The sequence below is a fragment of the Corvus kubaryi genome, unplaced genomic scaffold, assembly GCF_017639235.1.
Source record: "Corvus kubaryi isolate FWS band 111438036 unplaced genomic scaffold, C.kubaryi_AGA036_p1.0 132, whole genome shotgun sequence".
Classification (NCBI taxonomy): Eukaryota; Metazoa; Chordata; class Aves; order Passeriformes; family Corvidae; genus Corvus; species Corvus kubaryi.
The window spans coordinates 484,252-546,512 of record NW_024580666.1 but is presented as its reverse complement, the minus strand read 5'-3'; the positions used below and the strand labels follow the sequence as shown (position 1 = coordinate 546,512).

The 62,261-nt window shown below is 38.6% G+C and overlaps 1 long non-coding RNA gene across 1 annotated transcript; it reads left to right on the top strand.

Moving 5' to 3' along the window:
• The first annotated feature begins 17,461 nt into the window (after positions 1 to 17,461).
• On the top strand, positions 17,462 to 21,104 carry LOC121665284. The gene is made up of 2 exons (XR_006016317.1): positions 17,462 to 17,699; positions 21,028 to 21,104. It is a non-coding gene; the product is annotated as an uncharacterized LOC121665284 (long non-coding RNA).
• Positions 21,105 to 62,261: the final 41,157 nt, after the last annotated feature.

The window sequence follows — 62,261 nt, the reverse complement described above, 5'->3', positions numbered from 1 at the left end:
GTTGCTCAGCTTTTACAACACCTTGAGTAGGAACTGCAGTGGTTCAGAAAAGCTTGTGATGCATTATTTAAAAGAAGATATATAATCCATGATATGTTTATCTTCCAAGTGACGATTGTCAGAATCATTGTTTATATTTTTATATTTTGGACTTCATTGCACTGTGTCAATGCAAGTGACAAAGGGAATTTCCTATTATATACTCTGTTACTTTCAAAATTCTGGTTTTATCACTGTTGATTTAGAAGATAAGCATGAGAGATGCATAAGTACTGAGCAATTTTACTTTACAAATTCATGCAGCAGGAAGAATTTACATTTTTAAACAGAAAAAGGTAAATAGTATTTATTTTCTCACTGAGTTAATATGTTATTCCATGCCTAAAAAGACCTTTTTATTTCCATGGACTCTAATTTTCATTTTCAGTAGAGCTGAAAAGTATGAGGTATGAGACGGGACTAAGAACATCATATTGTGATGTTAGATATTTTGCTTCTGGGGTTTACAGTGTCATTTAGTCTAATAACTCTTCATAGTATAGTTTAATTATTGCCAAAAATAGAAAGCATGGTTGCATTGTGCAGCTTTCCCAGAGGATGTCTTATGTGTCCTGAGATAAATCTAAGCTCTATATTTAATATATGTGCAACTGTAACTGTGTCATTTTCTGAAATCCCTTGTTAGACAAATGCTTGCAGCAGCCATTAATAATTGGAGGGTAACCCAGACAAGACAGCATTCATCTTAAAATGCTGACCCCAAAGAAGTAAATAAGACATTTTCAGAGTGCATGTCCTCACGAAGAGCTGATTTCAATATATGGAATTCCACTTTTTTGTGAAAACTCGGGACTTTCAGCATCAATAAATACCTATTATGGGAAAAAGCCTACGCTGTGTTTGATCTCAAGGGATGATTTAGTAACTGCCTCTCTTCCCCACTTGTACCTCTGGGGCTATTTGCCCCCTGAGTTGGTGGACAGCATCCTTCCCAGCTGTGGCAAATAAACGTCAGCTGCTGGAGGCAACTGCCATATGCTCTACCCTTCACCAGTGAGCTTCTTCATCTGCTGAGGAGGCACGACTGCAAGCAAACACATCCAGGTTCATTGCTCCTGGAGATTATCCTAGATGGGCCATAATGTCCACAGTGGTTTATATTCAGGTCCCAGAGGAGGACTTCCCTTGCCACTGCGATCATAACCTCACTGTAGTTGCAGTGGCAGCTTCCAGGGCTGATGTTTCTGGCCCTGATACCTGAATGGAGATGGGGGGAGCAGGGGAATTCTTATTTTCAGGCTGAAGACTCCACTGAAAGATGTTTAGTAACACAAATGGGACTTGCAAAGGGCAGAAGAAGGCCTCTTTTCTGGGGACAGAGTTGAATTTTAACCTTCCTTTTCTTCTTTCACATAAAATAACCAAGGACATTACTTTAGTTGAGAAAGAAACTGTTGTGTGTCTGCTCTGGTCATTTCATTGTCCCTGTAATGAAATTTTTTGTTTTACAGATATTTGCAATTTTTTTTTTTTGGTAAGAATTCCAAATATTCTCTTTTGTAAAAATAAATCTAAAGAAATTACAAAGAAGCTTTGGAAATTCTGATATTTTGCTGTGATGGTAGTATCCAACTGCAATAAACTAAAGCTGGTGAGTAAGGCTTCTCAAATAAATTCAAAATGGATTAAAAAAATTCAATTAATTAATTAAATTTAATGGATTAAAAAAGAAGACTAGAAAATTAAGGAAAATTTCCTAATTTTAATCCAATTTAAGGTGCAAGTTGCATTGTTTATGAAGCACACAAAAAATACCAATAGTTTTTCCACTGTAAGCTTGGAATGAATTCCCTGGGTTATATCCCGTGCAAACACGGAAATTTTATATGACCTCTATTGCACAGAGGTCCTTTGCCAAAAGCTCATTGCAGTAATGGGCTTTAATATTTTTTGCATTGGATTTTACTCTACTGTTGGTTTTATCATTCTTGATCTTGGCAAATGTGCTTTATTGTCTGGATCATTTAATTTTGTTAGGCAAACGTGCTTCATTTTTTAATGATAAAATGTTAGCATACTCTTCAATAATAACTGCTTTTCCTTTCAGAGCTACTGATGCATAAAGTCTAATCTTTTGTAGTTGAAGGAAGATGTTCTTTAAGAATTGATTTAGGGTCTGCCTTTGTTTTACTAATTTTTAATTACATGCAGTCAGACCTGATTAATCTGAATTAGCATGCAAAGCCCCTTTTTAGAACTAAATAAAATCAGATTAACGAGTAAAGGATACATACAAGGATGTGTTCTAAGGTTGGTTAAAAGTTAAATCCTTCTTATTCTTAAACACACAGACATTTCTGTCTGAACAGTTTATGTATTCTAATTGGGTACACAGTTTTGCTGTGTAACAGAGCTTTAATGCCTTTTGACTTTTGAGCAAAGCATCTAGGCATCAGAATAATATTATGCAATGAAATGCCTTTGCAGGGCTTTATAACTGGAACTGGACTTAACAAGATCAGTTCAGCCAATGCCCTTACGAACACAAGTGTGTTTAAAGAGGTGGGACTATGTTGCCATTTCAGAAGTCACTTTAGTTTTAAAGAGTGGCTAATGCAACCTGATACGAACTAAGAGCAGCTGCAATGAGGGTGAAGACTCTGCCTTTCCTCCAAGCTCTCCTACCCTCTTGCTCTTGGCTACCCACTTATTTTGTACTGGCTTTGGTGATGGAGCTCAACACAGCACCTCAACTAAATAAAATGGCAGAACATAACCTGGGAAAAAAGTGTATACTGAATTTTTCTGTTCCTAAAGCAAACTGAAGGAATTTACCTAGAGGTCAGCCAAGCACTGAATCTGATGAGATGTAGGGGAGAGGGTAAATATCTAGTGAAGGGGCACGAAGGGGAATAGGAGGAAGGAAAGAAAAGACAGGGGAAAATCTCTGTCTTTCAGGCATTGTGGATCATTTGTCACTTCAGTCACAGTGTGGGACTGTGCTCTAAGGAGGCCAAAGTCTTCAGCTCAGCTGTGCTTGAACACCCTGTCTACCTCACAGGAGCAGTGTCAGTAAAGTCAGCTGGATTTAAGTATGTGCTTTAAGCAGAGGCAGATTTGACAATCCATTGTGGGCATCCAATTAAAATGTTTTCTGACTGTGCTCTACACACATGCCCCTGCCTTCATGGGACCACACAAATCTCTTGGTGTTTCGCTAATAGCACCAAACCTGCTCTTTGGGCAGAGGCCACAGATATGCAGAAACCTCCTTGGAGACAACTGCCTTTTTTAATTGGTTGCAGCCTACTACTACTGAACAATTACTTTTAGTTGTAAGAACTGCACAGTATAGTAACTCATCTCTGTTTTGACGGAAAAAATTATTAAAAAGCTTTTCAAATACAATGGAAAAGGCTAGTGTAGCAGGATGTTGGTTATTTTAATTTGAAATGATAAATACACATCTAGTAGAGGACAAAAAAGCCTTTATACTTGACTAACCCATGCCCTATTTATACTACATTTTGCCGTGATGTATTTCCGTACTGTGCACAATAAAATACAAATGGCTCAAATTCATCAAGAAGGGATTAATTGGCATATAATAGGGGATCTGGCTACTATACTGGCAAGCTGCCAAAAGGAAAGATGAAAGAAGCTTGTGGAGGACATGAAAATACATGTGAGTGCAAAAAGTCAGCAACCGTAAGAATAAGTTTATGTGCAAGCTGAATCCAACTATGTGACCTGCCTTATATCAAAGAACAGTAGTGACATTATGAGATTCCCAACATGGAATTATTTCTATGAGTCATTCATATATTTAATTTTATTTAGGCTGAAACTGAATTGCTTGGGCAGACAAGTGGAGTTTTGATACGGCTGTTTGGAAGCTGTAGGAACCCAGATGAGCAGAAACCACAACCATGCTTGCATGCTGATCACATCTCTTCAAGCTAAGAGACCAAACACTGCAAATTCTTAGCTCTCTGATTAGACATTTTGCTTAGCTGGGGCCTAAGTCAGGAAAACTCATTACTCTTTTCTTCTTTTTTCACTTTTCTATTTTCCTTTTTCTCAAGACTATATTCTCCATTCATTTCTTATACTGCTGTTGATTTTCAACAATGATCACATTATTGGCCAAACCCAGACCCTCTTCCCCATCCCCCATCTGGAAAGAACAAACAGTTTCTTACAGTTTCTTAAAAATCTGCTGTTGCACTTATGAACTTTAGCTGTCAGGCACTTAGATGCAATGTTTTTCAGGAGAGAATTCAAATCTGTCCATTTCAGAGCTATTCCGCTTAACCTTAATTCTGCTCCTTCATTCTGGATAAATAAAAAGATTAATTCCCACACATTCTTGAAGCTCTGCTTAGCTCTAAATTAGATCAAGTTGGGAGTTTTGCTCATTACAGCTCTTCTTCCCTGCTGGCAGAGAGACTCTTGTATTTGTCACTTGTATCCTTGCTGTCCTCCTGTCCTTACAATTCAATTGTAAATCCCGCATGACCATCATTCAACCAAAGAACAGGCTATCAGGGCTTTTGAACATGTTTCTTTCGGTAAAAAGTGTACAAATAAAGGCACATTACTCCCAGACAAACCCTTACACCGCTAATAAAGTTTTAGATGCATAGAAAATAATGCAGTTGAAAATACAGTGGAGCACAAATTTTAAATGCTGCTTATCTCATTAGAATGGCATTTCAGCATTTCAGAGTGCCAGAGTGTTGCTTCTGTTTTGTGGGTCCTCCCCTTCAGGAAGAATTACTGTCTCTCTTTATGCAGACATATTCTGCAACAACAGTTCCCACCATGTTTTTAATGCATATGTATATATATCTCAGACGCAGAAAAAGCTATACATAGGATGAATCATCTGTTTCATGAGCTCGACTGTGCTGTTGTCAGAACCCATAAAAATAATGTGACAGGCAGGCCTCAGCAGAGTGTCTATCCACCAGCTATCGTGAACACAATCAACCACCTTCAATCTTCATCATCTTGGCTGGAAACCTGCCCCTGGAAGCCCGGGGGAATGCAGGCATGCAGGAAGCCAAAAGTTTGACAGATCTACGTTTTCAATAACCAGGAATATATGTTCCCTAGCAGCTGCTTTTGAAAACACCTTGTCAGTCCCACCTTCCTGTTTATACTGAAAGAGCTCCAGGCTGAGCAATTTTGTTGATTACAGCACTAGTGTGACTGGCCAATATGATACAATCTAGAAGCACCTCTGCTTTATAAACCTTGCAACTTTTTTAATAGCATGCTGAAAGTGCATGCAGACTCCTGAGGTACAGTATGCTCCTAAACATGAGCACACACACAGGAGGTCTCTTTCCTGCTTGTTGTTCTAGATGGCCACAGACAAGCAGCACTGAACAGACATTTCAATATCTCAGTGTGTTCATATTATACTCAGCAGAGTCAGGTTTACATTGCTAATGTTTGGAGTTTTTTTCACTAAGTCAAATGACAAAATGGAATGGCAAAAGATGGCAGTAGGTTCTGGTCTCCTTTCACTAGGAAAAAATTCAACAAGTTTTCAGAGGATTGCCCTAATTCATGTTTTTTTTTTTTTTTTAAAAAGGTGCTAAAATACCAGGAATGGTCAACACAGAGTGGCCAAACCACACAACATATTGGCTTACAAAATTAAGCAATTAGTCCTGTGAACAAGGAGCCAAGGAAATTATCTTAGCACTTTTATCCCTCTGTAAACACTAAGATGATTTGAGTGGCCAGTCTGGACATGGTGATTTTGATTATCACTAGATCAGTGAGACCATATTAATTTTATCATTCTCCAAAAGTGTAGGAACAATAATAAAACTACTCCTAAAACAACTTTGGAAATTCATACAAAGCTTATTTTAAAATTACAAAAAAAGTCAAAATAATGTGGAGTTCAGCTTTCACAAAGTAAGACTTGTGTCTACTATGCAATTATGTGAAATTTTATGTGATTTTGTTTGATGAGGTTTATAATTATGTGCTTCTTAATAAATCCTTCTATATTTGCACAGCTGAGCTGAATTCCATAGAAGAAATTTGAATTTAGACAAAATTAGTATGTTTTTTTACTGAAAAGCATTTATGAATGAGAACAAGAAATTGTACATATCTTCCTATTTTTCTTGAAGTATCAAGTTCATCAAGGACGTTTAACAACAGTTTAATACATGCTTGACCTCGAGCCCTTATTTGGGCTTGAGTTTAATGATATGCAATTTCTCATTTGTTCTAGAGCATAGGTTGAAGCCTCTTCAAAAGTGGAGATAAATTTCCATAATGCAGATTTGCCTGAAATTCAGATAAGACACAGGCAGGTGAAATGTTACATCATGTTGACATAAAGTACATTTCTGTTTCTTCGAAGTTTTCACCTGTCAACCCCTACATCCTGGTTACCATATTCAGAGACATGGAAAAGTTCAGAAAAGGAATAATTTTGTTTTTCCTAAATTTCTGTAACCTCAATTCTGCCAAAATATGAGACACAGAAGCTGTTTGAAAGAGAAGAAATTTTTAATTTAAATTAAGATGGAATTGTAATAAACATTTGGCTAGTACAGAGGCATTTCTGAAAATGAAAATGTGTATTTAATAATAACACTTGTAAAGGTAGAGAGGGTATAAGGGGCAACTGTCAGGTGAAATCAACTCAGCCACATTTCTGTTTCCCTGGTTCAGCACTGGAAGTCCCCTTGCTTCTTTGAGAAACAGCTTGAACAAAACCCTAATGAATATACACAGACGATGCAACAAATCCTGTACTGGCAGAGGTACAGATTTTATGACCTAATAGGTCTTTTCTCTCTCCAAAGGCTATAATTCTCTGAAAAATGAATCCCTTCCCATGGAAATGTGGATATCTACTGCACAAAATAATATTATTTTACAGAGTGATGTGAGCTGGTTGTACTATGCGGAGCTCACCTGCACTTCCATAAAGGTAGAAAATTAAGAAATAACCAGTCTGTTAACAGTAAAGGCCCCAGGAGCATAAATGACTTCTTTTTTAACTACTTTAAACAATTACCCCATTTCTAGGCAACCCAGCCTGCTGCCTGAATAGTTTTGTGTTTTCCATAATCCCACTAAAGTCTTACACAGTCTTGCTGAATTTAATTTCTTCAGTTTCCTATTTGTATCCCTGTACTTTCTCAAATCAACCATTATTCTAGTGATGTTGAATTATACAGAACCTTTTGATTATAGTGCTACAAAACACAAGGAACCTTCAATATAACTGAGGTTTCTACAGCGGTCAAACCAGCCTCATCTGCTTTTTTATGCAGAATTACAGAAACCGTGTGACGTGGCACACATTCCTCACCACTTTGGCAATCCAAAACATTGTTTAAACAAGAAGGTACTTTGGCACTGGATATAATTCCCAGAAATACAAAGAAGAAAATTTCAGAACAGTATGACTCCACAAAGAGCCTTAGAGAAAGATCTGCTTTCATTTCCTGCTGGGATCAGTAACAAAATAAATTTCAGCCCCCCCCCCCCCCTCCACCCCCTCCCCTTTTTTCCCCTTTGACCAGCATCAAAATCAGCTCTTTCCAATGTGGGCCAAACTCAGCTGCTGTTCGTTTGGACCTGCTTTCCTTTGTGCTCTAGGATAGACTATGCAATTAATTTTTGCCAAGGTCTGTTGTGTAATTTTACTGAAGCTCACTAATTTTTACCAAAGTCCTCTGCATAATTTTATTCAGGTCTGCTCAGCAGGAAGCTGTTCTGGCTTCTGCTCTGATGGTCTAGCCAAATGCTGGATGCTGCCCTCATATCTGGAACAGGAGCAGTGCACTGCAAGGGCTTCTGAAGAGAGCAGGGCATGTTACAGATACAGCAGCAGGAATGTGCCTACAATCTGGGTGAGGTCTGCTCAAAAATGCTTTTATTCCTAATCCATCTGGAATCTCTTGTTTGAGCTGATGCAGTATGCATTTTATTAATCTGATGCTTTCTTATCCCATATTGGTGTAATTCCATGAACTTTCAGAATTATTTTTATTTATAGTATTATGAAGGAAGGAAGAAACAAATCCTTTACTCAGGAGTTTTTTCTTAAACTTAGAGCTCACTCTCTACTATTTGTGACAGTTTATCTGACAACCTCTTTTTGATGTGATGATTATATTATTTGTGAGTGCATTTTGTCCTCCTTTTCTATAACAGGTTAAACTGTAGATATTTCAGTGCCTTGACTTAATGAGGTCTTTCCCAACCTAGTAAGCACAGCTTTCTACTTCCTACATATGCAATAAAAGGTGAACAGACAATAAGAGATTTTTTTCTTCCTTTTCATGTGAATAACATTTTAATAAAATTGCTGGAAAGTTGTGTATATTTATGGAGAATAAAGACTGAGTCATGTATCTAAAAGCCATTTTGAAATCCATGGGGGCTCGAGGTACTTCAATCCTTCCTAAAGTGTGAAAACTTCAGAAAATATTTCAATTGTCCAGAACATTGACTTTTGCCTCAAACCATTGCTCGACATATTGATGTGTGTATTTTCTATGTGCTCCCTTGAATGAACTGAGGAATCAGATGATGAAGGCTTTGCTTCTGAAAGCACACATTCCTTTTTGAAAATAAGGAGAAATTGTTTCAAAAACCCAACTACATTACTTAGGAGAGGTAAGTAAGTAAGATGTGCTATGGATAGCAGCTATGCTAGTGCTATGGATACCAGAAATCTCTGCTTGGGAAGGTTTTCCTCTTGCCCCCTTGATATTTTATAGATTCTGCAATCAGTTTTGTCTTCTACCTGTAATAAGGAATCTAGAAGAAGTAGAAACTTCTGTCATTTACATACCAGCTGAACCCACAAAGCCATTTAAAAACTTATTTCTCATTGATTTTTATTAAGCAATGGCTCCTAAATGCCTTTGTGGATCTAGCAAGTAATATTTTCTTTTCTTTTTTGAGAAGAAGGTAATTTTATGGCCAAATTCCTTCAAAAACAAAGAATAGTCATGTCACTCTAATGCATGATTTCGATCAGTACTTGAAAACTTGTCAGTGTATTTTACTCCTGTGCTCAGAAACATAATTACATGCTTTATAAAGTATAATCAATATTAGCAGACTAAGGTAGAGAACAATCTAGATCTCTTAATTTGCATGGTTTCCAAATTACTACATTTTTCAATATGTTTGGCAACATTAGCAATTAAATACCATCATGACTTAGAGAGGGAATTAGGAACAGCCTGGGTCGGGTCTTCCAGTTCCTCTTGTGCTTCTTTAGAAATATGAAACAATCTCAAATGGTGTTTGTCTGACCCATCAGACTAGTTTTACATCTTCTTTCTATAGCTGGGGCAGTGCAGAACAGCCAGAGCATGCTGATGACTCTGGCTCATTAATTTTAACTAGACACTGGGTCTGAAGGTTGTTTAATACCTCTGGACTGAAGCTTTCTCTGCCTCTTTGGAGGCCTGATGAATGCATTTGGCAGTGCTGTGTCCAGAGCACCAGTCCGACTAACATGTCTTGGAGCCACTCTGAAACACAGCAATGAATGCAGCTATCCAACAATCAAAAAATGCATTCTGTCACCCTTTTATTTCCTTGCTGCACTTTATGGCCAGCTTATTTTCACAGAAAAAATGCTCCATCTTTAGGAGAAAAAAGGGAAATAAGACCCTGTAGGCAATGGTGGAAGAGCAAGTCTGCTCTACTCTGCCAACTTGCAGTGGTCCCATGGGGCAGTTACCACACCTATGAATCACTGAAGGAAGTTGCTATATTAATCTCACTCTTACTATAGAAGAGCAGAGCATGAAATAACTTGCATGGAAATCCTTAGCTGCTGTTACAAGGCTTTTTAAAATATCTTGAAATGTCAAGAGTCAATCTGGCCCTAGTATACCTTAACTTCATACTTAAGATCAATGGGGCAACCCTAACATAAAAATAAGGAATGTGTAACACTATTAATCTGAAAAAGTACTATGTTTAATGACACATTACCTAAAATATATTGTCTACTGGTTTCAAAGTTAACACAAAAATATAACGTGCAGGTGGCTGAGTCTGTGAAATAAGGTTTATGTCTAGAGGTTGTCCTGGTTGTTGCTAGAACACCATCAAACTATCTTCTACCCATAAATATCAGACTTTGTAATGGTCCAGAGCAGAGCCAGCTATAAAAATGTTGTTTGCTATTAACAAACTCTGTGCACTATCCAAACAGGATTATGGAATTCTAGGAGTTGGCCATGAATACATAATTACATGAACTAAACAATTCTATGATTCTATGATTTCAGCAGAAACAAAATACAGTCTAATATTAGGAAGGCATCATGGTATTTAACAACCTACCCTTCTCAAAAACAAAATCAGATTTCAAATATATTAGACTTAGGGTAAACTGCAGTTAGCTGGTACCACTAATCATTAATCTGCATTACTGAGTGTCTTGGGGTGACCTTATGATGTGTATCCCATACTGCTGCTCTGTGCCCAGAAATTAACTTTGTGCCTTTCTGTGCCTTTAAACTGAACTGAGAGGGGGGGAGAGAAAAAAACCAAGACAACTTTTCAAAGCAGTTGTTGAAGGACATGAACACACACTCCTCTGCTTCTGCAGCAGCAAGAGCGGAGGAAGCACCCTTCTTGCTTTTCAGCCAGCTCTCGGCTCCTCTTCTCCAGAGGGAGACGGAGAGTTGAACTTTGTTTTCCTGGGACTTCGGTTTTTCCCTTCTTCTCTTCTGGACTGTTTCAACATCAGAACTCCTCAGGAGAGTTCTCCACCAAGGCCCTGGAGGTGGGCCCATGACCCGGCTCCAAGGAGGAGGAGAGAGACCACTTCTACAGAAGGACTCTGAAATTTCCCCAGGTTTTTCTCTCCACAGAAAGAGGTTTTATTATTTAGCATTATTATACTTTTCCTGTGTGTTTGTTAAAGAAATAGTTTTTATCTCTTTCACTTTCTTCCGAGGAAAATTTCTTTTTTCCCGAACCTGGTGGGGGAGGGTGGTTGTAACCTGCCTTCCATCAGAGGATATTTTCCTCCAAATTTGTCCAAACCGGCACACTGATATACAAGCCAAACCCATATATTTGTCAGTCCAGGGAAAATGTTGAATTATTAAAAAAAACCAACCAACCAACCAACCAATGAAACCAAATCAAACCATTTTTGCCAATATTGAGCCATCATGGGATGCCATAGGGGGTATGATCTCAGACCCTGCCCCAGGCCCAGCCATTTCAAAATTATACAAGTATGTGATTACTCAAATCCTTCCTTTTGACTAAAACTCCACATTTATTTTTCAAAATGGATCTTTTGTGCCTCTTCCCCATTATCTCCTCTTTCTAACTGAAAATTACCAGAAGTGCCAACCAGTCCACAGAGGGGATGAGACAAAACTCTAACACTTCAAGGTTCAAGTGCCTCTGAGGCAGCAGCAGCCCTCACCAGCCTCCCAAAGAGCCCATGGGAGACATCCCCACCAGTCAATAGAGCACTGTCTGTCAGCCCCACTCCTCCCAACCTCACCCCTTCCTTCCTGCCAGCTAATGAGGGAGCTCATTGCAGAGAGGCAGAGATACTATGCCCAGAGGCAGCTGCTCTGAATAATGCCCATTTACATTGGTATTCTAGTCCTGCTTTCCCTTAAAGCTAAAAATGTTGGGGCTTATAGCAGTTAACTGTTCTTATGCATCCTTATGAGGACGTGAAGAAGTTGAGCCTATAGTGTTTCCCTTTATGGGTGCTCTTCAAGGAAAGAAAAGGGGAAAATCGATGACTACAGAAACTAGCATAAAATTAAATCTTGTGAAACACACAATCCTACATTTATTTATGCTCATTTAACCTGTTAAATGGGCTATTAGCAGGCCATAATTTTTCCAAGTGTCTCTGCATAGTCCAGGCCTCACATTGCTACCTCCTTAACACTTCTAGAAAAAGTAAGACAGCAAAGAGATTTAAAGTTCATTTGTAACAGGTTTCTGTGAGTAGCAGTGCGCTGCATGTTTATCAATGTGCCTTCCAGTCTTGGAAGCAGAAAAATGGGTGTTTCCTCCTAGCACTTGCCCCCTGTTAACAGAGCAGCGTACAGTTGTCAGCTCCTCTGAACTGTTTCAGCAGCTACAGGCTGAAAATTGGACAGAAGAGGAAAATACAATCCAAACAAAATTGACAACTGTGAAGCAGCACGAATCTGCCTGTTCACTTTGGAGACCCTGCATCTTGTTACCTTTCTGTCGTGATAGGATATAAGGAAAAATGAGGGAGACATCTGGAAGAGCAATTAGAAATGCACAGGAAAGAGAAGTAAACAAGCCAGAAGCAGATAAAGTAGCTTACTGAGCAGTTACATCTTGGAAGGACCCCCCATGCATTCCAGGCCACTTTGCTTGGTGTTTGTACAAACTTGAATTACCTTCCTGAGCCATAGTCCCTTTTCTCTCTCTAGATGTTTGTATCTCTGTATCCTTAAATACCCCAGCTTATCAGTTTTGTCAAGTTTTCTTACAGAAGAGTGAAATAAAACTTAAAGCAAGAGAAAGAAGAGGAGAACATCTATCAGTACATAAAATGCTTCAGGCAGATTTTCATCTGGAAAAATATTAAGGAATGAAAAGGAATGTATAAGTGAGCTACTATGAACAACAATAAAATGTAGTATAACAAGTACATGTAAAATAGAGCTGAGCCATCAGCAGAAAGCCCACAGGTTGCTCCTGCAGCACACAAATGTCCAGACTGACATTTGAATGCCCAAAACATCTGTATCATTTGCTTCCTCAGCACACTGTGAGCAGCGTCCTTTAACAGTTACCCTAATAAATGGTTCGAAGGAGACGCCCTCGTATTTTCCATTGATATGCAAAATGTTTCCTTAGAGAAAATAAATAAACCAAGCATGAATAAATTTAGGCTGTTAGGCTGTGACATTCTTTACAACTGAAAATCTGGGCCAAGAGTCAGCTAAATGCAACAAATATATCTCCTGAAAAAAAAAGCAGCCCAACCAAAACCTAACAACTCTGAAAGAAAAGGTGTGATACAGAAAACGGTTATATAAATTATTATTATTATTATTTCATTGTATAACTGGCTCCATAAGGGACCCATCAACATCAGAGCTGAACCTTCACTGTACCAATCTGTTAGTGGCTTCTCAAAACATCCCTCCAGGTCAGTGTTGCTGATTCGGTTCCACAAATGATGTTTAAGGTTATACAGGAACATAAGGAGTGCCTTTCCTCTCTGTATTGCATATCTGCATCAATAATCCTTTTAAAGTATGAGCAGGGAGAGAAAAAAAAAAGAAACAGAAAGAGCAGGTTGTATCTAAAACCTATAAACGAGAAACAGGTCAGGAGGCAATAGTGACCAGGGTAAAAAGAAAGTCTTGTTGTGATTACTTTCTTCACTGAGATAAAAAGGACCAATGTGGCACTTCTGCCTCTTCATTGCTCTGGGCAAAGAATTTGCTCAGCAGTTGTGTTAGGTTGCAGGGGTAAGCCAGGCTTGGTCTTCTTGGCCATGGCTTTCTGCCTGTGGCAAGGCTGCAAGCAAGTTTGTGTTTGTTTGCTTTGAACTTGGTAGCCTACACATGTGGTTTCACTATAACTGAAGGCTATCTCTGTGATTCCTGATGTGGTCTTTCCCTTCCTCCTTCTGTGGCTCTCCTTTTGTGGAGGGATTTGGGCAGAACAGCCCTCATTTGGCAGCAGCTGCTGTGGGACCCCACCCTGTGCGTGGGACACACCTTCTGCCCTCACAAAAGGGCCCTACTGCAGAGAAGTAATGTGTTCTTCTGTGGGATCGCTTGCAGTTTGCTGAGTCCTTGCTCTCCACTGCTGTGGTGTTGGAATTTAAAAATACCATGTATCAGTGGGGTATGGGTGGGCTTGCGGAGTTTGGCCTCTGATTTCTTGGGGACCAAGGATCTGCTACAGGGCAGCCAGGGAAGAGCCCTGGACTCAGTAATGCTGGTGTACTCCTTGATACTACCCTTGAAGAAATGTGGAAAACCATATCCTTTGCATATCAAGAATCAATCTTACTGCTATCAAGGTTAATGGCAAATTTACAGTTTATTTAAGTGGAGACAAGATCAGGTCACGGGTGGCTAGAACTAGAGCTTGGAGCTGGAAAAGACATTGAAAATTAAGAAGGTGGTTGTGGTTAGATGGAGATTTTTCCATTGTTCTGCTGACTGAAACAGCCCTGCAGCCACTTGTTCTTGCCCTATTTGTTACATTGACCCCTGAGTTTGTACATGGAGCTCAATTACTTTTCTGGGTGGAAAACAAGGAGTTTTAGTGGGGCTTAATTTGCAAATGCATGTAATCCCTTATGTTGTTCATTCTGTGTTCCCTCTTATGCTTTGCAGTCACAACAATTGAGGGTGACAGGGAACAGGGACAAGTGGCCAGAAAAGTTGGGAGCTGCTTAGGCTACTTCTAATACCACCTCACCTCCTTTACTTTTTTCCTATTTCCATTTCCAAACATGAAATGCAAATAAGAAAATGTTATTTCATCCTGTCTCATCATCACCATTGCTGTCTGTGTGGCCCTGTCATCTTCTGTCTTTCAGAGACAGTTCTGGATGGTAGTGCTGAGGGCAAGCCCAGGTAGATGAGGTGGCACAGCTCTTACCCCAGCTGGAAGTCAGAAAGTTGGCCAATGCTCTCACAAGGGTTCAGATTTTGTGTGCACTGGATACTAGTGTGAATTAACAGCCCACAGCTTATCAATCAAAGTACAATAGCTGCAAACGTGTGTGTTCTCAGGCAAAATAAAGTCAGCTGTCTTACTTAAGTCTCTCCTGTAGAACCCTGAACTAGGGTAGATTGCCTCAAATTTCCTGGGGCAGACCACTGTGCTGATGCATGGCGACCTGATTGCATCTGAGTCCTCAGTCTGATAGGAAGCACATGAATATTTTAAAGGACCAGCTCCTAAATATTAAGGCATTAGTCTTTATGTCATCGAGCAACTATGGTATGATATTCCCTTATGGGAAATATCTGTAACTTGTCCTGCCTTACAGTTTATTTGCCTTCCAGTTTTGCATCTTTTTCTCAGGAACACTCTTGTTTCTCAGCCTTCTTATGGAAGTGCCATTAATGCCCTGGGCCCGTGTCCAGCTGCCGTTGCTGCTGTTGGTCCCTCCCCCCAGCTCCTCTGACTCAGCGTTTTGTGAAACCACACTTGGCAGGAAACGCACTTTTAGAGGGACCAGCTGTAATTTAGACAAAAAAGACCATTAGCTGCACTCAGCAGCAATGGCAAGACTGCTTTTTTGCTGCTGTGTTAAAGCAGACCAAGGCCAGGAAGAAATATATTATTTATGTTCACTAAGTTTTGGGTAGACAACTTTTCAAAACTTACCCTGCTTCTTTTGCAGTTTTTTGTTCAAATAAATGACAGGCTCTGCTGAGAGATCCTGCTCTGTGGCATTAAGTAGTTAACATTTAACAAGGATCAACCCACAAATCCACAGATGTTTCTGTGGGCGCTTCAAAGGAATGTGGAATTTTCTAAAATGGGAAGACCATAGCATGTGGCAACCAAGATCAGCATGATCTTTGAATCTGATTCTTTCTCCCTGTAGACTGGATTCCCTCCAGAATTGCCTGCTTTCCTCATTAGGATGGAATTACCATTTCCTCTACGGCCAACCAGCCACACACTCTAGATCTCCTTTTGGATGTCAAACACAAGATAAAAGCAGAGGTAGCTTTAGGTGATATATTTACTTCTTGTCAAGGCTGGGGAATATTTCTTTCAAAAGAGCAAAACTCTTTCCTGATACAGCCACGGTCTCTTGGAATTGTCAAGGTAGACACTTTAAAAAACTATATGGCTTCTCACAGAAAAAACAAGTTTTCTGTGGGAACAGGGCAGTCAAAAAGTCTATTCAGCCCTTTCCCTAGGCACAGCATTAAGGACAGGTCAAGGATAATGAGCTGTGATTGTAAGAGTCATGTGTAAGAGAAAGATGTAGTAATTTCAATCATGGGAGAGTGAGTGGGAAGGATATTTGTCTTGTGCCTTCTCAGGGAGAAATCTGCTTCCTCCTGTAGCATGGTCATCGCCGAGCAGCAGTTACTGGTCTGAACTGGCAGGTTCTGCTCTTGTTTCTGCACTTCTAGAGAAGGGTAAGAGCCCACTGTAGCTTTTGATCTGTTGCAACACCTGGCTGCAAGACAGCAGACTAGGCATTGCAAAGCAGTGAAATAAAAGCCATCAGCAATTAAGCAGAGTATTCATGACAGTGATTGAAGATGACTTTATTTCTTGCTGCCTTTGTTTAAAGAATGTCCTTTCCATATACTCATAATGGACGTGACAAATGACTCCATAGCTGTGGGGGAAATACATAATGCTCTCTCTTTCCAATCCAAGGTTGATCACCAAATGATTAAAGCAGTGTTGTTTAAGGTTATTCCCAGGAAGAACTTGCTAACTTCTTTGTTATTGATGCTTATTTGGGCAATTATGCCAAAGTATGTTATGTATGCAATTGAAAAACTTTTTAACCTCATATCTGAACTCATGTGTGTCTGCATATGGAAAAATATCTGTGTATAAGTAATTTAAAATATTAGTTTCATTTTAATGTCTTTCTGACAAAGAAATTGCTATGGAAACAAGCAGGAGCAAAGGTAAATGAACACATTTTTTTTTAGCATGAACAATCCATTCTCTCTCATTGGAAAATTTGAACCTTTTGGCTAAATGAATTCTTAGAAAGGTTAGGGTATTTTTGTTTCTTTCACTGGGAAGGAAAGAAGGAAGCACCAGCAGGTATGATCTGTCAGTGCAAATGAAAAACAAACAAACCAAACAAAAAACCCCAACCAAGAACCCCCCTAATGCAATAGGTTGGAAGACATTCATCTCAATGGAAAAGACACGCTCACTGGTTGAAACCTCTCCCAGGAATGTTCTCCTATGGATTTTTTAATTGATAAATTTCAATTGAAATTTTAAGAGATTATCTGACAATCTGAGAATTCAGCTTTTTCAAACAGCTTTCCAGGACTGCTAGCCTGTTTGAGGCATATGCTCTCTCTTTAAATAAAATTTGTTATTTTAAAACAGAGCAGAACTAAAAGCACTACAGACAATCAACAGATCTGATTACAAATTTAATGGCCTGATTCACCCCTGCTCTCCTTCAATTTTGGAGCAGTGTGAATCCAGTGCTTTTTATCTTCTCACCCCAGACACAATCTGGACTAGCACAGCAAGGAACAAGTTTCTGGGAGCTTAAGCTTGTTCCGCTTTATTTGTTTTTCTCTGTTTTTTTTTTTTTTTTTGAGAGCAGCTGTCTTTGAGATTTGTGATCTTTTCTAAAAGCATGACCATAGTGATCATAAGGGCTTGGTGAATTTATTAACTCTACTTGATTAAATCCTCCTTTGACTCCATTTTGAAAGAATTAGTTCCGGAACACAGATTTAGATCTCCTCTACCATCTATTTGCCAGATGTAGGATGAACTTTATAAGCACTTTTATTCCTTTGGACTTGAACAAGAAATATCCAAATATGTAGTGTAAACCACTAAACCCAGAAGTTAAAGATCATTAAGATTTCTTATTCCAGGCCCTGAACTCTGGAAGTGGATTATCCAATGGCACCCAGCTTCCCTTGCAGTCCAGGAATAAATTTGTGACCCTGGCTTGACAGGTAAGTGATATTTTGAGGGAGCCAAAAGTGATTATGTGTTATCTGTGAACAGTGTTTTCCTGACTAAAAATACCTTTGATGAAGGAGGTTGTATTTTAATCATAGCATCAGATATTTCTGAAAAGAGATGAAGCTTATTAGTTCTCCAATGCAAAGACATCTAAGGCTGAACATTTGGCTCAGGGAAAAAAACAACCTGAACTGAACTTCTAAGTTGTGGAAATTATATTTTCATCACATCTACTTAGCTATTAGCAATGATTTCTTTTGTTTAAATATGACCAAAACTCTCCTCTCCTTCTCTCTTTCCTTTTATGAGTTTTTTTTCCACAGAAATCATTAAGTTAATCCTTGATAATCCAAGGAAAAAAAAAAATAGAGGCAGTAGTTAAAGCTCTTCTCTCTGTGTGTTTAGTAAAATGTGATACAGCTTCACTATTAAAACTCTTGGTTTTCTATCCAAATTCTAATAAACACTATATGATGTATAAACTCATAAATGTTCACAGCACATGAATGGGCTGCCTCTGGAAATTACATGGCTTGAGCACAGCATGATTAGATGTAAAGGAAAGGACAGAATTTGTTATGACATTTCAAAGCTTCTTAAAGCACAGTACCTTTACCTACACTTGCCTGCCTGTTACCACAAGGCTGTAGATTGTTATTTAAAAGGCTTATAAAGGTTTTTCTTTCCTAAAAATAATGAAGAAATTAAACATTGTCATTTAAAAATCTCTTTAAAACGGGGTTCTTATCTTCTCCCATTCAGTAGCAGTGCCTGACTTAGGGAAGTGGAGAGGATGTGCATGATTAGCTAATGTCAGATGACATCCTAAATGACACCATGTAGTGATTAAGACACTTGGATTTTTCTAAACTTATATTTTAGTTCTATATAGAGGTGTTGAAATGACAGCTCTGGAGGCTGAAGTCTCCTCTTTGCTCAACAGTGGACAGAAGACAGGATAATCCTGTCTTTGCTTCATTCAGGTTTGTTTTCATCCATTTTCTACAGCCGCTGTTTGTTTTCCAATCAGCCAAAGCTTGCAGTACGGATTTCTCAGGACACATTAATAATTAGATTAAAAGTGGAAGACCACTGATATCTTTTATCTAGGAATCTATTATCAGTAGTGTTTCTTTCTTGAATTCATGGGCTAGTAATCTAGAGGCAGAGACTCATTTTCTAATAATCAAGTACATCTTTAAAATTAACTTCATTTTTTATCTGCTTTCTAGCTAAAAATGCACCTTATAACATGCAAAGCCTTGCAGACTGGTTTTGGTGTGAAAGTGTATTTGAGAAGAGACTGGAAACTATTTCCACAAGTGAAAAAGCTGATTTACACTTAAACAGACTGTTTCTTCAGAAAGGAAGTTTACCTAGGGTAAATGCTGGGTGGGAATGTTCTTTGAAAGGATGTTAATTGTACCTTGGTTCAAAGAACTCCTTGAAATTCCTGTAATGCAATTATGCTAAGTTAGAGGAAGTTAAAGGATTGTGTATTGGCAAAAATGCAGTTAGAATCCCAGTTGAAGTCATGTGTCAGAAGTGCTATTGATGATAACATTGACACCTGCCTCAGATAACTTCAAAGCCTGTGCTCTCTGTATGAACCTAAGTTCACTGAGCTCAGCTAGCAAAAGGACGAACCCAGACAGAGAAACTGGTCCAGACCTCCAAGAAGTGCAAATGGAGCTGTGCCACTTAACAACAGCACATCAAACCCCAGCTCAGCACCTTTTAACACAGAGGATACAATGGTGCGCTCTGCCAAATGAAACCCAACATCTGTAGACCTACAGCTGTTCATCACAGACAGAAAGGGGTCTCTGTGACTATCTGCTTTCTCCATGCTGGTGGGAAAAATGAGATTGCTCTGTGTGAGTTTCTGAGGAAAGACGGAGTGTAAAAGACAAGTTCCACATTGGTTTCTGAAAGCACTGAGGTTCTAAGGTTTCTGATGTCTTCTGGGCGTGAGTTCCACCCTCATGGGCACCATCTTCAGACAGAATAATGGCAGGTTTTTTGTCTGTCCCACGAAGTGCTTCAGAAATAATGAAGTCTGAACTGATGAATGCAGCCAGTACTTAACCTTTGGCAGTAAAACTCATTGCTCTATGTATCACCCCGAGTTTTTTAAACTATTGTTTAACAAAAATGTTTGTGCATTTTGAGTTTGCCTTGATAATTTCTCTCATTTCAAACACAAATCTCATGTTTTATTTAATTGCTGCTCTGTTCTGCCCAGTTCTGTAAAATGACAAGCCAGAGATGAGAAGCCCTAGGATCACACATCCTATTTGGATTTGGCTACGTATTTGGAATGAGTGGCTTAGCAGAAGTCCAAATAATGGAAATATTAATAAATAAATTATTAACCTTTTTAGGTTAATAATCCCTTTTTAGGGGATTTCAGATTTTAAAAATGAGGTGGGAAAGGGCTAGATTTTTCTGCCCAAAGCACTTCTAATTATTTGGTTCAAAGTCTGCCCTGTCGCAGAAGCTCTATCTTTGGGTTCTGGTCCTTTGATTTCCTCCTCTGCAGACAAATGGAAACATTCAGTAGTTCCCACATCAGTCACAACCATGTTTTCTTTTTTTGAGAAAATCAGGAATAGGAAAGTTGCAGAGCAATCTGGGTCTTCCCCAGTTAAGAGTTCCCCTCCAGGTGAGGCACATAACAAGATCTAGGACTACAGAGCTCTTCTGGCTTCTTTAGCAGAGATGCATCCAGGCCAGACCCTCAAATGTTAAGGGACACAGGTCCTCACTCTGCAGATTCAGTCTCTTATTGCTGGTCTCCTCAGCACTGAGTTCTGTCCATAGCACAACTTAAAGAAAAAGAGCCATGGACTTCATGTGAGGAAATAATGGTGGATTTCAGAATTTAGAATTTTGCAAGGGAAAATGCTCCTCCCTGATCATATGGTCTTGCTGTGTACACACTCCAGAGGTGCCCTTGATCTGTTATTCAAATGAATTCCCAGTGAAAAATCATATATGTGTGGTGAAGAGGAGAAAAAATATCACAAATGCTCTTATAGTAGAACTGAAAAATATGGAGTCATAGAATCCAGATGACAAAAATAGATTAATTTTTCATGTAGTGCACTGCAGTTAATCCTTGTGCTCACAGTATACTTTATTTAGAATCACTGCAGAATTCCTCCTCTGATTTTTCTCCCCAAAATTAGCCTGTAGTGATATGCTTCAGACTTCACAGGAGCCTAAAGGTATTTGATTTAATTTATATCTATGAGTTTTGTTCTTTGTTCATTTATTTTAATCACTGTTGGTTTTCTCTCCATTTGACTATCCTAGATATTCATTCTGATACATCATCGGTTATTTTGATCTAAACAAGTCTCCACTGAATACAGGTTTCCCAAAATTTCAGGTACAGCAATCTCATTTGAGAATGAGTATAATTAAATGGAACTGTGGGATTAAACTAACTCAGAGCAGAATGTGCAGTTATAATGTTTCTATAATGTTTATAGTCACAATTCCAATCATCATGCTGACACCTGAGTTTTTAATGAGATTGAACTCAGTATTTTCAGATACAATTATTATTTTAAAGAATATGCAAATATTTGTAAATTTGTAAAGGATTTGTAAAGGATTAGGATGCTGGGTTGTAGTTTTTTTGTAAAATATTCAAATGAATTATTTCATAATGTGTTCAAAGTTAAACCAAAATATTTCACTGCTGTATGCAAAAATATTTGGATATTGAATCTTAAAAAATTAAAATGATTTATGCCTATTACAAGAAAAAATAGAATAGCATATTCCAGAATTTGAATCTGACATCCATTTGTATTTGCTTACACAGTTATCACTTTTCAGTATGCAATTAGATTAATATTTTTAGATGTTGGATGGTTTGACATTTTGTTCCAACTCTAGACAGCCAACTATGCCTTCAGATGGGTCTCTGCCAGCTAAAAATACAGTCCTAGACAAGTACATACAGCCTCCACATTAGTATTAGTGACACCCAGAAATAGATTGCTGTGCTGAAATAATTAACTCCAAAGGATTCTGTGGCTTGTCCATTGCTACGCTAGATCCTAGCTTGAATATATGCAATAGTAGGAAGCTGAACAGCCTGTGTATCTGAGGGGTTAATGGCTACATTCATTGGAGACCTGTGGTCTGGTACAACCCTGCAGCTCCTAGCAATTTAGAAACACATGATACAGGGCAAAAAGGAGTGTCTGGGTCATGGAAACAGATTCTCACACCATGGTGCTTTCCTCAGACATTACCATAAAGCAGTACCTTTAGCTCCTGTTTACAGCTGTTCATTTGCTGTCGGAAGGCTGCTCCAGACTGTGACTTGTCCAAAGTGAGAAAACTTTTCATTTAAAAATTAATTTATCATCAGTGAGTCACAGCTTTGTCTTAAACTTTATGCCGGTGGGTCTAGCATGGCAATGTAAGTAGATTCACCTCTTCACAAAGAAGCACAGTGGAGGCTTCCCAAGCAGATGGACGAAAAACCCAGTCTTGCTAGAACAGAGTGAATACAAAAACTTCTGGTCACTGCCAGATAATCTCTGTAATCCAAGTGTTGAATCTTACTCTGCATGAGATGAATCAGTTCTTTGATGACAAATAAAAGCCCTGTCTGCATTTGTGGGATTGATGATTTCCTTTTCAATAAGCAGAGGGATGTTTAATTCTTTTGCATACAAACTCTGAACATGAGACAGCATTCTAGATGCCTTACTGTTGGAGACTTCAAAGACTGTAGAGGACATGACTGCCTTGAAGAAAGGAGATTTAGAAAAAGAAAGGTTAAGATTTTAAGTATTTTCTCCCTGCTTTGCTCCGTATATTGCATTTGCAGGTTCTGCTCACATAAGTCATAAAATTGCAGGAGTATATTTTAGCCACAACTGATAGCTTGTTGTGGGCTTTTCCACCTCCCTCTACCTCTGCTTAAACCATTACTCCTGAGATAGGTGAACCCGTATTTGTTGTGCCAATATTGGTGAACCAGTCTTACCAATATTTTTGTACTCTGCACAAAGAGAGTAATGTCCTGTGAGTAGAAGATGCTTTTGGGAATACTTCAGCCCTGGCAGTCAAAGGTTTCACCAGCATTGCTTCACCGAGGACAGAAAATTCAACAGTATCTGAATTGCAGAGTTCCCAGAAGACCATTTTATTCTGAGTCTAGGGTGTGAGAATTTTTGCTTTTAAATCACTGTGCCATGTAGTTAGAGCAAAAGATGTTATAAAAGCAGCATTTACTTATCTGGATTCCTTGAATTTCTCTGCCACTGTTTATAATGGACTAATCTGGTGCTCAGAAAAATGTGAAAAAAGCCTTTTACAGAAAGCAGTATAAAGACATTTTATGTTCCTTTTTACTGATTACTTTTCCTTGATGCTAGGAAACAATTATTTAAAGTGGATTACTTCCAAAGAATAACTTAATTTGATAATAAAACAAATACTACTTTCCCATTTATTGATGAATCAAGCAAGGTAATTGGATTTATTACTTCTGAACCTATGAGTAATCCTGTTTCCAAATCACATATGTGTTTCCTCCTCTGCTTTTATGTTTGTCAGGAGATGACAATTATTTATTCATTCTCTTTCAGGCAGAATTTTATATATATTTTTTTCAATCTAGACAGCAACAGTCTTATGCATGGTTCTTAAACTCAAAATAGAGATAATTTATACTTAACGCAATATACATCCTTTCTGGAGAAAAGTGAGTTTCAGTCATTCTGAGTAGCTAAAAATACTAGTTAATTAAAACAGATCTTGCATTAGTATCTACAATACGCACACTAATTGTGGAATTGATATAGCATTGTTATGATGCTGTTTTGTACTACTAAATATCAAGGTCCTGGAAGCTGAAAGGCCCTTGGGACATATATCCTGGGCTGGGATGTAGGAGATATCTTTGATAGGCATATACAGATAATCTAGGGAGTGGCCATGCCGAATGTTATTGACATTTCTCCTTCATCTTCTTGTTAGCTTTATACTACAAATCCACCATGCTGAGTCTTTAGAAGATTATAGATTATTTTAGACATAATAAAATAATAGAAGATTTTTCAGCTAACTGAATTAGTCAAATGTTCTTTTTTTTAGTAGTTAATCTAGCAGCATTTAAGAACTTCTTTAACTTGGAGATCTCACATCAGTTTACAAACTTTCAGTAAACTTCTTAGAATCTGTACTTAAATTCTTCATTTCTTTTAGAGGGATTATTTACATCTACAATGGTCTGCCGGTATAGCTATACCCATTCACACCAGCATGTTTCTGAAGTGGAAATGCAACTTCCATTAGAAAAACTGTTCCTCTTTCAGTACAGAATAAAATCTGTTCTTTGAGGAACTGAGTCTGCATATTCTGGTTTAAAGTGTGATTTCTTTTCATACTCCTGTTCTGCTCAGTAATGCTAGCAAAACTTTTAGGAGTAGATCAAATCATGAGCTGGAAGTGCTAAAGAAGCTTATTCAAACTCAGATTATTTTCTTCTGTGAAGGGAAAATGACCCTTGTGCTCGAAATACATTACGGTATTGATGGGATTCATTGATCAGCATAGGACTTTGGTCCCATTGATAAAGATGGAAATCTGTCATTCCCCAAGTCCACACCTTTACTCTCTGCATCGGTATTGTCCTTTTGCCTGATAAAGTGTGCTTAAAAAGGGACTTCCAGAGCTGAATGAATCCACCCGTGGAGCTTGAACTGAAGAGCCAGCTTCTGTCATACAGAACCATAACAAAAATGCATCTGCTGAAAAGTAGACAGTTCTGTTAGCTATCGTGGTTTTACTGTGAATCTGATCATATTTAGACATTTCTCCCGGTCGTGTTCTTTAATGGTGGTCAGCAGTGAAGGATAATGATTCAGTTGGGAGTTTCCAGGGTTTCCAGGCTACCAAGCCCCATAGTGGTTTTCAGTTGAAACATTTCAATCCAGCTTTTCCATTTGTAGATGTCATTCAAAGCCAGTGCTGCACTTTCATATTTTTTTTCCAATGAGAATAGAATGTGGTGTTTGAACGGAAACACATTCTTGGGTGGAATAGAAGAAGGGAGAAGGAAAGACGTGTTATTTGCTAGCAAAAACATGCTATGGGCTTTGTGGTACTGTGGCAAAGTTTGCTCCTGCTGAGTCTACTAAAAGACCCAAATCCCATATCCACATTTCCCTGATTCCTACCACATTTTTCTCTGTGCCTCCTTCCATGAAGTGACAGAAAAAGCCAGATCTTTTTGACTAATGTAATATACTCTTTCCTCCTCAGTTGCTTCTGTCTCTCTTCATTGCTCCCAGAAAGGGAGGGACTATTACTGACCATTTCAGGGCATCGTAGGGCTTTCTCACATCACTTCCAATGCATTCCTTGCCTCCGGTCACCCAGGAAGAATCTGCTGTGTTTGATTTCTGTCTCAGGTCACTTGTCTCACAGCTACGTGCCAGGTCAGTGCCAGTGAGTTGTCTTGCATGGCAGAGCTTTGTTATGCAGGCTGGTGGGTCAAGTTTCACATGCTCAAAAGGAGTTGGTATAAAGACAAAGAGAGACAGCATGTGTTTCAGTGCCAATAATGAATAAACTACCACATCAACTACACAGCATGAACATCTTTATCCAGCTGTGTATATATATTATTTTCATTTATTACGGTTGTTCCCATCACTTGACACAAACAAGGACTTTTTCTTTTTTTTTTAAGTGGCCATTTTATTAATCCATTTTTCTTCTGAAGAATAATATCTGTCCCCCCCCCTTTAACTGGCAAGAGATACATCACTTTCAAAAATAAATCTCAAAATGCAGCCCTGCAAACTACAGCTCTTCGGATTATCACTTTTTCTTCTGTCCACCATGAATTAAAATAAAATTGCTTATAATCCATCCTTTAAAACCCTGTGGTCAAATTTATGCCTGGCATCACAGGGCAGGAAACAGCATAATTGCACAGTGGATGAACTCAGTCTCAAGAGTTTAGTGCTTTGAAAGCTTTTTGATGTATTGTTGTACTTTATTTATCTTTTAAATTTTTTTTTATTTTGTTTTGCTTTTTTAATACTAAGGCTGTTTAGGAGCTGTGTTAGTAACATGAACTTTCTAATACTGACTCCAACTGGAGCAGAACCCAAATAAAGCTAAAGGCATTTTAGGCTTTGTGTCAAAGATTACAGTGTAAAACCAGCAAAAAATGGTTGTTTTTCAGAGATATGCATTTTGAGAGGTCGGAAATACTTAGGCATTTTTTGACTACAGGGAAGCTTTTTGAATTCAGACAAATGCATTTCACACAATTCATTTCAGGGTTGATTCATTTTATCTGTGTGTCTCCTGTGCCAAGTGGAAACATTAGGCCTCTTTAAAAAATGATGGGGGATAATAAATGCTCCAGGCATTTGTTTTGCTGAAATGAAGTAATGGCAGGGAAGCATATGGTGAAATATATTTTTAATTACTTTTCAACAATGTTAAATGTTTTTCCTTATTTTCATATTTAATGTTCTTGATCAAGCTTGCTAAATAGGCAGCTCTTATGGAACACACCACTTTGTGCAATAACACATGACTAATTTTATGGGCAGTACTGTATATCCCTGTGTATCAGCACTATATTAGCTGTAGAACTTTGTTTATGATGCTTTGTGCCATCCAAGGAAGCTGGGATTGCAAGGGGGCTGCTTTGTTCCTGTTTCATTTTTTCCCTCTAAGCCCACAGCTCTCAACACCTTTGTTGAGAGGTTTCGTATTCTTAAATTTTTGTTTGTGCATGCAGAGCAGGAAATATGATTCTCTTCTGTTAGACTAAACAAAAGGAAATCCACCTGAGACTGAGAGGAGACACCAGTCTACCTTTTAACAACTTCGCTTCTGAATCACCCTTCCATCCCCTTCCTTCATCTCCCTCCCTGTAGCACAGGTTCCACACTAAAGCAAAGTGAACACAAACAAAGGACACCTGTTCCCAGCCCTAGTAAAGAGAGAAAAGCTGCTAGTGCCTAAAGGCTAAAGCTGAGCTGAAAGTATTATGGCTACAGTTGGTGTCTAGGCTGCAGATATGCCTGTGCAAGGGAAACACAAGTGTATTGCACAGTGCCAGTAAAAGCTGAAAAGTAAGTGACATCACAGGAGGGTGGCAGGGGGAAACCAAGGCACACCACTGTCACCACTTGTCTGCACATATAGGTTACCTTTTTGGGATGGACACAAAGGTTCTTTCAATACAGAATATAAAAACAGAGTAAGAAAACCTGGCAATTTGCTGTCAACACTTACAGCAGGTGACCACACTCTCCCCTCACTTGTTACAGAGCTGACACAAATTCTTTTTCTGAAGATATCATGGTCATCACTGGTGTGAGCGGAGGAATGCTTCTTGTAGCATGACCTGGAAAGCAACAGTCCCAGGCTATTTCAGACCAGTGAGTCCTTTCCAGAGATGAGAACTCCTTACAGAGACTTCTCTGTAACCATCACCCTCTTTTTCAGCTCGAGTGGCTTTTCTTCCTGCGGCTGTAGCAGTGTGACAGAAAGGAGCTGGGATGGCTCTCTTGCATGTCCAGCACTTCCTTTCTCACTGCTAGTGATTCAGAGGATTAAAACAGCAGGATACAAAGCAACAGATGGGGATTTCATTCATTCCCTGTGCTTCGAAAACAGGCTCTGAGGAATATATCCATTGTTATTATTGTGACCTTCTCTACGCTGCATGCAGATTTCAGTTTGAGGTGGGAGGGGGATGTCTATGGGTCCGAGGCAGTGGCCACCACTGTGGAGAGAAACACTATGCTAATAGTTTATCCACATTATTCACACGAAAAACTGGCTTGTATTAAAGGTCAGAGCACTGAACAAGTAAAAGATACTCTTTTAGCTCCATCCCTTCCCGTTCTCACTGGGATCCAGGGCAGAGGAGCAGAAGCAGAATGGGTGGGAGTAGGAGAAGTGAACCCCAAGTACTTCTCTTGTGATGAGTTGCTGACATCTCAGGATTGCCCCTGGCACTGGGAAAAAAGCCAACAAACAAACAGAAAAGAGAAGTAAGAAGTTGCCTGAGGGAGAAGCAAGGCCATGGCAGTCAGTGGCCTGGCTCCCATGCTGCCTGTAGCTGCAGAGGAGGAACCAGTCAGCTCTGAGCCTGCTGGTGTGATTTTTGGGACTTATTTCTGTGGCAGAAGACGGAACCACAGCCTTTCAACCTCTGATCAGTGGGGCAACCTTGTGTAGGTGGTCTCCCAAGACGGAGGAGAGAATTTCCCATAGTTCTTTCTCTTCCCATGTTGCTTGCCAGAGGGCTCCCTGGGCAAACCCAGGGCTTCAGCCTCAGGATATGGAATGAAAGAAACAGCCTCCAGAAGTGGTTTCATTCTTGTTTTAACAGATACCAAAAGGAAAGGTTAGTCTCAGGGAAGCTTTTGCTTCTGGGATTTGTAACTTGGGAGTGCTGTGAAGCTTTCAAAACCCGGATGTGAGACAGAATGCTAGCATTTCCAGAGCCTTCGCTTTTAATATCCACACGTAAAGAACTGGGTCAGTTGTGCATGGCCAGAGACAGCAGTTCCTGTTGCACTGTAGCTTGCATACTGGAGATAACACTTCCTATAAATCAAGACAGCCTGTAAAAAAATGACAAAAACTGTGAAGTTCAGCTTGCCAGGAAACTGTTATCGTGCATGTGTATTTTTTTTTTAGGTAAAAAATAAATTTAATATCCACATCCCGTTTTGTCAATCTTTTAAAACCTCTGACAGGGATGTGAATGTTGTTCAAGAGCTATTACATGTCATGATGATAATTTGTTCCTTTTGAAGAGGTGATGTCTAAGTCATTTTTGATGATTACATTTCCTTGGTCTGTATTTATTCAAAAGACACCTTTCAAACCTGAGAATTGTTTCCAAACAGTATACATAAATGATTAGTACTGCTTTCAGTCATGCAGTTTGACACCTTTTCCCTTTAAATGTTTGTCTAGATGTGAAGATTATGCCCTACCTGGTGCATAAAGAACAGATCTTAACTGCTGCAGCAGCTGAAAAATTTGAAAGATTTAAAGACAAAACCAGTCAGTCACTTCCCATAGAATCATGGTTTGAGTTGGAAGGGCCTTTAACAATCATCTAGATTCAGCCCCATCCTGTCATAGGCAGGGACACCTTCCACTAGACCAGGTTGCTCAGAGTTTTGTCCACCCTGGCCTTGAACACTTCCAGGGATGGAACATTCATAATTTCTCTATAAAGTCTCACAGTTCTTCTCTTTTCCAGGCTGAATAGCCCCAGCATTCTCAGCCTGTTTTCACAAGAGAGGTGTTCTAGTCCTCTGATCATATTCCTGGCCCTCCTCTGGACTTCTTCCAACAGGTCCACATCCTTCTTATGTTGGGGACCTCAGAGCTGGACACAATGCTACAGGTGGAGTCTCACAAGAGCAGAGTAGAAGGACAGAATCATATTCCTTGACTTGCTGGTCACACTGTGCACATTCAGGTTCCTTAGATGTTCTTGAGCCTGATCTTCTACAACCAAAAGTTCTTCATTCTCTCAGTCCCTGCCTTTGTCTTCTCGGGCAAGTATGGCTGGAGCACTTGCCAGTGAAGACTGAGACAAAAGAATCATAGAGCATGTCAGTCTTCTGCATATTCCAGGTAACCAGGTCTCCCATTTCCTTTTGGAGATGAGGAACATTTTCCCAAATCTTTGTTTTATCACCAACATATCTGTAGAAACTTTTATTGTTGCCCATGACATTCCTGGCCAGTTTTAATTCTATCACAGCTTTACCTTTCCTAACATGATCTCTGGCATCTCAGACAACTTCTTTGTGTTCCTCTTAGGCTACAGGTTCTGGCTTCCACCCTCTGTAAGCTTTCTTTTTGTGTTTGAACAAGGAGCTCCTTGTTCATGCACACAGGCCTTCCGGTGTTCTTGCCTGACTTCCTCTTCGTTTGGATACATTGCTCCTGAATTTAGACGAGGTGTTTCCTGAGTATTAACCAGCTCTCTGGGGCCTCTCTTTCTTCCAGGAATTTATTCCCTGGTACCTTACCAAGCAACTCTCTGAAGAGGCCCAAGTCTGTTTTCCTGAAGTCCGGGATAGGGAGCTTGCTGTTAGCCCTCCTCACTTCTGTGAGGATCTCAAATGCTACCAATTCATGGTCACTGCAGGCAAGGCTGCCCTTGATCTTCACATTCCTCATCAGTACCTCCTTGTTGGTGAGAACAAGGTCCAGAACAGCACCTCTTCTCTTTGGTTCCTCTGTCACTTGGAGAAGGAAGTTACCTCCTGGATTGCCTGTGACCTGCTGTGTTTACCCTCCTACAGAAGTTCCCCATTAGGGTCAGGACCTGTAAATGTGAGGCTGCTCTTAACTATCTATAGAGTGCCTCAGGTTGGCACTGGCTGGCAGCCTGTAGCAAACCCCCACGATGAAGTCACCTGCCCCTGCCCTCCCTTTGATCCTGACCCACAAGCTCTCTGTTGTCTTCTCATCCATCCCAGGGAAGAGCTCTATGCACTCCAGCTGATCACTGATGTAGAGGGTGACACTCCTTTGTTGTTTGCCCTGCCTGTCCTTCCTAAAGAGCCTGCATCCTTCCCTCCCAACACTCCAGCCATAGGAGCCATCCCACTACTTCTCTGTGATGCCAGTAAGATCACAGCCCTGCAGGTGTGAAGAACAAAAACAGTCAGAGCTCTGGGTTATCAAATCCTCCAAACACGAGCTAAGAATGTGGTGTTGAGTAGCAGAATGCTGCGTAAGCCACTGCTGTGTAGGTAAATGCCAATGCTTCAAACACAAGATTTCCTGTTTTAAGCTTCATTCTATCACCTACATGTGACATAGTCCAACTTTGCAGCTGCTATGCTACAGACCCTAAATTATCTTCTAATTTTTCAAATTCAAAAGAAACTCAGTCTGGTTAATTGTTTAATGTTTATCTAAAGAATCTGGGCACTTTACACCAGGTTCACCAGAATAAATGCTTATCTCAGTCATCTGCCTTTGAAAAGAAGGTTCTTCATTATACCAGTAAGGAAAATATTTTGTGAGTACTGCAATTTGTTTTCCATCGAAGTGACAAGCAGCATTTGAGTTTGGGTAAAATAGGTGTATATATTTTCATTGTTGTCAATTTTTGTTTTGTTTTAATACTTCATTATTAGTGTCCTTTACCATTTGACAACAAGGAAGAAACACATTTTCTTGAGAGAACAGCTTTAGATTCCCTTTATCTACTTCAAACAACAATTAAACATACGGTGAATTGTCAAAGCCAAAGAATCGTTGTATTTTAATAAAATATATTATGTACTAAAGTCTGTATAGCTCCTATACTAGGGTGTATTTTAGATTTGCATCTGTTTGGGAAAAAAAGTAGGAAATGGTTGCTGCACAAATTATGTCTCAAAAGAGATATATATGAGTAGAGGGGCTGATTTGTAAGTGTGCAACAACCATAAGATGCATGTGAAATGAATACCAACTCATTTTATCTTTGTCAGCACTAGAAGCAGTGTATCTGATAGCTTTTATAGTATTTGCTGGTTCTTTGACCAGAGTTTTCATCTCTGCAGATCCTGTTCCTGAATCCATTCTTTCTCCTCCCCTATCTGATTTGACACCTGTTTCCAAATGAAATATGCCTTCTATCCTTTGGTTCTTGAGTGGCTTCTCTTTTCTTTTTATGTTTTTTATTATTTATGTCTAGAAAGTATATTAAAACTCATAGGACAGGCTTAATGCATGCAATGTGGACGTGTGTTTGGAAACAAGGGGATAGGGTTTTTTCACTTGTTGCTGGGATATTTAGATAATGGGCATTTAAGAAGATGTTGTTCTGAAATACAGAAGAGGCCTTGCTTTGTGGCTCTTCTGTTGGTGACAATGTGTCTTGAAATTTACCTGATGCCTCAGTCCTTTTGCACGCCAACCTGTGGCTGCAAAGCTAGAGGGAGAAAACACATCCTGCAATTTTACCACATAGGACAAAAGAGCAAATGTTTCAAATCAGAGAAGTACTGAGGGGCCACCATTATGCATGGAGATGAGGAATGGCACAGCTGGAGACATGCATACAGTTTCAGATGGTAATAAAGTGTTTATCTTGGGGTTGGTGTGAGGGTGGAAGGAAGCACTGGTGTGACATTTTTATTACCCTGGTAAATCCATTCCTAGTCCTTTAGCCTTCTCCTTGCTTTAAAGAAGCTAAATATGTCCTTCAAAGGTCCACTGTTCATCTATTTAAAATTAATTGTAAATCCTTTCCTGAATTTGGGCTTGCATCAGAAATGGGCTAAGAGAAGAAATGAACCAGCTCTGTGAAACAAACCAGATAGAGTCTGTATAACACGTACCCCATTAAAATTAGTTACTAAAAGCAGTAACAGAGTATGAGTTGTCATCTTGATGTTCTTAGACTGTCAGTTTGGCTCTAACTAAGCTACCATTTAAGGCCAATTTGTACAGGGGGTAAGAGACTGATAAAAATAATCAACACTAGCTGATTCCCTCTATCCTTCTCCAGTGAATGATTTTCTATTTAATTCTTACTGATATTTATCAGCAATTTTCTAGTGGATATTTTTGAATTTCTTTAAAAAAATATTTATTTGTTCTTTCAAATTTGCTTGTTAAAGACACTGTTTAATTTCATGGACCCCGCTGGAAAAATGTCTGTGACTGCAAGCAAGTACTCCAAGTCACAGATGCTTTCATAATCAGTTAAAAAGGAACAAATGCACACCTCCAGAACTGCAAATTCCAATACCTCTTCTGGCAGTTCATGCAAGGCAGTATCATTTTTTGAAAGCATAACAGTATTTCTAAAATCCAATTAAAGATCTTACTTTCAAGATATCTTATTTTCTGTTCCAAATAATCTTCAATCTACAGTATAGCTTTGTCTTCCATAAAAAACCCTGAAATTAAGAGGAACATTATATGATTCTAGCATCTATTATGCATCTCTTTATTTGTTGAAGGCTTGCTGTAGAATTTCCTTGTTTCCAAGGAATGGAAATTGCTCATTATCCTGGATAATGAAAGATAATGTTGTCATCTCTAATTGTTAGTTTAGGATACTTACTGTACCCTTCTATTATAAAAGGGTTGGCATAAAAAAGGTTCAGTAAAAGAAGCAGCTCTTAAAAAATTTCTTAAATAAAAGAGGGATTTGTTTACAAGTGAGATTTATATGTCTTTGACAGCAAAATATACTGGAACATGTTTCTTAATTGACAGATTGTAACCTGAATATGAATGCTACTTACTGAATACAATTCATGAGTGTTAAAGTTATCTTTTCAATGATCATAGAAGTGTGCTTCTATATATACACCTAAGTATATGAGTGTACCCACCTGTCTATGTATGAGTGTGTAGGTGTATTGTATATGCACTTACTGCTTTTTTTAAAACAGAGCTTTTGCATTATCTAGACAGTTTTTCTAGTCTGTTCCTGTTTTATTTCCCTGATTAAACTCTTGCAAGATAATCTTTATAGGGTAAGAAGGTTTGCTTTAACACCCTCTGCCTAAATATGACAGTTCTGTAAACAGCAGCTGTATGTGGTCAGTCACGAGATCTAGAAATCAAAACTATATGGGCCGTAGTCACAGCTCACAAGACAAACATGACGTGCTGGAAATTGACTGCCAGACAGCCTGGATTTGATAAGTTGCACTAGACTGTATGCCACACTTTCTACAGCTGTAGCATTTCACACACACGCACAAGTGTTTATGCAATTAAAAAAAAAAAAAAGAAAAAAAAGAAAAAAAAAAAAGAAACCTACTCCAAAAAAAAAAGATTAAAATCATTCAACTAGAAGGACATTCTTAGGAACAAATTTTTTAAATGTTTGTGCCTAAAGGGCTGGAAAACCATTTTAGACCTAACCCCCCGTGAACATCAGGTATTCAGAGCTGTTAGATCTTTCTGCAGTTGCAGAAGTGAGCTTTAAAGATGTGACTGCAGTCAGCCAGCAACAATTTATGCCTCCATGGAAGAAAAAAAGCTCAGCACTGGAACAGTGAACCAAAAAAACTACAAGATGAAGAAAATGAGAGGTTTTCTAATAAGGAAAATAATAGTGAAAAAGAGTATTAGAATTGGTATCAGCAATCAGTATAGGAGTTCATAAAAAAGTCTCCTCCTGATATCAGCCATGGATTTTTCATCTAAGCCAAGATAGCTTTCATCCATCTCACTGACATGTCCTGCCAGGCTCAGGCTAACTCAGCCTCTGTTTTGGATATCATTGCAGGGATGTCAGACTTGAGAAAGAAGGCTTCAAAATGGTTGCAGATCATTTCTAAACACACACACGTGCAAATTCCCCACGGCTAGCAGGTATAGCTGGCTCCTTGCAAGCACACAGGCACAGCTGGGAGCCAGCTTTTGACTTCTGTGTATGCCTAATTAAAATTATGCTAATTGTAACAACAAGATTACAACTTTGTAAAACAAAACAAATAAATGTGTTTTCCACAATGCTACTTTATTCATCTATTGCTTCTCTTCACCTTCTGACAGACAAAAAATGGGAAAGGTCTGACGGACAACAAAGGAAAAGCGAAACTGTCCATGGCAGTTCTTCAAACATTTTTGTAGGACTTTCAATTTAAAAAACACTCATGCTTTTCTGGGATATTCACATCCCATTTTTTTCCAAATTACAGCCTAGGGAATGTGAAAATCCCCAAATCCTCAACCACATTGCTGCTCCTGTTGTATTCAATATCTTTGCATGCAATAATGAGCTTTGAAAACCATTTTAGCCATTCTTCCTATACTTATGGAGATCCTAATTCATTTCTTTTGTGGTGTGCAGGAATGCTGTTGCTTTGTGAAGAGCTAGAAAGAAATTCCCCAGGTGCAGGAGTTGACAAGAACTTTTGGGTCTCCATCTAATTAGGCTGTAACTGCTAGGAAGTAGGCACCACGCTGTGCTTGCTTGTTTGCATCAAGTCAGACACACTGCAGCACAGCTCAGGTGTTTTGTAAAATGTGGATATAAACCATTTTTTTTTCCCTGAGATAGTGGTTGGTGAGGGAGAAGAATGAGAGAAATGTTTTGGTCTCATAATTCACCAGTCTTAGAGAGAAGAAGGAAGATTCATATTTCAGCATTTAAATTGTCATAAGTTGTAAAGCTTGGATACCTTTTATTTATAGCATCTCTATTGTTTTATTTGGGAATTAAACAGGAGGGATCTTCTTTGTAGTGTGGCCATGGCTATGAAATTGATCTTCAGGGGGAGGTAATCTTGGCAGAATTTGCAGCAACAGAATGTATATTCCCTCTCTGTAGCCATTTGATGTTACGAAAGCTGGATGCTGTACCTGTGATGATAGAAAAGTCCATAATTTCGAGGTAGTCCCAGCTCAGCCACTGTGTTTTCTAGTATTTCAGCCTGCAGTCTGTGCTCAGAACTGGAGTCCACAAAAAAAAGGGAAGTAGACTGTAAAACAACTGGAAATTCTGGAATAGAAACCTTAACTTCATCTTCTCCATGTATTTGACTGTTTTGTAGTACTACCTGCTTATAGCTGCTGTCATCTCTTTTGCTGGATATGTGTATTCAAGAGCACTCTTCTTGTGTTACATTTTTTTTCCCAAAATGATAACACAGTGCTGGGACTGAGGAAGGTCAGGAAATACAACCTTTTGTCGTTTGTGCACACACACACAAAATTAGCCTGCACCCACACAGACTGCAAGCACAATGTGCCTTTATTGGAATCTGAATTTGAATCCTTGGATGCAAAAGCCATCTCTGTGCTGTCAGCCCATGGCCTCCAACACTGTATGGTCAGCAGCTCTCACAGGTGGCACACGTTTGGCAGGACTGACTCTTCACAGGCACTGCTGTGGCTCCATGGCTGCAGGGAGCACCTGCAAGTCCCTAGTTTGGCTGAGAGCTGCGAAGCAGATGATCCTCTGGCTTTATTCTTTGTGGGGCCTGACAGAGTTTTTCCTGCTGTCTGGATGCTGACACCTTGGAAATACCCACAGAGTTGGTCTTTAGGCCTCACAGATGTTGTGAATCCCACCTCACATCACTCCCATGTCCAGAGGATTTTCACCAGGCTCTGGGAGAGAGGAGGATTTATTATGATTAGGGGTGCTCTGCTACAGTTTATGTCATTTAGTTGCCTTCAACCAAGGACAGAAGGGAGAGTAATGAATCCTAATGCTGTGACCTGGAGGAATTATTTCAGAAAGAGAGGGTGGAAATTTGGTTAAATTTTAATTTTTGAGAGTGGCAAGGAAATGGTCCTAATACTATCAACTGTCCCAACCTGCTTGATCTGAGATGTTGGGGTCCAGGTCAGTAGGTCATCTTTGACTACAGAAGAGGATCATTTCTACCGTAATGAGGCAAAGACGGCTTATTTCCGTCTAACAGATGGCAGTGGATATGACTCATGCATCTGTCTGGGATGTATTTTTCTGAACAAAGTAATTTGACCAGCAGTTTCCAGTAGCCCCATGCTCTTCCCTATGGCTCCAAAGTTTGCACGTACTTTATAGACTCTGACCATTTACTATCACATTTGGGAGGAAGGAAATAAAGCATATAGTGCTAAAAATATGTTTATTTACACTTGGGAGCACCACATTGTTTCAAATCACAAAAGCACAAATGTGGAACCTGCTTGAAGTTATTCTATTGGTTTTTTGGTCTTCATCTTTTTAAATTTTTCTTTTCCTCTGGCAATACTCCAACCTACAACAGGAAAGGAAGCAGAGGATGCTCAGACTGTTTGTATATTTATGGAACTATTTGAGTTTTAACAAGTTGTTCTGAGAGTGCTAGACTTTTTGCTAATGATTTTGTATCTTCTAGTTATTCATGAGCTCTGATTGGGATCTTTGCTGCAGTGATCCTGCAGTGTGGATTAATTGAAGTCTGATAAAGTGAGCTATCGTGTTGCGAGTGGTCCCTCGGATCCACTAGACCATGCAGAGAGTTTCTCTCTGCTGGCAGTTTATGAGACTCTTGTAGAAAATTATCTTTGATCTTTCTACCTTTCTTCACAGTTGAGGTGAGCCACAGGGTTCAAATGTGTATGTACACACTTTTACGCAGTGAAACTGTTCAAGCCTTGCTTCCGGAGGGAATCGAGCCAGAATGATATGATGATTCTGGGGCTGAAAGGATTTTCAGTTCTGAGATATTGCAAGCTGACAGGTTCAGAAGCAGGGTCTGTCTCCAATTTGATTTTAGAATCTTATTTTTCTTTTGATTTTAAGAGCTGCTTTCTGAAGGAATAATGGATTTTTAAGTGAAAATCCAACTTGCTCAAAATACTTTTTTTCCTCTTAGAATCTCTGAAAATCACCAAACAGAGGGTTTTCCAGAGAACACAGGACTAGTCTAGGATATAGCATTAACTATTTCTTACTTAAGCAAGTTTAAGCACTATCAAAGACAGTAAAACACCTGCTGTTTTTCAACTTCTTCTGTAAGTGGACTGAGCTTTCCTTGAGCTTAGTAGGTTAAGTGAAATAGAAACGAAAATGAGGAACAAACCAGCAACCTTTAATATATATTAGATTATTTGATACAGGTCTAACTGAAGAAAGAATATTAATTAGGATTCTATGTACATCCTTGAGAAGGTACCTTCAAGATGTTGGTATCCAGATTTCTAAGGCAATACAGATTAAATGGTTGCAGTGTGTACTAGTGTTCTCTCAAACTTTCAAACCTGATGGTGATTTCAACTAGATTTGACTGTAAAGTGAAAAATCTGAAGGATAATAGAGCATACAGCAGTAATTCTTTAATTTCCCAAAGGTAAATATATCCTTGTGGGTAAAACTTTCCCTCCATATTCCTTTCCAGTCTTAGTCTGGCATTGTTGATGAGTGAGGTGCTTTTAAATAGCACCTTCCCTCCCATTTTTGGAGTCTCTCTCTCTGGAGACATTTCAAACCCACCTGGATGCATTCCTGTGTAACCTGCTCTAGGTGACCCTACCTTAGCAGGGGGATTAGACTAGACGAACTCCAGAGTTCCCTTCCAACCAGCTCTTCTGTCCCCAGCTATTCTGTAATTCTGTGCTTTTACTGTTGTTCCTGGAGCTGTGAGCTTTGCAGGACCTCTTCTCACAGACAGTTGAGTCTAAGCACCTGGGTTGACCGCAGTTTCACACCAGTTGCAATAATGCTGCAGAGGTAACAAAACAAAAAAAAAAGTTTTTGAAATGCATTTGATGCTTTTTGCATTTAAGAGATGACCAGCAGATTTATCACCAAAATCCAGATTACTTGTGGAGAAAATGCTATGGCAGAAGAGAAATGGGTTGTTGTCTACATGGATTCATCTGTTTTCTCCACAGACTTTGGTACACAACAAAACATGGTCTAGGGATAGTTCTGTTACACTAGATGCTATAACAAGGCAAAGTGCAAGCTCAGGTGTTTAAGGCATGTATATGCATAAATAGCCCCTGTGTCTTAGATGTGGCTAAGCTGCCTGGCTAGACATTGGCCAGACACTAGAATATGTGTGCCTTAAGCCTTGAAATCTGAACAAAATCTGTATAGTCCTAGGATTAACTTTAGTCCTTGAGATTTGTCCTTACTTCAGATTACCCTTTCCCAATTTTTATCTAGTATGAACATGCTGAGCTGCAACTCATTTCTCAGGTGCATGTGGTGCTGTAAATAAATTATCTTTACTCTCTGCTAAATAGAGCAAGAAAATCTTCAAACCTGCCTAAAATAACAGCTCCTCTTTATATTCCCAGTGTGAGTTTCTTTTCATTCTGTGACAACCTAAACTGCTTCTGCAGCTCATGTGTTAACTCCTGTTTGGCTTATCCCCAGGGATCATCTTTCTTTACTTCCTTCACCATCTCGCTGCTTTTATTTTTTTTCTTTAAATTTTTTTTTATCCATGCCTTCCATAACTTTATTTTGTCTGTGGTAACCCTTCCTGGCTCCAAACTATTTCTGTGGAAATAGTGGTGAAATTCTGTGGTGAGCCTCTTAATCTTCAGTTTCTTCTGTCCCAAGTGTTTTCATCTCAGCAGATAACCATTAAGATTTAATTACTAACTGCTGCCTAAGTTCTGGATAGGTTGTAATGCAGACCTTGATCAGCAGTACATGTGCATGGGGATATCCCAAAATACACTTCACCTCTTAGTAACAACTTCATAATATCAGCCAGAGATAATAGATTGGGCACAGACTTTCCTCTGCTTAGAATGTAAACCAGCACTTCGTTGATGCCCTACGAAGCAGCTATACAAACACACATTTTCTTCTTCCTCTAGCTCATTTGCTCAGTGCTCAAGCACCAATTTAGAATGATGGATCTGGTTTTAATCCAGATGGCTTGATGTAGTGGTTTCTCTCCCTCTCACTAACTCCCTCCCTCCTCTCCTTATCCTGCAATTTGTCTGCATTGTTTGGTTCTGTTTTACAGCCTTTGGTAGGACAGGTATTTTGCTTTCTCCTTTACTGGATATCTGGCATTTGTACTGCATTTTCTGCCGAGTCTTTCCAGTCACTCCCAGAGATGTGGTCTTTAAAGGCAGCTCTGTATTAGAGAGGCACAGATTGTCTCATGATGTGGCATCACTCCTACAGGTAGCAGGTATTTTCCTGGCAGCTTGTCTTAAGCTTTGAGTGGAACAGCATAACTGATAAGGGCTAAAGATGTCAGCAATGTGTTAGTAGAGCTCTGTGAAAAAACTTATGCAGCATTTGTTTGTCTCCAGCTCTGCCCAGTATTGTAATCATGACATTGGTAATCTACTGGGTACTTCTGAGAATTAAAGAAAAAAATACAGCAAAACTGCTCATACTCTCAAGATGTATATGTGAAGATAATGAATATTATTATCCTCTCTTTAAAAACTGAGAGGCTGTGCATAAATGATTTACTTAGGGCCCCAAAGGAGCCTGTGTTTTACTAGGGAGCTGAACTTTAATTGTACCTGACTCTAATCCTGTGTTCTGACTGTACCTCCCTCATTACCTACCAGTCTATTTTCATTAGTGCTCATATCCATCAGCCTCATTAACAAATATGTGAGGGTGTTTTATCATGGCTACTAAACAAGGAACTTAATCAAGACCTGGACTGGAAATGTTTACTTGCCTCAAACACACATTGCCTAAAATTTGTGTCATTTACCCTGAATGCCAGCTATGTTATTGCATTAACCATGACTCAGTTAATGTCAGCCATTAACCTCAGGTTATGGTCACAGAGTCACAAGTGACTGAACCTACTGTTTTTTTAAGAGACTAGTGCCTGCTGCTGGAAATTACTGTCCCCAGAGGGGACAGTCTGATGACAATTTTGGTCAGTCTAAGTCAGCGTGTCCATGGTTCTGCCTTCATTGGCAACTCCTGAAATATATTGCCATTCATTTTCTTTCACTGGCACTAGCACCTGTATGCACTTCATGATGAAACAGCTCAGAGAGAAAAATCCCTCCAAACATTTTTTAAAATTATTATTATTTTTAAAGGGATGGTTTGACTCTCTGAACTGGTTTATTCTCCAGTCATTCAAGAAGCAGTTCTGGCACATCAGAAAGTAAAAGATCATTGTCTGCTCTGGTTTGTGCTGTTCAGCAACCTCAAAGTCTGGTGGTTGCCCAAAAAGGCTGGGAAGGTCCCAAGTCCTTGCCATGCAAAATAAAAACAACTTGAACACCACTGAAAACTAGCTAGGAGTAGACAAATGATCAGTGTCTGTCTGTGAACACATGAAGAACATTAAATTCTTTTAACTAGCTTACTTGATGATGTGAAATTATCCTATCCTACCTACAGAAATCATGTTGGACTTGGGAAGAATGACTGGAAAGATTACAAACCCAGTTACCAGCTCCAACTGAAGTTACCGCCTGAGTTCATCAAGAGATAGGTTTGCTTGGTGATTGAAGTTTAAAACAGAAATATGTGATAAATTAAATTGCTCCCCTTGGTTACAAGTAGACTTACTCTCAGAAGTAGACCTACTGCTTTCTCCGCTGCATCTCTAACAATCTTTCACAGGAGATAGAGGCTGGAGAAATAACTTCCTCAGCTTACTTGAGAAGGAATCATGTACCAGAGTCCTTGCCAATGGTTTAACACAGCTGCCACCTGCAGCTACAGCTGGAGAAGAAAGTCTCACTTACGGGGGGTTGTATCTATGAAGGATTATTTCTGCAGCACTGAAATCTTGAAAATACAGAGGAAAAAATGAATGATTTTTTATTTGCTGCACAATATAATTTCAAGTTTGACTGGAATAGTTTATGAGTTTGGATCAAGTTTAGTTGGAGTTTTGGCAGAAAAAAAGGGAAAATAATGTTTACTTTTAATTTAAAAGACTTTGCTCTTTCTCTTCAGAAGCTTTTATTAATCCGGCCTTCTTTGCTTATGTATTACTGCCCAAACCTAGAGTTAGTTTATGAGCTCTTGTTGCAGCTGATCTATTTTGAATAACTAATGAAATAGTCATTTGAACAGAAGTACCTTAATCATCACTTGATAAATTCAGTCAGTCTTCCTTCAGTTCATTTCTGTGATTAAGGACTAAACTGGATTAGGGAATAAAAAGGTTCCATACCTGAATAGGAGCTTTCATTCAGCCTCAAATGAAGGTTCTCACTGCAGCTAAGGGGATCTAAGAAGTGACTTGCTGACCTTAAGAACTATTTTTTGTGTTGTCCCTCACACCAAAATCAAGGTTAAACAATTGATTGTACCAAACCAAGACAAACTAAAATGAAACAAGCTGATAAAACCAGTGATTTATTGGAGCTGCCTTAGTACCTGGATGAGGGGCTGTATAAGTTAGAAAAGTACCATAACTTGTGGCTAAAGGAGAGGACTGCACAGACAAGAAGAGGCCTTCAGAAGACATAACTTAGAGCTTTTGAAGCTGTTGGGAAACAGGATTCAGCAAACAGCAGCACCAGGTGCACCAGCAGCGGTGGAGAGCTCTGTGTGTGGGTAACAGCATGGCCAGCATGGCAGTGCCCTCACACACACAGGATGCAGCCCTGTGGTACCCCAGAAAGAACAGCAGAACAGGTCCAGTCAGCTGCAGTCCAGATCAATCTGTGGGTCCATAGGGATGGGATAGGTCCACGGACAACTTGGAAATAAGACAGGATCAGCAAGGTGCACAGCCAGTGCTGACACACTGACAAGTAGCTCAGGCAAGGAAGGACCTGAGTGTAAATGCAGCTCTGGAGCAAAAGGAAGGGACAGGGACCAGCAGCTCATCCTGGACAGCCCCCTCACAGTATCCTGGTCCCAGGGTGGCTATGCCATGCTAGCACTGGCTTTGAGGGCAGGCAGGGAGTCACTGGGTACAAAGAGCCTGCAGAGCCTGATGGCACCCTCAGGGCCAAGCACTGGATGCCAAAAACGAGCCCATAAAATCCTGATTATACTAGTTTGAAAACAAACCAGTAGGAGACCACAAGTCAGAAATATAATTTAATAGGAAAATTAAAATGAATGTAATAGTACAAGAACACTGACAGATCCAGGACACAACCTGACACTTGTTAGTCAGGGTGGTGGTAGCAGTCCAGATGAAGTGGTCCTGTTGAAGCAGCAATACTGTAGAAAAGGGTCTGGTCTTCACCTGAAGGCCCAGTGGCATAGCTCTTGTCCTCTGCAAGTCCCATAGGCAAGGGCTATTCATGCTGCTCCAAATCTTAGATTATATCCAGGTGGGAATTCTTGGCTCCTCCCCCTGGGCGGAGCATCTCACAATGGGCTGATGTAATTCCATGAGTCTTGCGGTGGGTCCTTGATTGCCCATCAAACAGAGATAGCCCCCCGAGGGAGTTATCAAGGATGAGTCATGCTAGGAGATAACGAACACTGCCCCAGCTGCTTTAACAGCTTGTGAAGATGATAATAGAATACATGCTTTGGTTGCATTTTACATTGTAACCTAGGTCACTGGTGTTTATGTTACACAGCTGAGCTCCCTTCTTTTCTTGACCGTTTCTTCCTCTCCCACCTCTCTGTTCAACTTTTGCCACCCTCAGCTGTGCTACTGCAGGCTGGGATATCAGGCTCTCAAGCAGGTTCCTGAAGCCTTGCAGGTTAAAAAAAAAAAACATCCCAAAGCAACAACAAATAATTTCCCCAAACCTTTCAAATCTCCTCAGGTAGATATACCTAAATGTTGGGAGGATTGTTGGGAACATTGGAACTTAAGTTGTCTTTGCTGCCAAAGAAAACATATGATCAAGACAAACCATCAGTCACAAGACAGGTTCTTTGTAGATTTTAGCCTCCTAATATGGATATTTCTCTTATTGTTACACTCACTTCATGTGTTTAATTTGGGAGTATGTAACTTGTTCACGTTCTTCATCAAAATGCCTTCATCTACTTAGAAGAAAACTACATTAAAAAACCCCCAAACCAAACCAATAAAGCAAGGCAAAACAAAATAACAGTGAAAAAAGCATAGGTGGGCATTTGCAATAGATTGCTTTCTTCCTCTGCCTCCAGCGGTGGTTTCAAGTCCATGAAATGTATTGCAGTGCTTCAGGTCACTTTGCTTAAGTCACCTTCCATAACATTACACAGTAAATGCAGGAGACTAGTAATAACACGGACTGATGATTAACAGAGGGATTTACTTTAGAGGGTACATAGAAACAAAAGTTCTTTCCCAGGATTGTGCTGAGGAAAAGATTAATTTGACATATAAATCTATTACGTAACTTAAATGTGTTGCATTATCACTGCTAACAGTAAAGACAACAACTTTACTGTCTGAAGTTTTCTCTGTCACTGCACAGTAATTATCTGACCTGTATCTAAGGCCACTGTCTACTGTGGTTGTATTTCAAGTTGTTTGAGACTACTGTAATTATTAAATGCATTACAACTGCATAGACTTTTTTAGTAGGAACTCCACAAAAACCAGAACCCAAGTGCTTTTATGGCCTCAATATCTATAAAACTAACAAAATACTATTTTAATCCCAAAAATCTGCCAGAGAGAAAGCTCTAGTTTTAGCTATGTCTTATAGTCCTGAAAAAGTTTTCTTCTTCTTCTTATCAAGGCTGTAGAATGCACACAGCAGTAGATATGCTTGACGTTATCTGTAGGAGGATAAAAGCCCACACAGCAGCTACTCTGTGCTGGACAATTTTGAAGCTGTTGGGAGCAGTTTCTGTCCTTTCAAAGTATTAACTGCATGCACATCAAGGGCTGTGGTACTGTCTGGTCTAATTTAATCACTGTAATGGGGAAGATAATCTTTCAGACTACCACACAGCGTGGGATTTGGGTCTGGCACCCTTCAGTTTCGAACATCAGTGCTCCAAGACAGCATCCCTTACAAAAATAGAATGCAAATATAAAGAAAGAAACTGAGCTGATTATCATAAATTCAAGAACTAAAAATGAGCAGAAGAGAAAAAAAGAAAAAAAAATTACATGGCTCAATATTAAACAATGTTGTTCGAGATTTTACCAGTCAAACAGAATTTTTTCCGTTTTCTAAGGCCCTTATAACGGAAAATATGGTTAAAAAGTTTCATGAGGTTGAATTAAGATATCTTATGATTTGTGATTATTTTCTCTTCTTTCCCCAAACACAAAAATCTGTAATTACAGAAAATAAGACATTCACTGAAGAAACAAATAAAGCTTTATTAGGTAACAAGTGCTGAATAATATATGTTGAAATCCAGTGTAGAAGTATGTGCTGTATTTTAATATGCATAAAGCTTTTAACTTGTGGAGTGGCATTTAAAAACTCCATATAAATAAACAAGTTTCCTGTCATGGAATGAGTATAATCACAATCTAACATTTTTTATGTAGCTTGCTTAACTGTGGCTAGCATTCAGATGCCTGTTTGATAGATGGCTTAGAAATCATGTGGATGTTTCTTTTAGGCAATTAGATGCACTAAGGGTCTTTTAAAGTTTCTTTGTTAAAGGAAGGAGGTTTTCGTCCACTCACTGCCATGGTAGTTAATTAACTAACATCCATTCAAAACGTTCAAGTTGTCAATACAATGCTTAATTTGGATAAAAAAACCTAAAATAAGTTTATGTTCTCCAAAGCTCTCCTACGACATCAATTAGTCAAATAAAAGTGACACAGGTTCTCAGTTTCTTGCCAGTTGCCCATCAAAACTGCTATAAAACCGCCTCAATGGATAAGGGCAGTTAGCTGTATGAACTCCCCAAATCACAGAAACTTACAATCACAGAAGCATGGAATTATTGGGGTTGGAAGAGACCTTAAGGATCCATCGAATTCCAACCCCACTGCCAAGGGCAGAGAAACTTTCCACCAAAAAGTTTCCTAATATCTGATCTAAACCTACTCCAATTTCAGTTTAAGGCTGTTCCTCTGTGTTTTGTCACTACCTGCCCTTGTAAAAAGTCCCTCTCCAGCTCTCTTTTAGCCCATTTAGATACTGAAAGGTGCTCTAAGGTCTTCTCAGAACCTCTCTTCTCCAGGCTGAACAAGCCCAGCTCTCTCAGCCTGTGCCCTGAGACAGGTGCCCTGTCCTCTGATCATCAATGATTAGGAGATCTTCATACTATAAACATTAGTAAATAAGAGATATCTTATATCTGTAGATGTAAAGCATAAAACTAGACATAGATTTTTGCATTTCAGACATTTGGAACAATGATATCTGAGTTTAATGTTAACATTTATTTATGATGCCACTCACATGTTTCAGAGTGGGACTGCTCCCACCTGTTGCAGAAAAAGGTGACTATGAGTTTTAAAAGCAGAGACATCCCTTCAGATTAGAAGTACTCAGGTGCATGTGTTGCTGTGAACAGGCTAAGTTCTCTTGAGGAAAAATAGAGCCATTATGCATATATAGGGGGTGATGTAGAATAACATTTAAGGTAAAGGCTGTGGATTACTTCACTGAAAACTGCATTTAATCAAGATGTTTCAACGGCTGAATTTGTCACAGAAAGACCACTTCTCCTCCAACATCATCTTTTCATGTACCATTTTTTATCAGGCTAATTTCTGATGATTTTGCCAGGAAATGCATTTTCCTTTAGGCAACCTCTCCCAGCAGTGGTCAGCACATATCATACCAGAGCTGAAAAAGCCAGACGGTTTATCATAAAATCAGAGCTGTAATATAGTAAGTATTATGTATGTGTTATACCAAAGTTGGGATTGTAACAGACACTATATAAAAATGTATAATTATTTTAATGCTAAATCCTCATTCTAAGGATGAAAAGGCAAGAAAAAAAAATAATTTAATTTATTCTGAATATTCAGTATTTTTTCTATTTTATAAACTGTGCTCATAAATTAACAAAGATTCAACTCACTCCTAAAATTCTCCTTTTAAATTTGGAATTATATGTGCTATCACTAACTTTGAGCCAAAAGTTTAAGAAACGGAAGATTTCTTGATTAAAAAAAATAAATTAATGAGATCTATGTAAAATCTTAAGCAATAAAATGATAAATAGGATATTTTAAAATATTACACTATTATGCAATATTATTATTACACCTAGATATGATATTATTCCCACTGTGCACTGTAATTGTTATGTTTCAAAATAATATGAAAACAATTAGGAAATTATATAGATTAAATGAAAATGTTTAAAGCTCAAATTAATATTTCCCCAAAATTGTTTCGATTTGCTTAGACAGTCAGTCATGCTGAGGGGTTTTTTTTATTAGCATTATCTTTTTGGTGCATTTTCAATGCACCGAATACTTTACCCAGGATATAACTAGTGATGCCACACATATGTTAGGGAAAGACAGCAAAGAAGTAATTCAATTCACCATTCATCCTGTCCCCAGAATTTCAGCTGAAGATCAGCAGAGCTAGCTAGCAGGCACACACTGGAGGAGATTTAACCTGTGACACCACTGCTATTTCAGACCCCAGCCTTCCCCACTAAAGATGAACAAGTAAATTTATGACAATTTTACTGTCAAAAAGAAGACTAGGACTTTTTAACATATGCTAACAGGGGCATATTATTAAATATACATATAGCTATTAATAGTTGAGTTTTCAAAGTAGCAGGGATGTCTTGAATACAGCTTATGGAATTGTAGCTGGCACAATTTTTTCCCCTGTGTTCCAACTGCTCATGTATGCAGTGTGTATATATATCTTTATATATATATATCTCCAAATTATAGCAATGTATTTGCATTCCAGCAGTAATACTTGAACAATGAAGTATTATTCAAGGTGAAGAAGAATATACTACAGCCCATATTGAAATGTATAGCTAATTTTAGGATGCATCTCTCCCTCCTCATCCTTTTGAACTTCACATTTACAGTGGAGCAGAAACATGCACATGGTCACTTACTGCAGATATGCTGTATCTGTGGGGAAGGAACTGTTTCTAGTTTTATCTTTGAATAAATGAAGAGGTCCTGGCACAACCCAATGAATGCTACTTTTATATTAATAAATGCCCTTTTGTTCTTGCTCTGCCTCATGAGAGTTTTCTCAATCAATCAAAGTTCAGACCCAAACCCTGCCACCTCACTGTGCAGAACACTAAACAGATATTTATGGCCAAGGCAGAGTACCTATCACTGGTGTCTGGTGTGGCTGGCACATGGCACTAAGTCATTTATACTGGCACTTACTACTCACCCAGAAATTTGGTTGCTGTGTGTTGATACTGAAATTCACACATTTCCTACTGTCCACATTGTGTAAATACTACTTTTTTTGACTTCCCTTGGTAGATGTCCATCTCCCGCACAGGGAACGATCTATGCCTTTGGTAGAGAAGTCATGTCAGAGGCATGGCCAGGAGATGGATAAAAGGAAGTTTTTTTGTGTTGATTTCAGCTCTTTGGGTCAGTGATGGATGAAAAGGCAGCTAACACAAACTATCACAGCAGCTGAGGGAGTAATAAATATTTTCACACCAACCCTTCTTTCATGTGCAAAGAATGAGCTGGTTGGGCTTAAAAAAGAATGAAAATTCTTAAGGAGTTTCAGCAAATCTTAGCTGAAGGAAAACCGCAAAAGTAGGACAGAAAGCTGTAGTATTATCAAAAAGTGATGTTCTCATGGCCGCACACCAACTTCTTTCTGCTGAAGAGAAACATTGCGTGATTCTGATGGCTGCAAAATATTCAAATTATCAGATTTGGTTTAAAAACAAGTGAAAACATCCTGCTTGCAATAGAAGCAACTACACAAGCTGTAATTTGAAGCTAAATACATATGGACATTTTCATACAGTGTGCGTGCTGGCTGCGGTTAGCAGTCGTGGTGACGTACTGGGCCCCATAGGAAGGCCATTGCATAGTTTTGTTAGGGAGAAAACACAAGCCATATCTATGTTTGTGACAATTCCCAGCTGGCTTCCCTGCCAGTGAGAGAAATAATTAGCATAAATAGATTTTTAGTTCTTTAATGCCTCTGACAGTATATTGCGCTGAGAATACATTTCCAGAAAATCATACAGCTTGTTATAACTTTTTTGTTTCACATGTGATTTATTACTACTTATTATTTATTATGATTTTTTCTATTGTGAATATATTTGCACTGAAATACTCTTTAGGGAAGGGTTGCCTCAAAGTGGAAAATGAAGTAACTGTGAAGTGACTGCTCCCAGAACAGAATATACCAATTATGTAGTCAGAATACATCTATTGCAGTTCAATGTATAACTGTGTTTTGGCTTACTTCCTAACCAGTTTCTAACTGTGGAATTAACATGTTCAAAGGCAGGGCTGTCTGCCAGCTGTGATGTACAGTAAGGCAAAGGTCTGATCTGATTAAAAGTTTTCACGTGCAATCTTTGTGTGTGCCATGAATGCACTCATCAAATCAGGCCTCCCTCCCTGTGTGTGTAGAATAAACAGGAATGGTTAAATGGTTGCAAACAACTGATGGAGAGATGGTGAAGCAAGTGGAAAATGATGGATTATTTCTCAGAGTGTGACTATATATGGCGTATATAAGTGGATATGAACACCCTTTATCATAGGAAGGACATTAAGTATGGCTGACTAAGCCTTCAGCTGCGTGACAGACCTGGTTTTTCATCTCCATCACAGAATGCTTTGTGATACCTTCATGCAGGAACCTTTTCTGGTGCTGGAAAAATACAGAGTGTTACTCTCTACGTGCTCTTTGACTGGTGATGATGAAAGTGTCTATTGTGCTATCTATTCATAACATGCACTTAAAGGTGAAATCATTTATATATTGGCACCATTTTGCAACCAGAAGTTCTAGACAGGTAGCTCTTAGGAATGAAAATTCTTGCTAGAAAAGTCAAGATTTCAGCAGTGGAAAAACAAAGAAAACAGAGGAATTTGCTCTTTAACTGTCCTTGTCCATTACACAACTGACATTAAAGGTATAGATTTATTTATCTGAAAAATCTGACAGTTAAAGATGACAATGTTGAGGTATTTGATATATATGGACCGGTTCATCAGTGTTCTTTGGTTGCTTTCTGCTGTTCCAGTAATACAGGAGAGCCATAAACCCAGCTGGATTTACAGCTGCTTTGTTTGCTAGAGCAATGAAAAAGGGGCCCTGTGAAAATGGCTCATATTCTGCAGCCTAGATTCTCAACAGCAGGAACTTAAATCCACATTTAGGTGCTTAAATAAGTGGCCTTCTTTTCTGAAGTGCTGAGCCTACTTGTGTCCCACTGAGCCACTAAAGAAACTTGAGTTTAAGTTTCTGATGTGCAAGACTTTACCTGCAGTGACTGGGGTGTCAGGATTCAGCTGTGGAATGAAGGACTGGTTTGTAGATGGGGCTTGTACAGATTGTGGAACAAGTTTTCCAAATTGCTGGATGGGGTGTAGTTCTACACCCAGGAATGTGTGGGGGAGGGATGATTAGGTGACAAATGCTCGGCACTCGAGATGTAATAGTCCTGATTCAATGTTCAGCAGCCTGAAAATCAGAATGTGCCTGTGTGAGCCTAAAAATCATTTGACAAGAATAATTAATCCTAATAGAAGATACACATATTGTTAACAGCAAATTGTCACTCTTGAAAGTTGGACAAGAAAATGCAACTCTACATCAACATGTCTTTGCATCTTCTGTCCATGTTTTCTAGCTCTGCTCCTTATTGTGTTGGGGGTGGCAAGGATTTCTCTTGATTCTAGAGAAAGCATTAAAGCTGCACCTTACTTTGATCAAGAAAGAAATGGACACTGCAAAAGCAGAGAAAAAAAAAAGTAGTTTAGATTTTGGATCTCTTCCAAATTTGAAAGCAAATCCCTTGGTGGGGAATGTAGATGGGAAAAAAAAAGGCAAAAAATATGGCAACAGTGCTCCTTCAAAATGATTAATTATTTTTAAACCCTCTACTTTGGGAGTGCAATGCACTGTTATTAACTTTTGGGGTCAAACTAGATAGTTGGAAGCAGACTGGTTCTGAAACAGATTTCTTACAGCCAAATGAGAAAGGTTTGTTGCAGTATAAACTTCTTGAACTGTTGAACTTTTCCTCCTATGCATTAAAAGACCAGATTTGAAATTTGTTCAGATCAGTACAGAACAACAGACTTCAGCTCAGTGCAATTTATTTATGTCAGCTGAAGATATTTTCTCCGCTAATTTTTCTGGTTCCTGTCAGTGAAAATGGACCCATGCTCCAAACATTTTAGAATTTAAGCAACGCAGCCTACATAAGAAGATTAATTTTGCAGCCAGTCTTCTGCTATTAGCAGAAGACACAGGATGTTAATTTACCTTGATTTTCTATGATTTGTGACAGAAGGCAGAATTTTTTCTTCTCTCCAATTTAAAAATAATTTCTAATTTTCAATATCACAGAATAATTTTTAACTCAAAAGAAAATGTGACATCTTGATTTGCCAAAATGCACAATAAATAAGAAGGAAACTGTCAGCACAAAACACCATAAATGTAGTCTAGATTTCAAGTCTATGATTCAATAAGTCAAATGGTTATGTTTAATTTCACTGCTTTAATCTAATAGACTGTAACTAAAAAACTGGATTTATCACACTAGCCTGTCACTGAAACAAAATCTAGTATGGCCATTCTAGTTCAGGAGGTTAAGACAAGGGCGCCGGGGTTGTTGAAACAAATGCGTTACAAAATGGAAATGATTCTCTGCTGAAAAATTCCTGGAGCAATTTTTATGCTTATCTGAGAAATCACAAAACAGGATGATCAGAAGCTTGTAAATGGAGTAGAGCATAGTCAACCTTAAATTGAATAGAATTTACCTCCCCCTCAACCTAAACTCCCACCTAAATTGGCCTCCCCACCCCAAACCAACCCTCCCACCTAGTGTCTTCTTTCTCTGGTCTTGAAATGTAGTGCTTATGAGCAGAGAAGTTTCAAATGCTTCCCTGGTCTGGGAAGCATGGATCTAAAATATTTTGTCATCTTCTGTTAGAGCCAAGAATCCCTTTAGTACCTTTGTATCAAAGATAAAGTGATACACAGAGCAAGGGACAGGGGAGGCAAACTTGCTGCTGTTCCACACGAGCTCAGTCCCCTTACAGAGCATCCTTGGGGAGAGTCCTTCATACGGTTCCTAACCTTAAGCCAGCCTTTCCAAAGGCTTTCATCTGTAGCAAAATGGGGTATCACAATATGTGTGTTTGCCCTCAGGAGGCATGGCAAAGGTTATGAGGCATTATTGACCTGCAGTGTAATAATGTCCCTCAAGACTAACCTTTAAAGCTTTCAGTTCTGAGTGAGTAAGACTAGCTGGATCTTTTCTATGTCTCTGGGAATATTATAGCTTCTCATAAAACTATGTATAAAGAATACTGAAAAAGGGCAAGAGGAAATTGCCATCTTCTCTGAGACAGGCCTGCAAGGCATGCACATACTTGGTTTAAACAAATCTCTCTTTGTTAAGGCGGTTGGTCAGACTTGTATTGGCAGCATTAATACGATCTTGACAATGCTAGGAAGCAACAATCTGGCTACATCATATCTTCACCCTTTCATTTCAACAAATAGAATGAGGCTTATCATACAGCTTTTCTGAGTTCATAGTTGGTGTATATTCGCTAGCAACTTTTAATTTGATGGAACTAAAAATCTTTACATTAGTTGAGATTCTGGCCTATACTTTAGATTACAGGAGCAATTTTCAGCATTACTAAAAGTTTTTTAAAAATAATAATGCCCATTATTTTTCCAAATTAAGGAAATATATAATTTTCATAAAGTATATCAGATTAAAAGATATCTCTTTTACTAGGAAGGTTTATTCTGGAGGCCAGAAATGGCTAATAAATTGTCTAATGTCCTTCACCTCAGCTGAAAAGACAGACAAGCAGGGTTTTAATATTAAAATGAGATGAGGCTTGTAGAAGAGTTTTTGAAGAACTTCTACATTCTAAAAGCCATTTAGAATCACAACTGATGGGAATTTTCCATTTTGAATACCTGGTCTTGTGGTTTCACAGTAGTGGATCAAGGTATATATGACAGAGGAGGGTTACTGGGAAGGGCAAATTTGTTCCAGTACTTTTTTCTTACAATGTCACTGGAGTTTATACATTTATAAAGTAGAAACTGCATGCCCCTTCATGCTCATGTTTTTCAATGACATTAACATTTATGTGTGCTGGAGCTGCTTCTCACATCAACCATCAGCTGCTTTACCAGTTAGTTCACCATCTCAGAATGTTAATCATTACACCAGAATATTTTAGCTGTTTTGTACCTAGAATACTTCACAGAGTGTGCTTTAGGTGTCTTTGATACAGCTGGAAATCATGTCAACAGCAGCTTCAGAAAGATCTGTGTAACTTTTTGGTTTTCCATGTCAAAGGTTAAAATAATCTGTGGAAAAATGATCCCCAAATCCAGAATCATATGCAAAGAAGAGAATAATATTAATAAAAAGTCCAGTACTGCCTGTCAATCTCTTTTTCAAATTTTCTCAGAAATGCTTGACCTTGATGAGCTTTCAAAACTAACCCTAACTGCAATGAAGAGAAAGGTATTTCATAGAGAACACTTTTGATAGAGTTCTGTCTGATTAAAACTTCACCTTATGCTTTAGCACAATTTAACTATCAAAAATACCAGGAAATAAATCTTTGCCTTGAACTATGTAACATGTGTGAAAAATCTTGGTAATTCCCACCAGGTTCCTAACAAACAAATATCCATATCATGAGACTACTGCTTATCAGAGAATCCAAGGAATGAAAAATAAATGGGTGCTGATTCACTTAAAATTTTCCCTCAGAAGACTGCCTTTAGTAAAAAGCTCCTGTAAGAATATCACCTGTAAGACTTGGAGGAGAGCAGCACTTTGTGCATACTAATAGCTCAGTGGCACATGGTGCTTGAAAATTGTAGTTTAGGAATCATAGTTTCACATTCAACGATTACTTTAGCAAACTGCATTTTTCTCCTTTTCTGTTTCTTTCTAAATATTTATTAGGTTTTTTTAGCCCAAGCATTATTTAAGAAAATAACGTAAAGGAATTTTATATGGTTATTAAACTGTTTAAATTCATATTGCTAATATAGGTCTTCTTTCACTGGTCTGATTCTATAAATTAAAATCATAGGAAATACTAATTCAGTCAAAGCTCTTTCCTACTAAATGATTTAGAAGAACTGATCTTTTTGGAGGTTTGGGAGGAAGAAACTCCAGCCTTTCTATAGCTGCAAATCTGGAGCCCTAATAATCCATCTTATCTCTTTCAGACCATCAGTTTCTAGGAGAGGTGTTTTAATTTGGCAACATGAGAAAGGTATAATGATGTGATGAGATCTGGTCATAAATTGTTTTAACCTGACACTCTCTGGCTTGGTGAGACTCAAGTTTTGGAATATAGGATAATGAAAGAACTCAACAAACGAAACCATCACCACTACCAAAAGCAAATAGGAAAGATATTGTAACTAATGACTGCAATAAACATTAGCATTAGAAATCAGTCACTGAGTATCACTAAACAGGTAATTTTCAGCAGGCTAGCAGCTAGATTACCTACTTAAATGAATGCAGGTTATAAAGCCAGAAAACCTCGTTATGTCAATTTTCTTGCTGGCAATGTAATCATGTTGAATACCTTTTGCCCTAACACCGCTAGGGAGAGAGCCATTTTCTTATTACCAAAATCCAGCATCCAAGGCTAATGCTTCAATAACACTAAAAACTCTTGTTACTTTCTGTACCTACTTATGTTTCTGTCATTGCATGGGGAGTGATATTATCAGCTGAGTTAGAGATGGCCCAACATTCTATTTTGAATGCACTTTCTTATTATGGTTAAGCAAACTCCAGGTGAGTTCAGAAATCAGTCCATTAACTGAAAAGTTGTGAAAGGGAAGAAATGGCAATTGGAACTGACAGCTGACTTTAAGATAGAAATTAGGGAACACTCCTGAATGTAATTGCTAAGGAAGCAGCAATCTGCAGTCTCAGTTACTTGAGAGCTTTTCAGTGGCAGAGCAGGACCTGTAGAGTGCATTTTCTTGCCTTCTGGTGACAGGAAACATGACCTGGCCACTGCACATGGTCACTAAAAAGCTTGCAGTTAGCTTGCCCTTGATGGGCAAGTGTATCCTGCTCATTATTTCTTCTGCTTAGCTTTTACTTTGAGTATGAAGCTAGGCTGCCCTTCAGCTCAGCTCCCAAACCTGTATAGTGGCACTCTACTCAAAAGCATGGCCTCTGCCACTTCTCCAGTTAAGACCATTGGTCAGGAGGTGACTAATAAAGTACTCACATTGCTCCCTGCAGGTGAGTAAATTATTTCCAGAGTTTTTCCAGATTTTTTTTGCATACTGCAAAATATATGGACTTTCAGGTCCAGTGAAAGCCCCAAACACTCTTGTGTGGAAACCACCTAATATCTGGTTCCATGTTTGGCTAAGGCAGTTAAATAACTACTCCTTTGCATGGAGATATCATATTACTGTCCGCATGAAAACTGACCGGCCCCAAATGACTTCTCACATCCCACCCCACAAACTCATGCTCAGACAAAGCATTAGGAGGTGAGGAATGCTGCTGTGACTACCCTTATGATGTGGTCAGTCCTGGCCGACAGGCATCTATGTGATGAAAGAAAACCCAGAGTTTACACCTTTGGATTTGTATTTTGACTGTCTGATTCCTTCCCAAGGTAAGCGTCTGAGCTTTTGGATCATACATTTAAGGCACTCGATTCTCTCATATTATATAGGGAGCACAGCTCATGGCTCTGGATTTTGGATGATACTTTTGGGGACAAATTCTTTAAAACACACATTGTTCTGTCTAACGTAGATATATCAAAGTTTTTTGGTTGATCCCGTGAGGAACAAAAGGCTTAGGCATCTTCGACTTCTTTTGTCAATCAAAGTCAGTGGGAAACACATTTAAGTCTGGAACAAACAGCCACTGTGGCTGTTCAGTGATAAACCTGCATGCAGGATTTTCTTCTACTATTACTGAAGCAAAACAAAGTGCACTATTTGTTAAAGACTTTTTGAAAAAAAGCTCAAAAGTTGGAGGAGCTTTTTTTGCCTTCTTCTCACAGCTGCTTCTGGTTCAGCATAAAATTCTCAAGTGTGATGCACACTTATGAGAGAGGCATTCTGCAAGATGACAACCTTTTTTCAGTTTATCATTATGTGAATATAAACAGCAAGAATATTCCCTTTCTATAGAACACCATTTTTAGAATTTGATTTATTGCCTGTTTCATCATACCCCTGCTATGAACTGGTGAAAAAAAGTGTGCCCTCCAAAGAAGGGTGAGTGATGTTTTTAACCCATAATTTCCACAGACCACAGTTCTAGAAACCCTGGAATAGGGAATGTTGATACACATGTGGTGTCCCTAGATAAAGCTTCTCTTTAATGTTTGATAATATAATTTCCAAGTAGTCTTTTAGTGGAAGACAGTTGGTGCTTGGCTCTAATTTCACATAGAGAATAAGGGGTCACAGGACTTGTACTGGAGTTTGTTCCATGTCCACTCAAAGAATGTTAATCCTCTTTTTTCTTGCTAAGATTCTCCATGGAGTCTCTGTATCTAATCAGAAGTATATATTGTAGATAATCTTGTTTCTACCTAGGTGAAAAATAGTATATAAATGCAGTATTTTTATTACAGTCATAGCATATATTTTTAAAAAGCACACTACTAAGATACATTGGTGCAAAATAGTTATTACAACAGAAACATATATTTTTAATGACCCCTGAAGCCAATATAACAATTATGCAATTATGAATGTAATTCACTGCCATAATAAAGTAATTTATTTATCATAACAAATTATCTCAGAATTAAAAAATAAAATATTACTTTAACTACAGTCTGTCAAAGGGGGCAGATTTAAGCATTCTGCTTTAAATGAGACACTGGAAAAGACAAATCAGGCAATTTTATATTAGATAATTAAAGGCCTTATGAAAACCAGGCACATTTTGAAGAAAGAAAAGAAAATGAAATTCCCATTGGAGCTAAGAATCCAACTTTCTCTTCAGAAAAGAAGTCCATAACTGAGAGGAATGTTTTGTGTTTTATTCTTTTTTTCTTTTAGTTGAAGAAAAAACAAGTGTAGATTTAGATTCTAAGGATTAAGTTATAAAAAGTCCCTCAGACTGACCTCCAGTATTTTGGAAGAAAGCCCAGTGCGTAATGAGGGAGTAAAAGAATGAGAAAAATGGAAAAAAACATTTTTTTTTTTTGTATGCTTGCAGTGCCTTTAGGGACTTTATCTGGGTATGTTGGGTAAACAACACAATGGACTAATACAGGTAGTCTCTCCCTCACCACATGTTTAAATTATGCAACAAGTGTTTAATTGGTGACTTCTTTGTACTGAAAAGTGTCCAATCATTTCAACCTTCTGGTAAAAGAGAACATTACTTAAAGGGAAGTGAGTTAGAAAATAATACAGCAACACACAAACATTTGGCAGCAAAATCACTGTGAGAGATTGAAGCATCATCTCTAATATAAGTAAGCAACCCTGAGAATTGGAAGCAGAGGATTTCACATAGCTTGGGAATTTGGCTGCCTCTGTGGCAGATAGAGTAAACAACTTCAGAAATGATTGTGTGTTTCTGTTAATCACATAGGCCATAAGATAACAGCTAAGTTGACATTTTGTGTGCAAGAAGTGAAACTGCTTAGTCTGGTTCCCTATTTTCTGTCATTTTTGCAGAACAGTGACTGTCAGCAGTGCACCCTGAGTGCAATAACGGTACAGCATATTGGCAAAAAGACAACCTTGAGACTTATGTGCCCCAAAACACAAGTCCTCTCTGAAATTTTCTCATGTTTTAAAATGATAGATGTTGCTATCTTTGCGCATCATCTAGTAAGAATGCAAAGAGTGTAAAAAGAAATGAAGGTAACTTGGGCCTTTTTTTTGAGAAATATGCCCAGCACTTGCTCTTTAGCTTGCTTTCTTATCACACTTCAATATGTAGTTCCATCACTGCTGTTTAGTGATAATTTCATGACTTGGTGCTACAATTGGTTTTGTTATTAGAACTGATTTAAAATGTTTCTCTCCTCATCCACTGACATGCTTTTTTTTTTTGCACTCAGATATTTTTGCATCCCGACTTTGCTGAAAAAATTGTTAATGAGACCACATTGTAATTTTCATTGATGATATATCCTTGGTAAAGACAGTTCTCTTTTGGGGAAGGTAGAAGTAGTGTTATAAATGAAGATGTGAAGAACCATTAATCTTTAAGTCAGATAAAATTTGCTCTTCATCAGGTGATGTAAAAACTCACTCACACCTAGATAAAGGATAACACCGTTTCAGGCTTTGGTCTTAGACATTCAGAAAAGGGCTCCTTTCTTCTTGTGCCCCCTTCATTTAAATTTAATAAGAAATACAGCAGTACTTCAATGATCTATTCATGGTTTTTAATGTAGTATCACTCGTAGTCTATAATGTTTTCTTCTGATATTATGCTTTTCCTAAAGTTGCAATTAATTTTAAAGTACTGAACCTATCAAAAGTATCACTTTTCTCTAGAAAAAGAAGCAACATATTGTCTTTCCAACCTGTATTTTACATTTCTGCATGCACATAAATAGATGCTTACAGTTATTACCTTTGTTAATTTTACAGACAAATGTGTGATTTTAATGCTGAAGAGAGGCTGCATATGGCCTTCAGTAGTTCAACGTACCAGTGGAAGTGGTGAACACCCATAATCTCTTTGGAAGAAGCACATCTAAATTAGGAACAGTTTTTTTGTAAAAATTCTGACAGTCCATCCTTTCCTCTAGTGAAATTATGGAGATTTTACCAATGGGTGGGTGAAAGACTATCTTGAAATCTTGCTGAGTGCTTCCATCAATGATAAGGAAAGTGTCAAATCACATAAGGAGTAAATATGGATAGTATATTCAATTCAAGCATTTTGGGAAGCAGAGAGAAAATACCTAGAGACATGAGAAATAAGCTATATGGTAATAAAGGAGAGTAGAGGTGGATGTTTCCATAGGAACCAAGAGAAAAGAGATTTGTCTGTCTTCAGAACCACTTGCATGACATTCAGAAAGGGGTCAGCAAGTTTCTTGGTACAATATCTTCCTTTTCCTTCTGCTCTTGAAAACTCTTTATATACCTGGAAAATAAAAAGAGCTTAAAAGGTGGACAGGACTCAAGATTAGGGTCTGCAAAGCCAGTGTTGCCTAATTTACATGAGGTCCTCTATGATATCAAGTATTTTTAAGTGATAATTACTTAATGTGTTTATAAGGAGCTGATGAGTACTAACTAGGCCACACGTGTCTTCTTTGGATTGTTGGGTCTGTGAAATATGGGAACATAACACTTTTCTCCTTCTGCAGAATGGTGAGAAAAGCAAATAAATCTCACCAAAACAGTGCTGCCCCGAGAAAATATTACTATTTTCATGTCCCTAGTTGTACTGACTAAAAGTTTTTTCCTATGTGTGGATACTCTGCCACATGTCCAGGCAGAAAAATGTAATTTGTTTAAAGAACAGAACCAAAATGCTTCTAAAGCCCAGATATTTGGGGAGAAGGAAGTATGTGAAATATATGGGGCTGACAGCTAGCAAATAGCTGAGAAGGAGCTACTAATGCATTGCAGAGGCAATAAAAAGTGATGTGGTCTTGTGTAGCAAACCAGTGGAACAATCATTCTGCACAGAAGCATTTTGTTTGTACCTCTCTGGCCAGATCACACCTGAACTATCGCTTTCAGTTCCAGCACCTACAGAAAGGTGCAGATAAATACACAGTTACGATGGTTGAAGGAGGGAGTTAAAGATGAGGAACAATTAAAAGGTCCCTACTATTTTACTCAGCCCAATAGCAAACATGGAAATGGATGAGCTCATATAAGATGAATATAAATATGAAATAGGATGAGAAAAATAGCCAAACGTAACCATGGTTGAATAAATATAGGCTGCATATGAAAACAGTGTATTTTTTTCATGGTAGTATTTTCCCTGTGGGAATGCCATCATTTTTACAGCAAGTTTGAGGAAAACCCTGGAGAGCATATGTCAGAGAGCAATCTTGAAATTGTAGTTTATATGCATTTAGCATATCTTTCTCATTCTTCTTCTTCTTCTTTTTATTATTATTATTGTAATATAAATCATATTCAGTTAAATATAAGAGGTAGGAGAATAGTGAGTTGCTGAAAACAAGAAAAGTTGTAGCTATATGTTCCTCATGAGATACACAAATTATTGCAAGTGTTAATTTCTTTTTAGTCAGATATAAAGGGAAAAATATGGAATGCAAAGCATGAGTTAAAGATCAGTGGGAAGAAGGCTTGAGTGCTCAGAGCTCTGCCATGAGATCATAGGAGCTTTATCAGGTGACATTGAATGGGACACCTCTTCAAGGAAATTAGTTCTCCAGAACTCTGGACTTATTTTCCCTACAGCTTGAATTTCTGTAGACCCCAGAGACAAGGTTTCTGGCAATGCTGCTTTCTTAAGGCAACACATCAAAGAGAAGCTTTGCCTTGAGTTAACATTAAGAGTCAGTGAGAAGAAATACACCAGACAGCCAGACTGTCTGTTTTGGAGTCCCTCCAGACCAGTGGTGGCATGAACATGGCCAGGAAGAAGCCAACTGAGAGCCTGGGTGGATTGGGGGAGTTTGTTACCCTTTTCGCTTCTGTTTAAGACAGCAGCTGCTAGCCCTGCTGAAATGGGTTTAAAATTGGTTCTTGACAAACTCATGTGTAGTCTCAAGGCCGTTATTCTTTCTCCATCATGGAGATTATTGTTGTTCTGCAGCCCATACTTGGATCTTGAAAATGATTCTTTCTCCATCATGGAGATTATTGTTGTTCTGCAGCCCATACTTGGATCTTGAAAATGACATACTACGGCATGTTGGAAAGTCAGTCATGTAAAAAGTCAAGAAATAAGCTAGTAAACAAAAATTCACGTTATCCTGACTGGCTTTGCCAGTTGGTTTAAATGAGAGTGATAAATTTATGTTTCCTTCACTGGCACTGTAGTTCTTTCCTTAGTTTTCTATAAGCCTGTTTTGGAAGACAGAATTTAAATGTCATGGATCATTGCCAGCAGAAAAATGAAACTTCTCTTGGGTGGGAGCACAGAATGTCAATGGCTTGTTTGAGCTTTAGATTCATTTTGCAGACACACAGCTCAATTCAAGGAGATTTGGTAGGATGAGATAAACAAGTGTTGACAAAACGTAGAAAAGAAACAGACTTTCACATGCTTATGGAAGGTAGGTAAGCTGCTTCTCTGAAAGGAACACTTTAGAGGCTGATCTCTTGCCAGACTTAAGCTGCAGATTGCTATGTAGCTTGTCTGTGTTTCATTCCTTTCCCTGGGTTAGACATGGTTTCTCATCTCTCCGAAATGAAAGGCGGATGGGCAGAAAAAAAAAGAAGTGGAGGGAATGACGTCTTTTTCTCCAGTTTTGATGGTATCAGAACAGAGATGATCCAAATGTGACACCATCACTGATTTATGTGAAAGCTATCCACGCAAATCAAGGCAGTCTGAAAATATACATAAAGAAAAGCCCTTGATTTTATTCCTGCACATTAGGTGGAAAATTCAACTCTGAAACACTTTTTAGAGTACAGTTCTCTTCTATTTTTTTTGCCAAGACATTGATACAAAGTTCTGTGCTTCTAGGCTAAAAAGAGTGCTTTTCTAAAAGAGACTGAAGGATGAAGCTCTCTGAGCTATCTTACTCACTGATTTAGTAAACAGATTTTAATGGGATAATTTCCATTATTAACAATAGTCATGCCGTTAAAGTATTTGTCTGAAACAGGGTCCTATGCACTACTGAGGTAATATTTTCCAGAATAGGAAACAAGATTAGGGCTTTGCAGACAGAATTATCAGTTCTGATTGGGTGGATTTGATGTAACATTTCTTTCTCACTTTGAATCTGCTTACTTTAAAGTTAGATCTTCTTGAATTTTTCACCTTTCACAAATGTTTCTGTGCACTTACTACCTATGGCATCTGTACACTAGTGCAGGCTACTAGTTAGCCTTTTTGAAATAACTTTTCCCATTTAGGTTAAGTGAAGTTTTTACCAGTGTGGCTGCAGAATTCAGTTCAGCTCAGAGCAGGTAATAATCCAGAGAGTTTGCATTAATGTGAAAGACAGTGGGATATATTTTCTGAAGTGGGATAACAACTGGGTATGGTTGCTCCATCTATGCAGGTTTTTTGTGTTTTTATCAATGCCCGTATGACACCAGTAATGCACAGGTTGAATGAAGAGTAATCTATCAGGGAATCAAAAGATGAATAGAAAACTTTTAATACATGCATCCTGTGCATAGTTTCTCATTGTATAGATTTTGTATCCTTAGTTAAGCCCAAATATTTATGAAACTAAGGACGAGTTCCATAGGTAAAATATTATGAAAATCTCTATCTAAATAGTGAAATATCTATTGAAAGTAAACATGAATATTAAATGACTGAATGAAGAGATAGTTTCGTAGATACATTCGAAGTCCTTTGTGTACACAGATGTCCATTTGCAAGTGCTGCTTGGTACAGAAAGTATGTTGTGTCCATGAGAATCTGTATACAATCCAACTCCTTCAAAATTAACCTCTCCCTGTGTAGATATCATATTTCTCAAAGGATCAGCTATTAGGTTTTCTTAAGTCCTCTTCAGATTAGCAACATAATTCAATCCAAACTCTAATTCTCACAAGAGGTTCTCACTGCATGTTATGGTGTTTTACAACTGTTTTAGCTTTTGTCTGGGAAATAATAATATACCAAACCCTATTTGTACATAGATTTTTCTATATGCTTTTGGCCCAAGCAAAATAAAATAGAGTAAAAAAATGGTGCAAGCTTAGACTTCTGTTTGTTATTAGCAGACTCTGGGTACTTTGTGTTGCCTGATGAAAACAGTGCAAAAATGCTGACTGTACTATATATACAACAAACAACTCCCCACTAACACAGTGCCGAAGAGGAAGGGTGAAACAAGTTCAATCACGATGTTAATAAACCCCCTATATTTAGTATAAATTCTCATTTAAATATTTTTTTAAAAATTGAGTGAAAATGTAATTGA